General features: G+C 42.2%; 1 protein-coding gene across 1 annotated transcript; it reads left to right on the top strand.

Annotated features, from left to right (window-relative positions):
* Nucleotides 1-49,457: 49,457 nt before the first annotated feature.
* Nucleotides 49,458-51,585, top strand: LOC108938729 (leucine-rich repeat and immunoglobulin-like domain-containing nogo receptor-interacting protein 2). The gene has a single exon (XM_018759577.2). The coding sequence runs from the start codon at nt 49,463-49,465 to the stop codon at nt 51,314-51,316; it is 1,854 nt and encodes a 617-aa protein (XP_018615093.2). The 5' UTR covers nt 49,458-49,462; the 3' UTR covers nt 51,317-51,585.
* The last annotated feature ends 20,504 nt before the right edge of the window (nt 51,586-72,089 follow it).

Genomic DNA, 72,089 nt, shown 5'->3' with positions numbered 1-72,089 from the left:
GTACACTTCAGTGCACACACAAACAGCTGTAGGGACTTCTACGGCCCAGAGATTCTCATGCTGATTTGTATAAATAGCCTTAAAAGTCTTGGAAGTACTGTCATTTAAAGGGCTCAAAAAGCAGTGAAGTACCCTTTAGCCTTTTATTAATTTTAGTCATGTACGAAAACAGCATATTGGTTGTATACAAGAACAGAGTATATAAAGACAATAGCAAACATTGACTCCCCAGGACATTCATGATGCTATCGCTGTTTAAATTGCCTTTGCGAGTTAACATTATTTTTGCAGCAACAATTACTAATAATTTGTTTAGACATCTAAAGATTAGATAGAGTATAAGTTAGGACAGGAAGTAACCACAGTTGTCCATCCTGTTCAGGAGACGATAGGTAACTTGCTGGTCAGTAAAGGATGGATAAATTATTGTATATTTTCAGCACTAGTCAGGCAGCAACTGCTAACAAAGTTATCTGCTCAAAGACTTGGTAATTAGTAATGTATTGTTTGACATTCTGAATGAAATTGCATTCCCTGTTGTACATAATTCCTTAAAGTGTCATAATCTATAGGGAGAGCTGGAGTTAACAATCTTTCTTTCATCCAGCTGGTTGAAGCTGCAGCACAGCAAGCTATTGGAAAATTACACAATAACCATAATAAGCCACCTTGCACTGGAATTTCAATAATTCCCACATGGCAATTGAGGTGGTGATGAACAACGAGGATCTTTTTCACAATACTTTATTACCAAACATTTGTTAAAGGTAGATGGTGTACACATTCAATTCCAGAAAGAAAATCTGACTCTCATTCAATGAGCAGAGTATGCTATTTGAAATGTCCTAATTACAGGAAATGACTGGGTGACTTTATCATTCAGCTTGCATCATTTCAAAACTGTTTAGTCTAATTTAGGCTATTGTATTGTTTTACTTTTTTATATTCTTTCCATAGAGGATGTCCATTAAGAGAGATGTAACCTACAATTGGAATTTTCCTGGTTATCCCTAGAACACAGCCCATCCCGTGAACTACAGCTTTCTTGACGGATCTGTCTCCTTAACCTTAAGCTGCACTAAGTATGGAGGTCGTTGTTTGAATATGATACTGGCCAAGAAAATTTCACCGTTCAGATTGATTTTTTTTTGGCGAGGAGGGAGTAAGGAAGGGATATCAGCTGTCCATGAATTTCAGGATCCGGTGAAAAAGAGCCTTGTAACCCCATCTTGTCTGCGGGCTGCCTGACAAGCCACGTGTCACTAGTCTGCCTCCGGCCTCAACATTAATTCATTCTTCATGTCATGTCAGCCTTCATTCCCCCATCACAGTAACTGCCAGAAAGCAAGAGTCATACAGTGTTCTTGAACAAAAGCCTGCCTGATTAATAAATGCTTCTCTAAGTTTTTTTTTTATTACTTTCTGAAAGTAATACTTTCATGATGAAAGTATCATGATTGATACTTTCCTGAGTTTAAATTTTTTCTCTAAGCAATGTCTACTTTTTATGCACCTTGTAAGTATATTAAATCACATCAGGTTTTGCTTGAGAGAGTTGTTTGGTTAATGAAGTAAAGATAGCGTTTTTTTTTTTTTTTCTTTCTTTTAAGTAACAACAAGAAGGCAAGAAACGTGAAGTTCCATTTGCAATGTTTTCAGCTGGGTGTCCTTGCAGTACTTCAGTTTGTTCAAACATCACCTCAACTGTAAAAAGCCTGCGGCAGGGAGTGTACCTCTGTCTCTTCATGACTGATTCACTTTCAGACTTCTTCCTGGATCCGGGATATGAAAGCCTGAGTGCGTATCGCATAATGTCAAGTGTCATTACCATTTATTTCCTCACAGCATCAGAGATGGAGCATTTGAGGAACCAAACAATGACTGCTGAAGTATGAGGCTTGGCTCTTTCTCGGGGTAGACTATGAGTATAAATGAGGTGAAATTGCACAAAAGTTTGTAATGGGTTAGCTTTTCTAGGCCCGAATCCATTGTAGTCCACAGCACCATCAGATAACTTGTTACTCTCTTAATGAGAATCAGTCATACAGTTTTTTTTTTTTACAATTTACTTAGGTAGGCAAGCTAATGATCATAGTACACACACACACACACACATTTTCAGAACCGCTTGTCCCATATGGGGTCACGGGGAACCGGAGCCTACCCGGTAACACAGGGCGTAAGGCCGGAGGGGGAGGGGACACACCCAGGATGGGACGCCGGTCCGTCGCAAGGCGACCCAAGCGGGACTCGAACCCCAGACCCAACCGGAGAGCAGGACTGCGGTCCAACCCACTGCGCCACCGCACCCCCCTATGATCATAGTATTTCAGCATAATTGAAAAGAGCATGGGGGATGCGGTGGCGCAGTGGGTTGGACCACAGTCCTGCTCTCCAGTAGGTCTGGGGTTCAAGTCCTGCTTGGGGTGCCTTGCGGCGGACTGGCATCCCGTCCTGGGTGTGTCCCCTCCCTCTCTGGCCTTCCGCCCTGTGTTACCGGGTAGGCTCCGGTTCCCCGTGACCCCATACGGGACAAGCGGTTCTGAAAATGTGTGTGTGTGTGAAAAGAGCATTTATTCCATGCATGCTTTTATGAAGTTGTGGTGAAACCGATACAATATTCTTAATGTCCATTTCTTTCTCTTTTTGTCCCCGGTTGCTAACATCCTCCTCCCACGATGATTATGACAATGACGACTGTCACTTCAGGTAAGGGTTTTTTTTGTTGTTTTTTTTTTATATGACCTAAATTTTGACTGAGGAGTGTAAGATGGCTTGAAAACCAACATGAGATCACAATATGTGCTTTTCTTTTCTCTTAAGTGAATATTATTCCATATTAAAATAGACTGTGGTCTAGGTTTGCTTTTTCAGCATAGTTTAAGCATACTTATCTGTCATGGCACTTAATCCTGAGATATTACAACATGTTCCCCTTGTGTCTCCAAGATTTGGTGGAACACATTTTTTAGATTAGATTTTGTGCATACACATACTTCTCAATCTTAGTGTAAATATTCTTATCACTGTTCAGGGCTAAATATCTCATTAATTTTACTTTGAACATGACAAAATGAGCATTTGATTTATACATCACTGATGTTTGAATTAAAGATACCCTATATGTTCAACAGTAGTGTATTCCATTTATGTTCAGCTTCAAGGGGGAAAAAAACAAAGGCAGCACTGATAAAACTTTACGCTTTATCGTTTGTATTTGTGATCCTGTTGGTAGCCCAGATTAAACAAGGCGGTCCTGAGTTTGCTGTTTCCGTGGCAACCATCCTCGCAGTGACTGCAGCAGACTTGGGAAGTGTCTCTCCTGCTGCTAGTGTGTCTGTGCACAGATTAATAAAAAGTAAATAAATAAATAAATAGGCAGAAAAATAAGGAGTGCCGGTCAGGCTCAAAGGATTCAGTGTAGCTGATTTGAAGCAGTTATGTCAGGACGGAGAGGACGACTACAGTTAGGAGAGACACTGATGATAACTAAGAGTGAGCTGGCGGAGATGCAGAGTAGATGTTGGACCAGAAGATGGTGAGGTTGGCTGCATCTGTCGCGTTAGCAAAGGCGTTCTTTGCATGCCATTACACAGTGTTCCCACATGCACGCTGTCCTGCGAGCATGACGGTAGCGCGATTAACACAAGCACTGCTCTGTGCCGGTGTCCCCATCACCAGGAAAACAAGGCGACCTTTTCATGAAGGCGCTTGACCTGTGTGCATGTATTTCAGTGGTGTGCTTTGCCCACAGCTGCTGCTCCCACTATCATTAATGCCCATGTGACCTTTCCACGCTATGCTTTGTCTTTCAAGCCAAAATTAAACCCCATTTCCTGAAACTCATTGCTGTCTTGCATTCCAGTGCCAGGTATCTGGTTCCTGATCAATTTTTACTTTTGTGCAATAGACAAAAAAATGGGGGGAAAAAAAAAATTCAAAGCTTTGTGTTGAAACGTGGTTTATTTTTCTGTTGTTTGCACTTAAAAGCTACCAAAGGCAATGATGACTGACCACTAATCATAAGCATTAAGGGGTCATTTATTATTGCAAAGTGAGGATCTAATATTACGCTCTGACCCAGTCAAACAACCAAACATATATTTAGCACAAATTAGATATGCAGCACATGGGTTTTTTTTTTTTTTTTTGCTTATGTCTTTGATGCTTTTGTATGCATGTACTGTGTTTAAAGATGGTGATAGCCAGATTTTAGGCTAAAATGCCTGCTGAATGAATTAGGCAGCAGGTGGAGTAACAGTTAGTGCTATCATCTTACTCTTGAAGAAGCTATATTCAAATCCTCACGGCTGCTGTAGTACCCTCTATCAGAGCACTTACCAGAATTAATACAGTAAAAAATTTCCCAGCTACTGTACAGAGCTTTTCAACTCACTTTGAATAAATGACTTAGATAAATAATAGCAAAGAATGAATTGAGGTTTCAAATGGCATATGTGCAGAACCACTGTGATGCTCATGTGTTGCTGATAAATAATTCTTTAATTAGTTCTGGAAGATGAGTTAAATAAAGTGGACAGAAGTTAGCGTGTGGTCTTTGCCCGGTGGTCCGGGTGTTTGTTCAAGCAGCAGGTCTGCATTGATGAGGATCTTACAGGGCAGAGAGGTGAGCAGTGCATTTATCCTTCTCATTTTCTAACTGCACATGTTCGCCTAGAAGGCTTGTTATACTAACAAGCTGCTCCTCTTTTCTCTGTGGACTTGGGGGATGTATAAGAGGAAAGGAGGAGGGGGGTTGTGCTGAGGGAATCAATATCGGTGTTTCTAACGGCCTGTTTGCATCTGAGACAGTATGCGAACATTCATACTTTCATGTTTTTGGGTGGCTATATATGAATATTACACAGTGTGTATGTTTTTGCATGTGCGTTTGTCAGTGCATCTCTTTTTGTGTCAGGGTATGTGAGATCTGCAGCAATTTATGTGTGTACATGCAATATGACAGTGTGCACTGCATTATTTCAGAGTATTTACCTGTCCTTCTTGTTCTTGCATGTGTGTCCACATTGTCCCATCTGTGTGTGTGTGCTGTGGGGGTGGTGGGTTGTGTTAAAGATTCCTGGCCAGAAGGTGAGTTTGCCACCCTCCCAGGGAGGCAAAGAGAAGACTCACAGTGGGATGGCATCACAGGCCGGAGCCTCGTCTCTGTGGTGGATAGCCGATTCATATCCATTAAACATGGGCTCAGCTTTAAGAGCTCCAGCTGTGACTTCTGCAGACTCACTGACAACCCAGCTGCTCCCAGAGTTCTTTGGTGCCCTTGTTTTGTGAGGGTGCTTCACACTCACCTTCATTACCATCACCCGCCTGCTCCAAAAGTGAGGGTTTGAATGCATACAAGTTAAGTCGTTATTAGCTTTGCAGCATTACACTTCAGGTACGACCTCTGCTTACTTCCTACCACCAGTAATATTAGTTAATATTTATTTATATTATTAATGTTGTTGTGCTGCTAAGTGCCATGGTGATGCAGTGACAACACTGACGTCTCAGTCCTGAGCTACACGTTAGTGTGTAGGTTCTAATTCGGCTCCGTCTGTGCAGAGTTTGCTTGTTATGCATATGTTCACATTCCAAAGTTGCATCAAGAAGAATACAATGGTAAACTGCTTGTGTACCCTCCCTTACCATGAAAACCAAACAAGTGGGTCACCGTGACTCAAGCTGTCTTCCGGCCGGTGTATGTGCACCTACCCTGCTTAACTGTGATAAAACATGTTTATTCTGCAGCTGTTTCAGCTTCTTTGAATCTTAGGGCTATTCTACCAAGTATGATTCTAACATGTACAGTTACCTTAAAATCCATTATTAGAATGAAAGTCCAATTCCTTCTCTTTTTGGTGATTTTTTTTTTTTTTTGGTCAACATCTTTATCACATTGGTGTTGCCATGGAATCAAAGGCCTTGGACTCGAATCCTCATGTCTGCTGTAGTACCCTTGACCAGGGTACTTAATCTCAGTTGACACAATAGAAATTGCAATGCTGTATAAATGTGTGTCATATTAGGTAGCTTAGTGTTCAAAACTAACATGGTGAACCATGTCAGAGAAAAATTTAAGATAAACTAATAAATAGTAATAATCTCTGCTATCCTGCATGCTGGACAATTTTCCAGTTAGTAACTAGATGTAATTTGGGCAAAGTAATTCGTACATCCCTATGAAATACTTCAGGTTTCATGGTTGCCTTCATGTCATCATCAAATCTTCGGTATTAACATCGTATCCAGTCACACAGATTGAGGAGAGACTTGAGCTGAAGGTTACCCTGAGCCTGGATATGGTAACCATCCCTGTATGCGCATCTTTCCTTCAGTGGTTCAGATGATTAGTATTTCAGCTGAGTGCATCTCCTAGCAGCGTGAAGACTAAGAGGATCCCATGTGGGGATAAGAACCAAGACGCGGAGTAGGCTCCCAGAGCTGCAAGTTTACTCCCAATGCCATGTCCGCCTGCCCTGCTGTGTTTCTGTTCAAGTTCCCTGCTGAAAGGCCTGAAAACCATTACTGTTGTGTGTTGGGGTTCAGCGTTTTCAAGGTGTCGTGGGGGATTATGGGATCAGGGTCAGGATCCCAGTGGAGGATCGTTCAGCTGCCCGTCAATATGTAATCAGCTTCTGGACAGCGGGGGTGTGAGATGTGATGCGTTCCAAACTATGCAATGCACACTCCTTTGCCGCAGTTTATTTTTACAACTGTACTGGGAGAACGTTGAGTAACGATGGGAGGTCATGGAGTTTTCTTTAAAGGAAAGAAGAGATGAACACATGGAATGATTCCTTATGCAGCTTAACTCACGCTGTACTTTATGCATGTTGGTCCGAATCAGCGGTTATTGCAAAAAAGTGGGGAAAAAATCTGAGCATCATGCTGGGAAGGCCAAAAACAACACTGCATTCAAAATGTAGAAGAATGTTTGGATCCCAACAGACCATTGCGTTGTGAGTCCTGGACTCCTCAGGCCCTCACTAGTGAGGTAAATGATCCTGAGAACCTTTTTTTCAAGGACTCTCCCTGTAGAGAGGCAATCTGTAGGCTACCATTGTTTTCAGCCAGAGAAAATGAAAACTGCTGATATGTGGAATTAAAGCAAGGTATTATGGGAAGAGAGCAAAACAACTGTCAGAGAAGGTGTGAGTGGGGCCCAGGTAATAGAGCCACTTTCTTACCATGAATGGATTACTTTGGCTCCTGGATGAAGGCTCTGCTGACTGCAAAGGGAAAACCTGTGGACCAACCCTGTTGATGGGTGGTCTGTTTCTGTACCCTTGAGCATTACTGGCATTCCGGCAAGTGTATGTGTTTTAAAGGCCTTCAGATGGGCTCCTTCTCATTGCTTCAACGGGGGGATTGCTCCCAATGCCCAGATAAATGAACATGACTGGAAGCTGCATTAGTGGAGTGTATCTCTCCTCCAGAGAATCCCTGGGCACTCCGCTCATAGGAGACTCCGTGTTGTGTGTAAAATTGTCCGAGCGGGTGATTAAAAAGCCGGGCTTAGTCTGACCGCATCCCACCGGGTGGAAACGGGAGGCGGGGAACGCGGAGACTAATGGAATTCAGAAACCCCAACACTGTGTTTGCTATTATCCGAGGGAGAAGGCCAGTTGATAGTTTAAGCCTGGCTGCTGTTTGCTATCATTGTAGTGTCTCCTAGTGGAGTTCCGCTCACAGCCTGCTAGTGTCCTTCTTTCACATACACACACAACCCATCATCTTCACTGAATCCATTCTTTATGCATTTTTTTCAGTATTAAAGTTTACGGATTCCATGCCCCTGCAACTCTGGTGAGAGTTATCTCTAAATTAATGGGGCTTTTTATTTCTCTTTCTCCAGAGTTGTGGGATCACAAGCAGAAAACATATATTGTCAGGGATGAGTTATGATTTGTGTTCATAATTGGGTACAAATTTAGAAACAGTCGACCAGATGTGCCCTAACCTATGAGTCCATCCATGATGTGTGAGTTTGAAATGCTGGGATGCTGAAGACAAAAAAAAAAAGTCATGCTGAACAAAGAGGCCAGTACTTGGGGGACGATAGCAGTGCGAGCCGATCACAGTATGAGGTGTTAATAAAACACCGTCTTCCAAGAATTCTTTATTGTACCAGCCCATGGCCACAAGTTCTCACTTTGAACAAACAGCGCTGTCATTCGAGACGCGCCCTCCCAACTCTGACAAGTGACAGGACTTAGGAGCAGCGGGTGTCATGTCGTTCTCCACGTCTCCATCTACTCTTAATTAATTATTTGTGCTTAAGAGAATCTGGGGTGTAGTGCAATAAAACAGCTGGCTGCTAAGTGACACTGCTAATAGGCTCGTTGAGCTCGCTGGTTGATTACTCGGCTCCATTGAAATTGGATCTAGATTAAAAAGAAACAGACTGACGTGTACGTCAGGTTGAGTGTAAGGCTTGAATTGTTCGGCACTTGAACACCTTCCTATTTGTCCTCAATAATGAATGCGCATGGAGCCATTTCACTCTGGTGTGTAACACGGTACCCTTTGCGTGCCATCAACCTGTTCCATCACCATGAGCCAGAAATGGAGGCTGTGATATCACACAACGCGTCATTAAATCAAAGCTTCACCGGTGATGCATGATCTGTGAACACAGGACAAGAATGGAATCATTGTAGCTCCGGCATTTATTTATTTAGCCGACATTTCTATCCAAAGCAACTAAATGTTTGAGGAAACGGAAGGAAATTGCAAATCTGGCTGGTTGATAGAAGAGTTGTGTGCCTTGGCTGCATTGTGGTAAGTCTAGATACATTGTGCCATGGACGCTCTGTGTGGGATGGTCACAAAGCAGTCTGGAGGCGATTGCAGGGGGCAATAGGGACATTCATTCACAACTTTCTCATGGTTTCTCAAAGATGTGTGAAAGCCTTGAGTGTCTTGGTCACCCTGGACCAACCACTCCTGGGTTGAAACACCCAAAAAACAGAAATATTCCAGTTTATACCCCCTCAATGGATTCACTTTACAACATTTGAAAACAACCTCCTGTCTCATACCTAAATACATTTATCTAACACTTTCCTCCAAAGTGACCTGCAATTATTGACTCATTTACCCAGCTGGGATTTCCCCCCACCCAGAGCAGTTCTCTGGTAAGTACTTTGCTCAAAGATACTACAGCCAGAGGTAGGAATTGAACCTGTAGTTTTTAGGTTTAAAGGCAGTAATTTTAACCATTACACTACCAGCTGTTTGAGCTGTCCCTAGTTCTGGTAATATAGAGTGGAACTTTTTTGATGCACGTTCTACAATCTGCATGATTTGAACATTTAACTTGTCACATTTATATTGGAAGAATTTTCCTTTCCAGGCAGATGTGTTGGCATGTGTGCGTTAAAAATGTTCACTGACACGTCCTTTGTGTGGTTCTACGTATTGGAGGTGACTGGTGGTGTGGTTTCGGTGTGTTATCATGCCTGTATGTGTGTTACTTCTCCCAGCAGCCTGTTACTTTACGGCTTCGGGGCTCCCTGCCAACTGAGGATGGCCTTCTCTTTCTCTGGGATGGGCTGTGCGGTCCTGGGTCAGCTGGCAGGTTGAACCTCTAGGGAGGTTAGGGACAGAGCAGGCATCTGGATCTGGACCTCTCTGAAAAAACACACCATCCTAATGGCCTGACAGAGGACCTGTGTGCGGGTGTATTTGGCAGCAGTGTTGTGTAGAAAACTGGAGTGATGGGTGCTGCAGGGGAAGGGGGGGGGCTCCTGATTCCAGCCTGCTATGTTTCAGACTTATTAGCCAGCACACAGTGGCAGGAAGCATGCCCATTTCTTCTGCTTCATCTTCTTTGGCGACAGCTCTAGGGGGGCAACGTGTGGAGAGATGCTTACATTCATACTTTGGTTAGTGAACATGGGGAGGGTGAGCAGCAGGGAGCCCGCAGGAGCAGACGTACTCACGCTATATACTAAAGTCCTTTGTCACCGATTAGCATTTTCTATTTATAGTTCTGTAAACAGGAGGAGAGCAGCAGCGAAGTGGGGATGCAAACCGGCGAGTTCACAGGCGCTTCATGATGTTTCTCTCCTCTCTAATCATAAATCTAATCTCAAACTACAATGACACTCTGCTGTCTTGTACGTATTGATATCGGTGAGCGAGGCAGCTCATGCTGCACTGTTGGGTTTTGCCTCAACGTCTGTTGACTTTCGCATCTCGCGGAGCTGTTGGTGGTGTAGATTGGACCCATGGTGGGGTGCTAGGAATCTGTGAGGTGCAGTTGATGGGAGGGGCTTCAGACAGGAGCGCACTTTGTGGGAATCCCTCCAACAGAAGAACAGTAGCAGTGGTAGAAGAGTGTGTGTGCGTGTCTGCGTGTGTGTGTGCGTGTGTGTGTGTCTTCAGTGTGAGCGACCTCTGATCTCACCATGTTCTTACTCCAACTATGAACAAATTGACTCTTAGCCCAAGGCCTCCCTCACAGAAGTGGAGAGCTTCCTCTGCAAGTCACGCTAACATCTCCACAAGCTGCAGAAGAAAGCCGAAGAAACAAATATGAAGACGGTTTAAAAACAAACAACATTCTTTAAAGAACATTAAATATTTTGGAGCTTCTTGGCAATTATGCAGCATCACAGTTTTGTAGACATTACTAATTTCACCGTCACCTGAGAGCACAGTCAGATGCGTTCAGTGCAGAAATAGAAGGGAACAGCACTCACAAACGTACATTTGCGTCAGGTATTTTTATCTCACCCGCGGTGTTGCTGTGGGTCGGCTGCTGCTGCAGGTCCGTTGTGTGCAAATAAATGCAGAAGAGCAGATAACAAGATGCATTTGTCTGCATTCTTATTAGAAACAGCACTTTATAATATGTTAATTAGAAAGAGAAAACACCATAATGGGCGGTGTGGCTGTTGAAAAGGAAAATGCTTTGAGATGGTGATGAAACCATGAAACAGCACAAGTTCCCACTTTGGTATTTTATTCTTAGCACTCTAGCTTTTGGATTTGAAAGATCCAGGTTTGAATGCCACTTCTTGCTTTTGCACCGTTGACCAAGGTATTTACCTTTTTTGATACAGTAAAAATTACCCAGTTGAATAAATGGTAAATCCCTAAGTTGCTTTGGAGAAAACCATCGGCTAAATGAATAAATATGCACAAAGGTTTTCTTTTAATTTTAGTCTCAGCTGGAGGTACCTGTGTGATTTGGTGTGTCCGCATCCAGGTCATGGTCAGCAGACATGCAGACGTGCTCCCACTTGAGGCCAGGTGGATCGGCATGCTTCAGTTTTGGGTTTGTCCTTGACATCAACCTTTCAAGCCATTGGCAGGAGAACAGCTGGAAGCTCATGACATTCCCACAACAGCAGACGCCTCGGAGCCTCGCCCCGGCCACCTCGGCTGACTGCATTTCATTTACGCACTCCTCCAAAGGTGTTTAGGGGGCTTGTGCGACGCATGGTAAAGATGCCTATTAAGTTAGCGCAGGAGCGGGTTGGTGACCTCAGAAAAGCACTGCTGGCTGCTCCACAATAACAGGCGGGAGGTGCTGGCTACATGTGAGTCATCCCTATCCCTACGGAAGGGAGCATTGCTCCGAGCCAGCACCTCGGATATTGCAAATGAAAGATCTTCCTCTCTGCTTGAAACACCCATAAAACCATTCTTTCCGTGGGCATTGTTTGCTTTCGACCCAAGCGCGCCGATGTCCGTCGAGATTGCTATTAAGTGGACGCTCTGGAGATGCATTTGTGTTTTTACTCGTTTATTCCGGCAAAGATAAACAACCCAGATATGTTTGTGCTTGTACAAGCATTCTGCAGCATCCTGCACATTTATCAGGCCCAGATAAGATTATTGCGGCTCGGTCCTCATGGATAGCTGGATTAAGGAGCTGGCAGATCGCTGCACGGAATCGGATACGGTTTAAAGGAGGAGGCTGCTTGCATGTGTTCACAATCCTGTCTGTTCTGTCGTTCAACTCTGTAATCTGGCTTACTATGACTGATCAGCTTTAAGACTATAAAAGACTATATTTTCTCCAACAATGTATCTCTCCTTCATCACAGGGATCTCTTTTCACTTCATACTTCCCTTTCCCGGAGCCCTGCTGGCTTTATAATCTTAGTCTTTATTCCGAGTGATTCTACACAAACTTTTCATAAATTTGCTCTTTCTATCTCATTATTGTCGTGCTTTGCTCTGTCTAATTCTAATATACTATTGGCGTGATATATGAAAGGATTTAGGCCACTGCATCCAACCGTTGCTGGCAAAATCCCTGTAGCTGTTAGTAGTGGCGAACAATGGAAAAAATACGTTTCCAAACAACCAAACTGAAACAAAATAAATGCAATTTACCTTGAATAACTGACTGGGCTGTGAGTTTGCCAGCTAGCCATTTAAGTGCTTTGGCAAAGGCTGATTTTGTGATGTTTAATAATAGAACTGTGTTCCTCCATAATGAAATACTCTTGGTCCTTTGTGAGGAATTTGGCTTCGTAGTTGTAGGCTGAGGTAACTTTTTTTTTTCTCTTTTCTTAGAAATGTTTTAAAGTTATTTTCTTATAGTTAAAATCTGCTTGAAACAGACTGCTGACCATAATTAGGCATAGATATTTAACATTTATGCAGTTATAAAGTAGAATATAGAATTGTTTCGTTTTAAATAACTGAAAACTGCTCTTGTATATTCAAGAATCAAATCAATTTGAGATGTTTTTCTTCCAAGAACAGATACACAAAAGAAAAAAAAAAAATCTCTCTATCTCAGCTCACTTTATTTGGTAGTTTTGTCCTGTAGGATCCCCCTGTTTGCCTGGTGCCCAAGGTCTCTGAGCCCAGGAGGAGTTGCCTTGTAACTTTGTGTATCATGTCTGTCAAAGTCGTCAAGTAGCAATACTTTGTTCCTTCTCATCTAGGGTCCTCTTTGTGTTTCTGATTTGAACAGAGGCAAGATACGTGTGTGTTATGTGTGTGTTATGTGAGGATTTGTCTGGGTTGACTAGTTTGTGTCAATGCTCTTGGACTGAAACTAAGCTGTATGAGGGGGGGCTTTTTATGGGTTTTTTGTGTTCAGCTCTTGGCTTCTCTCAGGCTTTTACAAGTAGGACTTGTTTATTTGTTTACTTATTAAGAATAAATGGAAAAAGTTCAACTGCATTTAGACAGAATGATGAATATGTCTCATTTCTTATAGCGCAGCAACATTTGTTAAAGCGCACATAGTTACAGCAGTTTCCAGTAGGAGGAATGGAATATACAGAACCGTATTCATAGAAAATCCCACTGAAGCTTTGAAATAAGTGAAATTCCATATCAGTGATAGTCTGTATCAAAACTAATCTTGTGTGAAGACTTCACTATTAGTATCCTGCAAACATCTCAAGACCTTCTGAGGAATCATACAAGAGTACCCTTCAGCAAGTGAATGTACTCGCATGAAGAACAGTTCTGGTTTTTTCACAGGAAACATTAAATTTTATAGTGCTTTCCGGGGACATTTCATTGCACAGTACTTCTGTACCCCCCCGATCCATGCACCACACTGCGTTGGTGATGCTCTGGGTAATGTGATGTCTGGCCTGAAAGACCACCTGTCAATCCTGAGACTTACCTTTAAAGCCCGCAGCAGCCATCACTGCTGCTCCTTCTCAAAGAGCTTTTCCAAACAAATCTGAGAGTCATTCACGTTTCTTCCTCCCCAGGATAGGCTTTTTTTGTTTAATTCCTTCTAGATGGGGCACATTCTCCCAACCTCCAACTGACAAATACGGTCATTTTTCCTGGCAGCATCTGAACCAGCGCACTGCAGCGTTTCCTCTGCTCCTATACCCCACCAAGGTGGTGAGTTGGGAAGTTTGAGATTAGCTGCCAGAGTGAGGTGTCCTTTTGCTCCTTTCATTTTATTCTTTATTTTTTTCCTTCAAACAACGAACCACAACAGTTGTTTCAACCTAAGGCTGGCTTCCCACAGGTCAAATGCTGATGTTCCGGGTTCAGCTAATCATCTCCAGACAGAAGCAAGCCTCAGAAGGTGTTAGCACACATCTAAAGGGATTATAACAAAAACTGATATACTCCCCAACCTCCAGGGGCCAGAAAGCGGCTATGGACTGCAGGGCACATGAGAAGACCAACATTGTGGCTTGCATAAGGGGAAGAGGGCAAAATGAGAGGAATCAATTGTAGAACTGATGTGTATTTATTCGGAGGCCTGACATCAACCCCACACGTGTAAAATCAATCTCCTCCATCTCACCCACCTTTCTACTTCCACCCCAGTAGTTTGCAGCATTTCCAGTTTCTTCCTCCTTTATTCTTCTCCTTGAAAGGACTGTCACGCGAATTCTCACATGGAGCATCATTTTACTTTTGTGCCTGTGTTCTGGCTTAAGGGATCTGAATATCTTGGACCCACTTTTTTTGGGGTAGATCGTGCAATCTTCTTTAAAACTGCAGGTAACCTATGCCCCTTTCATGATTCAGGGATTTTAATTTTTAATTCCACACACATTTCCATTCATTGTCACGTCCATGTTTTTGCCTTTCCCTTTGTTAAGATAAACCTGCCATTGCATTACTTAACTGAGGACTGCAACTTCAGAAGGGTTGGACCTTCTGCCTGTTTCACTCCACTTAAACATAAAACCTTCTAAGTAAAAAGAGCAAAATCTTACTGTTCTTTTGCAGACACAAGTATATTTCTACTACAGTTTGCATTTCCAGAAACACACACACACATTTTCAGAACCGCTTGCCCTATACAGGGTCGCGGGGAACCGGAGCCTACCCGGCAACACAGGGCGTAAGGCCGGAGGGGGAAGGGGACACACCCAGGACGGGACGCCAGTCCGTCACAAGGCACCCCAAGCGGGACTCGAACCCCAGACCCACCGGAGAGCAGGACTGTGGTCCAACCCACTGCGCCACCGCACCCCCCATTTCCAGAAACATTTGATACAAAGTTCAGTTAGAATCAGCACCTGAATTTGCACAATTTTTTTTTTTTTTTTTTGAAAACTCTCCAGGTGTTCTCTCAAAAAAATGGGGAGGCTGAGTTCCACTACTGATGTGGAAAGAAAAATTTTGATCGCCCACCTCATACTAGTCATTGAAGTTAATGGTAATATACTCAGAGCTATTTATGCTGCAAGAATAGTCACATAAACCAGTTATTGACAGTTAATCACAGGTGAAATAAAACCTGGCTTCCCTAATTTATTATTTGCATATTAATTGAATGCAGGCGGAGAGGTTATTTTTAAGTTTCCAAACTGAAAAGGCTAATTAAAACAATACTGACAAACATAAAGGAAACAGCTGAGGGAAAAACACACTGAAAGAAAGAGCAAATTAGTGATTAATGAGCTCAAAGCAGGCTAGTATCAATCAGTGATCTAAAAAACAGAATAACTATGATATTTTCCACACACATCTCTTACTGCAAAGTTAGAAAACTGCTTGCATAACATCCTACAGAGAGGTGTGTGTGCGTGTGTGTGCATACATGCCTAGTTGGCACATCATTCATGAACCTGAGCTTGTCCTGTTGATGTCTCCAGGGTTGGTGACATCTGGGATACCCTGTACAGATGGCATGCATGGACGGTCCAGTGGAACATTTCGTTCGAACTGCGGTCATTTCTCACCCAGACAAATGGTTAGCCCTGAGTCAGAGGTGTCTAACATTCATTGTCTTGATTAGGCCACCCTCTCCATCGTTTGTTTCTGGTTGTCTGTAACCTGACGACTGATGTGGGTGGAAGAGCCGAGGCCCCAGTCATGACTGCACAGCCCATCTGGGACTTTAATCCCATCGCCATTGGGTCCCAGGTGCCTGAATGATTCTCCGCTTGCATGAAGAGACAGTCACAGAAAATGAAGAGGAGATTCAGTCAGCAACTCAGTCAGAAATCCCCAGAAAAACCTAAACACTAGAAATGCTTCTGAAGTGATTAGTTCTGTCGTAGGTTGCTCTTTTTTTTGGCGGAGGGGTTGCAACTAGCTTTTCTGTCTTTCTTCTATGTGATTCCGTAGCCCACTATAGGAGTCAATGCTTTTTCACGCTTTGGGAGGTTCACATCGGAAATCAAAAACCTGAGATCCTCAAGGACGCCCATACAAAACAAACAAACCACTGTTAGCTTTCCCAAGGGGATCCTTATGATATCATTTTCACGCTAGTGTTGCTGCACCCTTTAGCTTGTCTTTGAACTTGTGTGTTTATACATTCTTAAGATCTTCGATGTACTGAAATACTATTAAAATGGTGGCAATATCATAACCTATTGGTAGAGTAGAATAAGTGCTGTTGAGTTTGAGTATTGAAACCACTCGTAGTTTTCATGGGCCACGTTCAAACCTTTGTCCAAATGTGCAACTCAGGCACTGTGAAACACCAGTATAACCCACCTGACCACCCTGCCGTTAGCCCAGTAGCATGGTCCTTTGAACAGCATTTGACGAGATTTCCTATTTTTATAGGTTGTGCCTATAATGGGGGTGCGGTGGCGCAGTGGGTTGGACAGGATCCTGCTTTCTGGTGGGTCTGGGGTTCAAGTCCCACTTGGGGTGTCTTGCGACGGATTGGCGTCCCGTCCTGGGTGTGTCCCCTCCCCCTCCGGCCTTCCGCCCTGTGTTGCCGGGTAGGCTCTGGTTCCCCGCGACCCTGTATGGGACAAGCGGTTCAGAAATGTGTTCCTATAATTATTGTATCAAAATTAATACTGCGTTCATTTAGATTATTTATAATTATTGATAACCAACTTGATGATTTACCCATGCATACAGCAAGGTATTCTTGCTGAATCAGTTTAGGGTAAGTACTGTAATGAAGAGTACCGCAGCAGGACTGGGATTCAAACCATTACACCACCAAGACTCTGTAATACATAATAGTCCTTGAGCTGTCATCTCCTTTGACAGCAATTGTCTGACTGTCATCTTATACACCTGCATGTCTCAGCAGGCAACATCACCGGGCTGTGCGAATATGTGATAAAAAACTTCAGTACCTTTTCTAAAAACATCTGTTCAGGTTGGAAAATCGGTTCATGCAGAATTTGTGTGTAATGTAAAAGTATCAGTACCGCCCCAGAAACATTGTCACTATTTTGCCAGCACATAAGCCAGTTGCTAAAAAATGGCTCTCCTTTTGAAACCGTTATTTTAATGTAAGTAATTTTAATGTAAGGCATGTCTAATTCCTTCAGAATCCATACTGAATTGGTCTAGAATATTCAACATGTATATTCACCCAACCATTTTCACTTGATGGGTTTTTTTCCCCTAGTTTAGAAGTAGCTCTCGGGGTAATATGCTAAATTTTTAAGTGCCAAGGAATGGAAAACTTCAAATAATTTGTCTTTGGGAAAATAAAAAGAAATACTGCGGCTCTGTTAAGTGGTGTGGTACTTTGGAATAGATTGATTTTTAATGGGTCTGAAGTAGTGGCACTTTGAGTGTGACTGCTAACCTTTCTGACCAGTTGCGATGGGACACTCAAGGTTCCAAGGTGTGTCTGAAAAAGGATCCTTTTCTCCAATCGACAAAGTTATAGTTACTGTGAAAGTGAAGGTCTTTCACAGTGCCATGGCAGTGGAGCCCATGTAGCACCAAGGAAGTTAAAGAACTGGAACTAGGACCAAACAGTTGCAGGTTCAAATTCTTCAAGGAACCCTGTCTGACCCTTGACAAGCAAATTTAACCTCAATACTTCATGCAAGTGCCATTAAACATGATACAATGCGCATAAAAGCATTTTGTATTCATGGAAAAAGGGTGTTTTTAGTCGTGTGTATACCCGCCATGATATCGTAGCACCTCTTACTCAATGTCTTCAATTCTGGGTGCAACAGATTATTTTGAATCTATAACTGCTCAGTGGGGCAACGTCCTGGGAATTTGGGATAATCTGAGTGCCTGTTGTGAGATTATAAAAAATGGAGTCATGACAAGGGGCAAGACTGCACTTGATTGAAAGCTCCCAGGGCCTGCCCTGAGCCAATTGTATAATTAATGAAGACCGGCTACCTCTAACTGAACAATATAGGTGCATGAGGCAGCTGATCAGCACTGGTGAAGGACCTCGAAGGACAGATTAAATAATAGCATAAACTGGAGAAATAACAGGGAGACTACGATTTAGTCTTCACGTTGCTTTTCGTACCAGTTCTATTGTGTCTTTGCAGTTTTTTCTGCACTGTTTCCAATTTTCAGTTACATATTTTTGTCAGCTTGCCTGAAAGCAGTTTTGTCTCAATTTTGTTGTTGTTGCAAGTTTCATAGCAAAGCATTTTTGTTTTAATTCTTATCCTCCTGCCCCTGTGGCCATCCTTACCCCATAACTAGCTACAATAGCACTAGGGTTTTCATATTTAATAAGCAGGCATATCAGTCATTTTTCAATAGTTATCCTCTGAAGCTATTAGCTTGTTACATATTATTTTGTTAATTCAGCTGGTGCTTTTCTCCAGAGTGACTTACAATGTGAGATTTATATAACAGGCTGGATAAAGTAATTCGGCCATTTATGTAGGTGGGATTTTTTTTTTTTTAAATAAACCTTATGAAGTCAGAGGATTCCAACAAAGTTCCTTTAGTAGTAAGATGGTAAGACAGCCGTTCTGAAGACTATGCCACCTACTGGCTCCAAGTCTAAGCATTTCAAGCCTTATCATTTGGAATGGCTCCACTGGGCTTGTAAGTTTGTGGTATTGGGTTTGAACTGGGTCTGAGATTTAGAAGCACACCTGGATACGTGAAATGCATAGAATCTCCATAGTGACAGTGGTAGGTTACGATAATATTAAGAAGGATGCTTCCTGATACATGGGCCTAGTTATAGATGTATGCAAAGCCTTAGTCACTCTGACTCAGACTTGCAGGTTTCAAAGTGTTCTTTCCAGCTGTCATCCTTCCGCCTTAAACTTTTATGATTTTCACCACATTTAGGCACTGTGAAAGGTTGGCCTACTTCTTGATCATCACCCTAACACTTGTGTATGCTACTTCCTGGACAAAATTACTTTCCATTCCGAATGAAAATGTTTGCTAAGCTTGGCCAATAACTCTTTATCTAATATAGTCCTAACCCCCAGACCAGCTACAGATCAGAGTCTTAAACAGCATTTGGTATTGCACTGAGCAGCATCCCTGGACCCTTGGGACATAATATAAATATTTTTAACACATCTTTTATGTATGATCATGCAGTTTTAATGAGGGAATTCTCCACAAATGTGGCAGCCTCATATTTTGCTTCATGAAAGTTGACTGTACATCTCCTATACATTGAAAATTTAATGAGTGCTGAATTCCAAGTATTTATTGGAAGGTTTTCTCTTTTTTAGCACTACTCTTTCACTAAGGAGAACACTTTGAAAACATTTCTCTCAGCATTTTCTGTCCCATCAGCACTTTGAATATTTGAGATTTGTGTTAGCTGTGACTTTTCATTATCTGCGTCAGAAACTTCACATTAGAGGGCAGATGGCTTTTAACTGGAATGCTTTGGAGGACAAATTTTCACATGCAGAATGTCCGTTATTGAATGTTAAAACTTTTCTTGTAGAACGCAAATGGCCTGTTTCCAGTTTCATATAGTTCCTTCAAAATTACTTTATGTATGTCAATTACTGTTGAGTCCAATTGAATTTTACCACATATCTTGTGACTGCAACAATATTCAAAACCATTCTCTTGCCTGTTATAAATTCCTCATTCCTCACTTAAACTAACTTGAGATCAACCACTGTTTTTTGTTCGTCCTCATTCTTGGTGGAGATTAAAATAATTTAGCATCGCAGAAGTGCCTCAAAGTATGCAATGTGGAGTACGCCACAGAACAGGAAGCCTGCTCACGTGAGGGCTTTCTTAAGTGTCCAAGATTTGTGTAGTTTCCTCTGCCCTGACTGATTCCACTCTTCCATAAAGTGTTGTTCACCAATAATTACTACATTGCTCAAAATCCATAACCAAACACAAGTGTCCTACAAATGGGCATCCATCCATCTGTTCCTTAATCAAAGTTAGTGATCCAGAGTGGGTTTAGAAAGGAAGGAAATGCAGGATAGGTGCTGTGTGGTACACCAGCCAACAACAGAACTCTCTGGTACACAGTCAAACACTCGCACAATGGCTGATGGGTCTGTTGCAAACCATGTAAGGACCAGGGTTTGAAATCCTCCTTCTGCTGTAGCACCTGTTCTCAAGGTACTTACTTTGAATTACCCTTCTCTGTAAACCAGCTTATTACTTTCAGCACTTGGCATACTACTCACATACTTTATATATAGTTATTAATGATCAGTTTAGTTGACACCTTTCTCCAAGACAATTTACTGGTCATGCATATCACCTACCTGCATACCTGACTAGTAAGCCGTCTTGGAGAAAGACTTCAGCTAAACTGATCGTTAATGACAATAACTGAGGAAGGCTGGGCATTGTTTTCAGTTCCATAAACAGCTTGTTAAATCTTCCTTTCTTTACCTCAAGATGCCAGCCAGGGACCAGATTAAGCTGAGAAAAAGAGGTTTTTTAGTCATTTCTTCAGTTTCCAGATCAAATAGCATCATGTGATATGACAAATAATTGAACGAAGCACATGAGGCAGGATAGCCGTGGCTCATGAGGGAAGGCATGCTGGTATGTGTGGAGTTTAGTGAGAATGTGAGTGCTGGGAGATTTGCATACACACCGCATTTCATTTTGAACCTGTTTAGATTCAGCGTGTAACATTATTAATTTTGTGGCCTTTCTACAGATAACAAACATGCTCCCAGCAGAATTATGCAAAAATACCTCTGCAAATACTCAGGGGGTGGGGTTCACACTACTCTAAAGGGCAGCGCCTACAAGGGGGAAGGTTGATTTTTTTTTTTTTCTTCGAAACGGGCAACTTTGCGCTTAACATAAAGGTGTAGGCTTTATGTATCAGCTCTGAAAGCACGTGGAAAGGCTCAGATATTGGTAACATTGTCATTTTGATTTAAATTCTACATTTTACATTGCCTCTTGATTTGTGACATGATTTTTGGTTTTATGTCATACTGACTATATTGTATTTTAACTGTAAAGGGATACATTTGAAGGCTGATTCATAGTGTTGAAGTTATTATTTTCTGAGCGAAGTGGAACTTACTGGTTGTTTTCTTAAAAAAAACAGTTTAAAATAGTCTAACATTTGGAGTTTTGTCAGACTTTGTCGCATCCCTCCTACTGTCTTACTTCCCTCAGGCTTAAAGCATGACTTTCATCATGCCCAGCTATTCAAACTCAAAGTAGTTGAGGGTAAACAGTTTAATAATTTTAGACCTAGCATAAATAATAAATTCACCTAGACTGGGAGACTGACACTGTTAATCTTTTGTGCTGGTTTTCAGAGTTGCAAAGTAAAAGGCAAGAGATTTCAACAATTTTCCCAGAAAGGCAGTATTTCTTGGGATTCAGAGTTTTGCCATGGATTAAATTTTTCTGGAGTTTCCAAAATCAGTCTGGCTCTTGTCCCTTGAGGGAGATTGTTGATTACCTGGGTAAGAGAATATCTCAAGAAGGATTAGCTATCTTGTTAGTAGGGCAATTTAAGCATTTCAAATCCCACAGTTTCACTCATGTCAGTGCTGAATGTTTTCTGTAACTGAATGATGACTAAAAAGGAATTTCTGTTAAACTAAAATAATGGTTACAACTGCTTCAACAGTTATGATTCCTGGATAGTAGATGGCTGAAGCTTCCTAGTTTGAATTCCCTCCAGCTTCAGTCTCCTTGTAAGAGATATTTCCACTGAAATGATGCAGTAACAATTGCTCAGCTGTATAAATGAGTATGCGGTACAAATAAAAACATAATTCTAATATTGCGGAAATGTGCATTGTTTCCTTTGCCAAAGGCATCAGCAAAATAAACTATAAATGCAATCAGGCTCCCAAATTTAGTTTGCCTTTATAAATATGGTGTGGTATGGTGTTTACTGAACACTAAGAAAAACTCTGACCTATCTATAATCAATGTGATTTTTATTTTCGGTCTAAACAGAAACCATTTCTCACATCTGTTTCCTGTCTTACTCTGCAAGGCATCACTAATGTGTGTTAACAGGAGCCTTTTCTGGATTTCCTGCCTAAAATCCACCATCCGTCACTAATGCTGAATTTGACCTTTATATCTTGATTAAAATGAAATATCAAAACCCAGTATATTGCATTATGTTTATGAGTTACACCTGCGCTTGGCTAATTCTTTCTCATTTTCTCAAATTTGGAAATGCCGATTTAGGATAAACAAGTATTTATTTCTCTTCCCCTTCATTCAATAAAGGTGTCTGACTCACGCGGGGGCCTTGGCATTAATGTGGCCCTTTCTTGGCCGTCAGAACTCCAGAATACATAAGCGACTTCATTACAAAGCTTTGCTACACAGTCATACAGACTGACTTTTCCTAGATATACAATTACGGAGAAAATATCTCTCGATTTGAAGCTCTGCCAAACAGAGATTTCTCTCTGAAAGTGGTTTTTATTAAAGGAAATGGCTTCAAGTCATGGCTCCTTGAAAAGAACAATGTATAAAAAAGACAGTCCTAAATTTAATTAAAGCACGTTCCCTTCCATTGCATCCACGAGTATGAAATTATGTGAAGCAGAACCTTGCTGTTATCATGAGGCAGAGAAAAGGACAGCCTCTCCTTGGCCGAGTTCATTTCTTCTCATTGAGTTACAGAGCCGGGCAGTGATGGTACTTGAGCTACCTCCAATTTTTGGCTGATTTTGGGTCAAACTGAACTATGAACTTGGGGTTTGATGTATGTCTATCCTTTAGTGAAGGGGTTAAAGGCTAAAGGTTCATGTTCCAAGTGCCCTATGATGTACTGTTGGAAATAGTAGCACAGCTAGACAAAACATTTGTAAGTGAAGACCTGGGAAGACGGTGGTACAGCGGGAAGTACTGGTGCCATACTGTTCCTGGGCTGTAGTTCAGACATGGGCGGGATTCTGGCTCACTCTGTGTGGAATTGGTATGTTCTTCTCATGTTTGCATGGGTTTCCTCTTGGTACATTGGTTTCCTCCCACAGGCCAAGGACATGTGTTTCTGGAGATGTGACTCTTGCCCATAGTGCATGAGCGAATGAGTGTGTGTGATTGTCCTTTGATATACTGGTGTTCTGTCCACAGTGTACCTTGCCTCATGCCATATGCTTTTGGACTAGACTTGGATCTCCAATACTCTGAACTGGAAAAGAAGTTATTAATGATGGACTGATGAATGGAGTGCTGAACATGAACAAATAAGTTCAGTGCAGTAATCTGAGAAGCAATCCTTTCTTTTCTAATAAATACCTAATTACCTACAGTATGCAATGGATCAAAACTGCAGTTGACTTGAATTAAAGCATCTGTTAAGAAGGTAATGTAGGGCACACTAGCAGATTTGAGGAATGCATTAAGTGCTCATGGCAGCATAACGAAATGGTGATGTGTTGTCTGTTCCCATTTGCAGTGAGGAAGCATTTGTTGATTTAAATTAATTGCAGAAGTAGTAAGTTTGGAAGTGAACCAGGATGGCTAAGTCCGGTAAATAAAATGCAACCCATGTAAGACCTGTATGAAGACTTTCAGGATCATTGATGGTCTTTACATAATGTCCTCACCACAGCCAAAGGCGCTCGTCGTGGTTCGAAGCCCCCCCCCCCGAGAATAGCAGAAAGGCGATGTCCGCCGCCGGATGTGGCGAGCCGCTGCACAGTCATTAAAGCAGTAAATTAACTATGACAGCGTGAGGCAGCAGGAGATGATTCATTGCACATTTTAACTTGTGGGCGGAGCCTTTCCGGCCTCTTTTGACAGCAGTCGATTCTGCTGACCTTCAGCACTTGTCTGGCTGTAATGCTGGCTGGGGCGCAGACTCGATAAATCACTATTTATACAGTGAACTCCCCATCCGCAGGGAATATGAAGGCGTACAGTTTGTAACCATAAACCTTCATTTATCAAAAATATTCTTGTTGTTTTTTGTTTTGTTTTTTTTTTTTTTAACTTAACAAAAGCTTTTGTAATTCTAGTATACTTCCACCTGACTTTTTATTGGTATAACCTCTTGGCTTAAACATTTAAACAATCCACTTTATCAGTTGAAATTTCAGATCTCAGTTCATGTTCTCCAACATCCTGTTCTTCCAACAAAATTATAATAAATATGTTTATAAGAGGCTGTTTCAGCAGTGAGCCGTGTGTGGGGGCCCAATGTTGTGCCATCATTAATTGTGGACTTGTCCCTGCAACCACACCATCTGGACTTTAATTGAGGTGAAACGTGAGCACAGTACCTTTCCCAGGTCCCTGAGTTCCACTGATGACTTTTGCTCATCATCCTCACACCATGCCACAGAGGAACCTCTGACCTTCACTCCCCAGCAGCTGTCCCACCCAGTGAGTCCCATATCCTAGAATAGTATCAGAGACCGTGATGGTTAAGGACTTGTTTTCTCATGTTTGGAGACCTGGAGATCCTAGCCATATCACTTTCTAATAGGGAGAACATTTACACATTTATTTTCATTATTGATAACCACCTGTCTGTCCAGTGCAGGATTGTGTTGTTCTGGAGTCTATCCTTGAACCACAGGATATGAGGTAAAGGGCTCACCCTGAACAGACACCAATTAACACACTAAGGACAACTCAGAGTCAGTACTTCACCTCAGACATATGTGTTTAGAGTGTAGGAGGAAACCTCTGCAAACACTGGGAAAGCATGCAAACTCCAGAGACTGAATCGGATTCAAGCCCACATGTTAACCTACAGTCCAGGAGCTGTGAAGCACCAGCACTACCCTCTGTGCTCAGATCAGAGAGAAAATAATGCTAATAATAAAATATGAGCTGTTTTGGGGACAATGAAATGCTGTCATCTATAGCCAAAGATCTGCTGTGGAACATCTGCATCAGGACACTGGGGATGCAACGTTTCTCATACAGGGCACAAGAGTAAATGCTTCATATCTAGCCACTTTCTGAAATGCTTAACTGTTTGCCGGAATGTGTCATAAACTGCTCACTGGGGGGTCCATAAACTGACTGACCAGCTGGGTTGAAATTACATTTTGTCAGGTCAGTCGCCTAAGATACAACTCATCGAACGCGAGGGGCGCATGAGGCCTCTGCTCGAAACGCCTGACACCTTGGCTTGCATGACATTTCAGAATTTGGTCCAGCTTTCCGTGGTGTTTGGCTGCTGACGCAGGAATCTGGGCAACGGATCACTTAGAATCTTTGCAGTATCCGGCTGTCTGCTGCTGTGTTCCCCCTCGTCCAACCAGCGGTTCCCCATGATGGCTTCAGTGAGGTACAGCGTCACCCGCCAGAGAACTCGGATAAGCCCCAGGACGGTGGGGAGAATGAGGGCCTGGCCCAGTCACATCTCGAAGCCAAGTGTAGTGGCAGGCTGCCTATTGATGGCCTAGGCAGGTGTCAGCCTCCCTGCTGCATGACAAGGGGTACGAGTTCAAAGGGGTGGGGCGCTTTAGGGCAGATGGCTTCGGTCAAGTTTCAGCTTGTCTGTCTGGGGACACTGTCGTCTTGAGACTATGCAGTGTTAACGGCTGCGTGTCGCTCCACTTTGTGTCGTTTCCCTCGCTTGCTCCCATGATTTGATAATTATTTCATATATCATCCAGTCCTGCTCTAGGTACCCGTCTCCGGTCGGCCACCCAGGATATATACATTGTTTCTTCTTGGCCCAACAGAGCTCCTCTGAGATATGATTACATTGTTGGTGCAATATTGCTTTTTTCATTTGGCCATCGCATGATTTCAGAGATGATGGGCTCCTTCATGTCGGGATACTGCAGCTGTCACGCCACACTTCTGGAGCACTGTAAATGGATAGCGGAGAACTGAGTACAGGCAATGTTCCCAAAAATAAAAAAGGAGGTAGGAAAAAGCAGAGGAGGATTGCCGAAATGGAATTTGTTTTAGTGGCGTTTTGCGATAAGGTCCTTCGTCATGGTGGGGAGGTGGCTGTGAAGGAGAAGCCAAGGCCTGTTAAAGCTAACATCACTGGCACTGAAGCCGGTGACAGAAATCTGTATCTGTATCATGCTTCAAGAACTCTTGATCTGATTACACGTCATCTACTCTTAATTATGGGGAGCAAAATTCCAGATTAAACTGCCTAGATTTAAGCTTTTTTCCTCAGTTCTTATTTAGGTTTGAAAAAAAAATTATAACAACTTTACATAATTTGTCTATTTTTATCTGCCCTACTATTTAGAATTCACCTGAAATGGTTTCTCTTTTTGAAGTTTTTCAGTCTGTCTCCACGTGTGTGTATTATAGTATAAGGTTTGTGCCTGCAGTGCCAGTTTTCTCTATATCGGTTGTGTCTGCCACTCCAAGTCAGCTGGGTTAGTAAAGTTTAAAGGCAATAAATATCCCATACCATCATACGGAATAGGTTTTGAAATTTAAAATGCTGTCAATAAACTAAGAAGCTGTCGATAAAGGACAAAAAATACCAGCATTTTCCGTTGATTCAAAATAAATTAAGAAAAGGCTAATTCCTTAAAAGGAATGGTGTGTCGCTGATCTCGTCTCATGTTGAGGGTTTCAGGCAGGTCTTAGTTCTATCTTATGTTCATCTCAGGAGTTCTTGTCATGGGTCGCAAGTCATTGTGTGTCATTTGTGAGCCACAGGGAGTCTCTCACAACTGGTGCAAACTCTCCAGCCAGGGTGCGAATTGGGGCTCTCAAAGTCAGCAGAGAGTACAATAAATTGAGAAATGACTTCAACGAGAAGTTACAAGGTGCAAAAAGCCCTCCCAGGAAGCAAGGAGGCACCAGTTTGCAAAGTTGTTATATGTTCTGTTTTTATGTATACAGTAAGTATGGATGTATGAAATACAGACGAGATGAAGCAGTCCACCATGGCATCATCAGCGGAGTCTATCTGTTCTAACCCCAATCCCAACACTTCATCAGAATAGCGGAAGAGCAGAAGTGATTACTCTCTCCATACATAGACCAATAAGGTGGCATATTAAAGTGCACTGAGACGCATTTTGCGCGTGCGTGCGAGACATTGAAGTGCAGTCAGTCAGTGTTGGTTTACTGTTTTTCACTTTCATTTTAATCCTAGGTAACTTGACTGTTGTGTTCTAACCTACTTAGCCATGTGTACAGTTGTGTGATGTTTACTTGAGCAATTAAGATCAGGATATTGATCAAAGGTATTACAGCAGAATTCAAACACAGGACCTCCAACCGAAAGTCGATGGCCCTTATGACTATGTCACCTGCTGTCCCCACGAATCCTAATCTTTGGACTCGATGGCTTTTTCAGATGTCTTCCCTTGAGTAGGATGTCGATGTTGATGTTTTATGTATTTATTTAAATGCTCTATGTCATTGAATGTGGCCATGTTTCTTTCAGAATTGTAGTCAGTTTGAAAGTATGTGCAGATGAAAATGCGGAACTAGTTTCTCACGTGTGTATCAAGGGTAAAATAGGTGATCAGTATGACACTGAGCTCCATTTGCCTACGTCTGACATCCTTTTTGGCAAAGTCACAGGAGCACATACTGAGATCAGTAGAAAAGACTGCTGTATTCCCAGAACTGCTAAGGTAGGATCAGACTACAAGACAATGGCGGAACCAGACTGTGTGATGTTCAGATCACATTACAGTAATGATGGGTGTTGCAAATTCCAGAAAGAGGCAACGTAAATGGAGAGGGAAGGTGCAGAATCCCGACCAAAACAGCAAAATGAGGCATTGCATTTTTGCCTGGATGTTACACACTGTCTCAGATGGCTCAGAAAATAGCTGTTTTCCATGAATTAAATTACTTTATGAATTAATCCAGTCAGCCATCTATCTGCATCTTAAAGCTTCTAAGCTTATTTTTACCTCACCGATCATTAAATATAAAGCTTTCTTTCAAATTCTTTGAAATATGCTTCAAGTTTTGTAGACACCATACAGAATAAGTTATGCGCTGGCTGCATGCAGAGCCCAGCAGAGTTTGTGCTTTGTGTGATTTCATATTTTACATATAGTGAGCGAATCCAGGAATCATAATCATCAGAATGATGGCACTAGGGAAACCAAATTAAAAAAAAAAAAAAAACTATTTCATCTTCTCCATAACATAGGTGGAGAACCAAATGACTACAGTATAAATTATGCAAAAGCAGGAGAAAAATATAACATGTTGAAATAATTAATCACTCTAATAAATATAGATGAAGGGTCTGTTTTGTTGTACAAGTTCTGAGTCGTTTCTTGCAGGCGGAAACATAAAAGGAATAACACGGTTGGGGGGGGTTCTGCTTCTGTAGCCCGTCCCCTTGACTTAAAAGAGGGAGAAATAGTAAAAGTAACCCATCCTGACATGTGTTTCTTTCCGCTGATGTTGACATATCATTACGGCACGTTACCATTCCAAAGTGTGTGGAGACTTTTAATGATCTGAAACATCTCATTAGTTTTAATGCTGTACAGTGAGATGAGACAATGCTGGGAATAATGATGGTACTTCCTCAGCACTGCGGTAAAATACAGTCGCCTTGACTGTTTTAATATACCTATCATTGTACCTCTATTGGTATTCTGGCCTAGCAATATTTACCTAAACAAAGTCATTCATTAAAATGTAACGATTGCCCATTTTCTTGACTCCTTCACATATTATCCCCCCGCCCAGCCTGTGGTTCTGCTATGCTCCTAACGTGTGACTGGATTCCTGACGCAATATCAAGTAACTATCACTTAGATTAGCCAGCAGCTGCGAACCACTCATCCCAGTGTTTTAAAACAAAAAGAACAGAGATGCTGAACATAAGCTCAGTATTGATCCCACTCCTATAAAGACAAGGATCAGCAGTCCTGGGAGTTTAGCCAGCCTTTTCTTCTGCTCCCGTAGGTTTTAGTCTCTGGTCAGAAACCTTGCATTATCATTAATGAATCATGCTTGGAGAAATGGGAATGCTGTGTAATTTTGAGGCTGGGCTTCTGATCTCGATTTCGAAAGGGGGTTGTGGCAAGAAGACTGGTTGGGAGTACTCTTGAACGCTAGCCGCACTACGGGGCACACCAACCCTATGCTTTTAATGCACCCTCCTTCCTCTTTCCACGCACAAGTCAGGCCCTGGGAAATTAGCCTCATGCCGAGAATCGTGGGGGCCATGATCTCCGGCCCTTGGTTCCTATGTGAATCAAACAAACCGTCCATCTTTCCCTCGGATGGATTAACCAGTGATCCACAAAAGCACTTGTCTTATAACATTCTCCAAGGGTGCTGCTGACATTGAACTAATTGAGTTGGGTTTATTGCAATGTGTTTGCATCTATATACACATGCTAGTAAGAATCACGCTTCTGCATCTAAGTCTCTCTTTCTGTTGATGTAATGCACACATTGTATTTTCTATGAGATGTACGTCGCTTTGGAGAAAAGTGTCTGCTAAATGAAGAAATGTAAACGTAAACTGCTGCTCCACTGTGATCTATATGATACTAACCCCATGCGCAATAGTGCACATTTCCAGACTAGGCCTTCATTCCTGATCCATGTGTTTAAATATAATGAACGGTGATTCATAATGAAAATAAGTACAGTAGGTGCAATTTCAAAACAGGTACAGGCAGTATTGTAATAAGGTACACTACATATGATAATAAGGTAATTTGTGTCCCTCCAGGTTTCAGTTGCTGCTCATATTTGATATTGAAATAATTGGAAATATCTTTGGTGGAATTAATTCAATGCATTGCTGTCTTTTTAACTAATTCAAATTATGTTTCTGCTCCCAAAAGAGGAAATCATTTTATGCACACAAATGTTGATTTTGGTTTTGGTTTCCACAAAACTCCAGCATATACAGAAAATCAATACAGCACAGTCCTCCGGAGAGATCGTTCTAAGTGCACTTACTGAGAGTACAGTTAGTGCCAAATAATGGACTGGACATTTGTGGTTCTTTCTTTACAAGTGAGGGCAGCATGTCAGCTGGACACTGCTGGAACAATAGGTAGGAAAAGGACCTTTATTAAAGTAAATGACACTATAAGGATTGTTCTTTCAGTTGGGAGCAAGCTGATGGCTAAGGAGCACCGATGTGCCCGAAAACAGATAATAAAGCGAGGGGGTCTTCGATGGGCTTCTGTGGTCTTTCTCCTGATTGGCTGGAAATTCTACAAAACAGGTGCACGTCCTTTCGAAACCCATACATCTTAATGGGTTATAATGACATTCAGAGTGAGGTCAGAGGTCACATTACTGCTGGCTGTTCCTATGTGTGAAAGAGACAGAGAGACAGAGAGAGAGCGAGAGAGAGAGAGAGAGGGAAAGCATGTGGTGTGGCATACAATGTAGCCATGCAATTTAGCCATCATCGTGGATGTGAACAGAGCAGGCTGGCTGGAGGCCACATACAGCGCTGAGCGTTCAAACACCATCTATGAACCCACCAAAGCCGGTGACAGGCGACCTGAAGAAAAGGAAATATGGTAGGCTTTTGGGTGCATGCGTGTGTGTGTGAGTATGAGTGTGAGAACAGCTAACATGACAGTATAATTGTGGATGAGTGTACTGAAAAGAAGAATAATGGAGTACTGCCTAACATCTATGCAGAGACACTGTTGAGCTCAAATGGTTAAGACACAATAAATGCATTATTACAATACATTTTTCATCATATGATTCATGATTTATTTTGTAATTGTAGTGCTGTTTAAGAACATTTCTATGAGTGGAAAGCAAGAAAACATTTATACCCACCTTTTATGGGAAAACATTTAAATCAATATTTATCAACAAAAATTAAGCATTTAGTCTGATTTTTTCTGCATACTGTAGCATCTTTCTTAAGCTGTGTTGTGTTTTCCATACTGCTGCTTCTAACTTATTTAGACTCTCTTGACTCTGAGTGGATGACACAATTGAAATCTCCATCGCCCTCAGTGCTGCATCTGTTCTGATGATGCACCGTAGTGTCTCTCCATGAGTTACCGGAGGGACACAAGTTTGAACGGGACTTTTGAAAGCAAAATGAAGTCTGGAAGGTGAGGCTCCATGTCAGAAGGACCTAATGAAACAGTCAGACTGTTTGAAAATCAGCTCATAAGGTGAGCCATGGTGGGCTGTGAGACAGAGGGAAGTTGCGACCACCGTCCATTTAAAGGGAAATGATGCGTGTCCTTGGCAGAAAGGTCCTTTAATGTGATTTGCTGTCCCGGGCTCTAACACAGCCTCCAGCAATATTATCCCCGAATCCATGTGTTTGGGTTGGTGTTCTTTGGCTACTCTGGTTTCCTTTCTTAGTCCAAAGACATGCTTCTGGTGGATTGGTGACTGTAAATTTCTCTTGAATTGTTTGGGGTGGCATAGCAAATGGTGCTGCTATCTCACAGTGCCTGGGTGGTGCAAGAGGACATGGGTTTGACCCCTGCTCAGTCTGTGTGGATTTTGCATGTTCTCTCTGTGTCTGCGTAGGTTTCCTCTGGGTGCTCTGATTTCCTCCCACAGTTCCAAGACATGCTGTTCGGGTTCCCCCATAGTGTGTGAGTGACAGAGGGAGTGTGTTCCACTGATGTATGGATGAGTGACCCATTGCAAGTAGTGTGTCTAGCAGTGTAAGTCACCTTGGTGATTAAGGTTTGTGGGCTCATAATGCTACATAGAGTTCATTGGAAGTCATTTTGGAGGAAAGTGTCTGTTAAACAAATAATGTAGTGTAAATGTTTGTGTGATTGCCTTATGATGTAATGATGTCCAGTCTTGGGTGTAACATTATCTTAAATCCCATGCTTCTGGGTTCAGCCCTGGACCACCATGAATATGCCTTAAGAGATTACTATTGATGGATTCAAATGTCCAAGGCAGAAAAACAGTCAGAGGTGAAAATAGTGCTGCTCGTATTTGCGGTATAATTTGATAAGTTACATTAATGAGATGCTGAACTGAAGGCACTTATTCCTCTGGGCATGGAGTCACATGGAAGACATTTCCCACCTTGATCTGATGATGCCAGCAGTAACTCACGGGGTGTAGGAGGTGGGAGGGATGGCCTTTCTTGCGTTGGCCTTTGCTCTGAGTCAGAGGCTACAGCGGGCGCTTACTGAGTCAGGCGGCATGTAGGACGCAGGGTTCAGTTTTCCCATGACCTGAACCTTCTCATGGGCTCGAGAGGAGCCAGTGAGGCACTTGAACAGCCCACACGGTGGTCGTAGGCCTGCGAGATGCACTGTAATTATGACTCAAGATCCTAGCAAAATTATTCTTTAACCTTTGTGAATAGCCACCATAAGGACAGTGTAGATGGCCAGCAGTTATATGCAATTAGGAAAGTGCATGCTCATTAAAACAAATAAATAAATGTTTAAACATTCATGGGGCCACGTGTATATAATACCCAGCCCTGATCTTCATAAAACTTAATCAAATTAAATGAAGTGTCACAGAAATTCATTCATGATCATGTTTGATGTGCATTCTATTGGAACTGGATATGTAATTCCTATTTCTGATGACATAATAATGACTAACTGTTTTCTGTCACGTACAGTAAGTATCATGTTTTTGCTGCTGGCAGAGCATTTATTTAAACATTTTAGCAGCAAAACAGGTTGTCATAAGCTTAAACTGAAGTAGTAGGTGTTGTGGTGGTTAAAGCCATTACCTTGTGCTCCAAGGACCTGGATTTGAATCCCTGCAGATTTATCATTTACTCTGATGGATTTGGTAAAAATTACACAGCTGTATGAATTTGTTAATCAGTGTAAGTAGCTTATTGTACAAACCAATCACTAGATATTGCTTTTAATGAAATTCTAGCTTAGTAATAGTTAATAAAGAATAGAATGGGGAAATAATGGGTTTTCACAGGAAGTGGCAGTAATCTGTCTTTTTCAGTGTGTTACTCTCCAACTGGTTTGTTTAGTTTGTCTGCCTGAACACCAGCATTAGATCAGTCCAGCAACATCCCGTTTAACAAAATGTAACGCAATGCATTCCCCGGAGGTACAAAGTTGTCTTTGACCACAGTGCTTGACCTGAACCGCTTCCGTCAACTTGCAACTACATAAAAAGGCCAACGTTGAGGTGTAAGCAATTTAACTTCCTCAGAATCACTGCAACTTACTGAGCTGTTGGCTCTTTATAATTCCAATTTGGCAGTTTAAATGCAAATTGCACCCATTAATTTCAGCTGTAAATGTCGGGTGAGGGAGTATTATGTGTTATGAAATTCTGCGGGGGGAATTGCACAGGCCCACAGGAGAGGTCCTCAGGCATGGTGCTCAAATTTCCCTACTAGGATGTTAGTAAATGAACATCCACGGAAACTTCATGAGCTGTGAAGCAACTCTCATATTCCACCAGAATTTTCCCATGCATGAGTGCGCCCCTTGTGGTAGCCAGTTTATGACGAGCTGCTCTAGTTAGACCCCAGACTGACTCGCACGTACCCTTGGCCACATCATTTGAAAATTTTAGACCTACAGGCTACTTGGCCCCTTTAATGAGAGATTAGGCACCTGTCTGAGATGTCCTGGTCACGGTCAGTGCACATGAACTGCTCCTTTGGGAACCATCCCGCTTCCAGATATCATGCAATACCAACGCTGCTTATATATTATTATTCAGTCAATGGCTCAGTTGAGGACTATTAGCCATTTGAAAATGCAAGTGGCTCTTTCACTAACTAGGACAACGCTAACTTTTGAAGATCTTTTTGGCTTGATGAGTAAGAGGAGATCGTATCTGTGCACTAAAATTGTGCAATTTGCATTATACCAAGTCTTCATTAATTTTGCATATATATTGCATATTATTCTAGTGATCCTACGTAGCGGTTTCCTACTCTTTGGGTTTGGCAGATATTTAGAGCTATAGTGCTATGTCTATGAATGACAAATTCACTTGACAGTTTTTATGTCCAGTGTATTTGTCATCTTGTATCTGGAAATTTCTTTAAAGTCATTTGAGGCAAGTACCTTGCTCATGGGTATCGAGGGACCCCAGATCTTCAAGGACTCAAACCTGCACCTTTTTAGTGGCCAAATCCAGTTCCCTTTCTATCACTCTGCCTGTGTTCACATGTGAACAAATGGCTGCAATCAAGAATCTTTTTTTTTTTTTTTTTTACAAGATAGCCTCTCCACAAAATGCGTAAATCTGTGACAATAGTTTGCACTCAAGACTTTTTTTTTTGTTGTTATTCTCAACTGCCTTCATCTATGAGAAGTACTACAGTCCTGCAGAGACTCAAAATCATGAAATGAATAAATGAATGTTCTCAGTTCCTGCAGGGGTACAGGTGAAGAAACAACAGTGCATTGTCTCAATACAAGAGAGAAACAACGGAAAGCATTTTTACAATCGCTTCTGTACTGCTGCTGTCTTTAAAATTGTTTTCTATTCAATTTTAAAATACCACCAGTGCCTTACTAAACTGCAAACTCAGACTCTTTCAAAAGTTCAGCCTTTCTAGTTGTTGAGTGTTTTCCACAGGAATAAATCTTTAAGTGGGAATTTTAAAGAAATACAAACGTAGTCGTTCAGTCTCGACCTTTGGCTTCGGCGCAGCACCAGGTTATCAAACCAAACCGGAAACAGCGGTGCGCTGCCCACATTGGGGTTTGTCTCCAATTAACACCATTTCTCTGTCTGGATGGGATGTATTCTCCTCGCTGTGCTGTTTGGCCGTCACCCCTGGCCAGGCACTTCCATGTGCAAATTGTTTTATGCTTGTTTTGCTGGTAATGCCTGTCCATTTGTTATGCTTTGCTTGTTGGTCTCTGTCAGTATTATTACCTTTCCTAGAAAATAAGGTACAGAACGAGGCAGACTGGGAATGACTGAAGTGTAAGTGCTAAAATCTTTAAATATTACAACAAGTACAAGTAAATTTTTTTATTTAGCAAACACTTTTCTCCAAAGTGGCATACAATAAATTTTTACTAGTGTTAGGTAAGTCCAAGGCACCTTACAGTGTTAGATGCACTGCAACAAGCTACGTACAATCGGTTACACATTTATACTGCAGTGCGATGTAACACAAACTGGGGGCAATTTGGATTAATCTGAATTAATGTGTTCTGTATGTTAATTGAGAAACTGACCTTCTTTGTTACCGGCTTTTGTCAATGCATCCCTCTACTGCAGCAAAAAGTGAAATAGTCATATAAAGGACTGCTGGTCAATAGCGCTTTTTGTTGTCGGAAATCAACCCTTGGATGCATTACCAGTCCCGCAGACTGCCAATAACTTCATAGCAAGTGTCAGCTAGCTCCCGGGAAGTCGGGATGTCACCTGTCTCTGTGACAGCGGAAGGGCTGTGATTGGCATGATGCTCACCGGCTGCGACACAGTCTCAATGTAAATGGACTGCTCTCCTCTGCCCAAGAGTCCGTGCAATGCTGCACAACCTCAGAGTCCTAATTCCAAAAAAACGGATAAGGCATGGAGCCTTTCAAAAACGCATTCTCATTACCAGCCCTGGTGATTAACAAGTCCTGAAAAAAATCCTGAAAAAAACAGTGGGTAAATTGTGCACCATGGCATTGTTTTAACCTGTAAGTTAATTATTTTTTTCCTTCAGGCTACCATCATTAGGAGATGTAAGGCTTATTAAAATAAAATTATAATTTAATAACTTTCCCTTATGCTGATTCCAATGGGAATACTCCAGTGTTTTCTTCGGCAGATGGAGGCTTGGAAATACAACAGTTATCCAAGCTTGCAAGCAGTAAGGACGGGCAGCCTTTTAACCCGTTCGGGACCCGCTGTTGTGCGTGCCTCTGATAGTCGGGGAGCAAGGTCAATCTTCGGCTGTGCTGCGGCCGCCTGCTATCGAATGCACCGCCGACAGCTGGCCAATTCATTTCTGATGATTGGGGGAGCTCATATGAAAGTGAAAGCCCCAATAGCCATGAAAAGTGAAAGTCAGATTCATAAATGGATAGACCTGGGACCTTGATCCTCGTTTTAATGGGTTTCTTTTCTGAAGGCTTTTTGGGAGGGGGCTGGGGGCAGCGTACGTTTCTTATTTCTTTGGCAGAAGAGATGGAGTATTAGTTTAAGAAAGAGAGACATTTGGCAAAGCTTTTTACAACAATGACTAAAGGCAGCACACGCATCCTTTGGGTACTTCTAGTTTCAGCTAGATCATCCGTAGAAAAGACTCTCAGCAAGAGTTAATCATTATTTATATAAACAATATATTTATGTATTTGAAATGTGGAATTAAATGGAACGTGAATGGTGAATAACACAGTCAAAAATTGCTTGTCTGACAAATATATTCTTATCTATTTAAAAACTGCAATGTCAGGTGTGACTTTGCTAGTGCCAGATGGGTTTTTCAGGAACATTTTCATCATGACATTTTTAGATACGACACCTTTGTTAAGTTAATAAAAAAGTATCCTGCTGTATAACCGGAAAAATCCTCGTGAAGTTATTCATCTAATATTGCACAATGCTTTAGAAAACAGGTCAGGTAATTTTTAAATAAATAGACAATAATGAAGCTTTTCTTTTAATGCTTCTTAAGGTTTTTTCTTCAGTGCTGCAGTGTAAGTGTAAGGAATACTGTAAGAAGGCGGATGCAGTCGGTTTGATCGGAAAGCAGCCTACTGAACGCCACGCTCCTGTTATGGTTTTGCTTGCCAACATTCTTATGTGCACATTTGCATATCTAATCTGCTGAGGCATTAAGCTTGACGCAACATGACAAGGAATGAATGGAGTCAATGTACTCGCCAGCAATGTGCATATAACTAACAAAATACACTACACATGGGAGCGCAAGGTTAAACAGATGAAGAAAAAATAAAAACAAAAACCTTTTCTAGACAAAGAGCAGCTGGGAGTCTGTCAGGAGTAATATGCCGCCTATTGAAAGTGGTGCTCTGGGAAATCCTCCCCTGACTCAGAGAAGGCCCTTCGCAGATACAACAGGTAGTGCACTCAGAACTGATGCCTTTATTTAAGACAAATGAAAACGTTTTTAATGGAAGCTACTTAAAATATCCTTATTTATGCATTTTAACCCCCCCTTTCAAAGTGACTTATAATGTTCAGTGTGTATATTCAGCTACTTACAATTTTTAGGTATTTATTCTGCTGGGAAATTTTTATTGTATTGACAGAGGGGATGTACCTTGATGAAGGATACTGCAGCACATAGTTATTTGAGGTTGAGACGTTATCTAAACTCTCCTAAAGTCTTATATCGGTTAATAGGTAAATCAATGTGTGTACCTTAGTGTATAAACCAAATATGGTGTGTCAGTATTAGGGGAAAAAATAAAATATTTAATGAATAATTTAATTTAATAAATTAATAAATTGTGAACTGGCACTAAAATGGTTCATGACGGAGACCTAACCTAAATGAGGTTGGTTCAAGCCTTAAAAATCATTATTTTGTAACATGGCAATTAACATGGATCTCTCCAGTAAATTCTTCCAGCTGTATCAGTGTGTGATGTTGCTCTGTGTAAGAATGCTGTGTGTGTGTGATTGTGTTAATAATTTCAATAGCCCAGTTGTTCTGTGCACAATGTCCGCTGTTTATGCTGAGGCCACAAATTAAAGCACAATTCTGAAAAGTGCACTGCATCTTAGATGACTTCCTGAAGGTAGAAATAAGGGAGGGGGATACCATAAACTGCCTGCGATGCAATGTGTCTTCAGACGGATTTCGGTGCTTTCAGTTGCTGCTTTCTTTTAAGGAAATGTGGAGCGCTGAGCACCTTAACAGCCTCCCAGAGACAGTAGTGAGTTGTAGTGACTGAGGCTCTTTTTATTGCACTTTTGATTTATGGACCCGATGCGGAGTGGAGAGGCTCTGAGCAGTTATTTCTCGAAGGGTCGGTAAAAAGAGGAATATCCCCTATTTAGCTGTAAAAAGACATGGGATGCTTTTGAATTCTTTTGTATTTTCTTACCCCCCCCCACCCACAGAAATACCTCAAAAAGCCATCCCTCATGTTTCTCAACTAAAAGCAGTTATTCTCCAAGCAACCTTCATTGCCCTAACAGTGAACTTTTATTAACCTTTGTTTGGCCGATGCCTCTTATCCGAGGTGACTTAGTTTTATATAAGCACTATTGTAATAATTCACCCGCTTATACAGCCTCACCTTCACTGCTGTCAGAGCGTGGCATTTTTTTGCCAGTTTGCTAACGCCCCACTGATCTCCAGAGCATTGTCCCCTCCCTGGTTTTAATGACACAGTTCTGACATTTTCATTATGTTCTTAACAGAGGACAATTAGACAAACATAGCTGGTGTCTGAAAGTTCCAGGCTTTATAGTCAATGGTCCACAAAAAGCTCTTATAAACCTTCCAGTCCCCATGTGAACAGATATCAGCTTTGCTGAGTTATCTAAATCCCCATCCTCATCCTTCCCGATCAGCAAGCTAGACAGGCACCTTTAATTAATGCTCCTGATAAATGACTTGCATCACCTGCATCTCCTGATCCACCAAGGAGCGGTCCTGATGCGAGAGGGCCTCATCTGTCAAGATCTGCCGCACCCTCAACCGTTTCTACCCAGGGAGACAGCGAGTTGTGCTTAAGGGCAGAAAAACGGTGGGTATCATATGAAAGTGCAGGTTATTCCCTTTCAAAAATACACCGGTTGACTCCATTCAGAATCCATGGAGTTAATGGGTTAATTTACAACTGTTCTTACCGTGTACAGCTGAGCACTTATCACTTTGAATTTGCACTGATGGCAGATGAGGACAAACAGCCTTGATTAGTGGAAGGAGTACATTTCTGCCTTGGATAAGGCAGCGTTGCTCTTCCTGTCACTCGCCATGTCATCGTTCATTCAAGTGCAGGCGTTGAGATACTATTGCACCCGACACACACTTTTACGTTGTACGGGGGTCCTGAGTTCTTTAAAATTATTCTTTTTTCCAGTTTATACTTCATAGATTTTTTTTTTTTTTTTTGCCCTGGCGGAAGGGGGGCTGTAACTCAGCTCATTGCTGCACACGCAAGCTTTGTCGAAGAATATTCCAGAAGTCCAGAATTTTGCATCCGCTGACCATATCGTGGCAGAGATTAGTAGCACACCTGCGTTATTGAAATATTCTCTAAGACTGTGTAAATATGAATATTTATGTATGAAGATAGGGGGCAACAGTGATTCCCCACTTAAACCGTCCCCAACTAATCAGAAGGAATTGACTTCAGATCCTACCTCCTACTGAGGAACCCTTAGTCAAGGTCCTTATCCTGAACCGACGTAAATGGGTATAAATGGGTAAATAAGAGTAAGTAGCTTAGTGATATTGTAAGTGACCTTGAATAAAAGTGTCAGATAAATGAATACAAAGCAGCAATAGATATTGATATCACAAAACAATTTCAGTTATGGCAAATTGCTTAAATAATCACAAAGAACACAAATCTTTAAAAATATACAAAACATACCTATAACCAAGGATTTTAGCTGTATATGAAACTATTGGACAGACGGTAGATTGCAGAGTTTACATGTATAATGATAATCTCAGATTTGGTGAGATTAATACTACATTGCATTTGCACTAAATAATGCATCGAGATAATGTTCAGAAATATAAATTATGAATTCTTTTGTGGTGCATTTTAGATTTATAATAATTAACTCACCATCTGATAAGGATGATTAAGAGCTGTGGCCCAGTTAAGGGTTTATAGTATGTGGTTGGCTTGGAAGTTCATTTTGTTGCATGATCTGGACACTGAGATCAAACCCCGCCGATCTGGAGCTTCAGCTCCTGAATGACGCCGTGGCTCTCACAGCCCACCCCTGGACGGCACATATGTATGCCATTACCCCGTCCTCCCGGAACACTGTCGGGAGTGATGGGCAAGTTCCATGGGAATTTAACTTCAGCAGTTTGACGCTGCACTTTAAAATCTGAGACGAGGCGCAGGTATTCTAAGGTCCTGTATAAAAGATGGAGCCGGAGGACCCGCGACATTACTGAAACATAAAGGCCATAGTGTTTTCTTTTTTTTCTCACAAATATTCACTAGGGACCATCTGACTTGGAGGCCTGCCTCCTCTTTCATCTTGTTGAAACAGCGCTGCTCGCTACTGCAGTGGCTTCTCCCAAACTGGTGCTCTCATACGGCTGAAATCGGCTCCTGCGGGACACGCGTGCGTCCTTACACGTGTAAAGTGGGGACTTCGTTTCACGACAAAGAGGACACTTCAAAGCAGAAGTAACTTAGAAACTGTCTCAGAAGTGTGGGGGCAGCAAAAGGAATGAATGATTACAATGGAATTGGTGCTGTCAAACTTAAACCTCAGTTTTTAAAAGGCAGAGCCGGGTCCCCTTCACCCCAAAACTTGCAATCATTCTTCAAAGGTTACCTTGAAACATACATTATTATTAATTGCTTGCAACAGAAAAATGCTTGTTGATAATGGAGGGATGGATTATTATTGTGAAGCAGTAGAATAGTTACAATGGTAGAGCAGCGGGTACCATAGTATTCAAAGCAGTCACTTTGCAATGAAAGGACAGAGGATTGAATCCCCACTCCTGCTGTAGCACCCTTGATCGAGGTACTTACCCTGACGCGATAATGTACAATTTCCAGAGTTATATGAATGTGAATTGGTGTAGAGGCTAAGCCTTTGGAAGGTGTCTTTAAAAAAATGCTAAATGAGTTATAATTATTGTTGTTATAGTAATTATAGCTATGCAAAGTGCTTTCTTAGGACTCCTCATGTAATTTACTTTGATAATTTTGTGATCAATGGTCCTCAATCTAAAGAGTTTTACTGACAACTGTATGCAGGTGTCTGTACCTTACGACATAAAGGTGCTCCGGTGGGTGTACATGGGGGGGCACAGTGGCGTGGCGGGTTTGGCTGGGGCCCGCTGTATGGCAGGTCTGGAGTTCAAGGCCTGCTTCGGGTGCCTTGCGGTGGACTGGCGTCCCGTCCTGGGTGTGTCCCCTCCCCCCAAGCCTTGTGCCCTGTGTTGCCGGGTTAGGCTCCGGTTTGCCGAAACCCTGCTTGGGACAAATGGTTGTGGACGTTGTGTGTCTGTGTGATGTGTATACAATATATTGGGTTTGGGTTACCTGAGGGAAAAGGTTGAAAGCTCTTTACTGGTACTCTGGAGCCTGGGATAAAATATGGAGGACTATAATTGCTTTTCTGTAGCAGGAACATGGAGACACAGTGCTTGATAACAGTGTCAGCTACAAGACAGATAGCTAGCTGCAGGACATCGATTATAGGGAGCCTTGCTTGTTATAGAAAGTGTATCCTTTTGATTGGACCCCTGGTTTACTAGTCCTAGAGATGGAAAACTCACTTTCTGCATTTGACTATCAACATGCCAAAAAAGTTGTTGTCTCTGCCTGCAGGATCTTTGTGCTTATGCTGTAGTGCAGTGGCATTGACTCCCACCAGAGCCCCCTGGAATATCATTGAGTCCGGGGGTTGTTTGAGAGAAGAGCAGCAAGAGCCCCGTGGAAGCATCAAGTCTGCTGCTTAAGAAAGTCATTGATCGAGTCAAACGATTAGTTTTCCCTTCTGTTCCATTCCCAGGTCTCTGCTCTCCAGCTTCCAGAGTAGCACTGTTTTCCTTTTGGATGCTTTGAACATGGTGTAATGTAGTTCCAACTCAGACATGAAGAACACAGCAGATATCACATTATGTAGCAGGTACCATAGTGGTTAAAGTAGTGAAACATCCAGGTTTAAATCCCTCTTCCTGCTGTAATAGCCTCGATCAACCACACACACACACACACACACACACACACACACACACACACAGTCTGAAACCACTTGTCCCAAGGGGGGTTGTGGCAAACCGGAGTCTAACCCAGCAACACAGGCTACAAGGCTAGAGGGGGAGGGAACACACCCAGGATGGGATGCCAGTCTGTCGCAAGGCACCCCAAGCAGGACTCGCGCCCCAGACTCGCCACAGAGCAGGCACAGACCAAATCCACCACACCTTCACGCCACCACTTGACCTGAATTGGTACATTAAAAATTGCTCACCTGTATGAAAGCGTAAATCCATATAAGGTGCTTTGCTGAAAAGTGTCAACTAAATGAACAATTGTAAAATTTAAGTTCCACACCTTTCCATCTTCAATGTGATATTCCAGATTAAAGCCATGCATCCACATTTGCACATCTGAAGAAGAGGTGGAATGGTGGTCATAGCTATCAGCTTTCACTCAGAAAACTTTGGTTTGAATCCCTGCTATGTCTGTAGTCCCTTGATCAAGGTCCTTCAATTGCTTCAATAAAATGTATTCAGCTGGGTAAAATATTGTAAGCGGTTTAATATGAAAAACTTGGTTGCACTAGGTAAAAGTGTCAACTAAATAATGATAAATACTAATAAATAGATGCAAGATGACCTGTGTTAGCCCAGCATCACTGTCACGGTTTGTGCTTTAAATACTGAAAACCGACAGAAAGCAAACTTCAGCCTAGAAAATTATAGTTAAGGGAGCAAATAGATATATAGTATTTACTGAGTAGACCACCAGTTTCACAGTTTTCTATGAACTGGCACCCTTTCAAAGACAAGGCATTAAATCCAAACATTAAAATGTATATTTTGATTTTCATAACAAAGTGTGCCGGGTTTCACCCCCCCCACCCCCCCAATTTTAATGCCTTGAAGTTACTTCTCAGGTTTGCTTAGTTATAAAACTGGCCCTGCACTTCACCAGGTAGGTAACAAATCAGGAGAACTCTTGAACGGCATCAATAAGATCACCCAAGTGGGCTTTTCCCAACACATAAAAATACTACTAGTACTGGACTACTAGCGCATGAAGGGTACCATGGATGGGGAAGGCGTGGAGTCCAGCATATAGACTGCCACTGAAAGGTCTTTGCATCGCCAGCACGGAACCGCTCGTTTTTGTCGGCTCCCTTCACAATGGGCCATGATAAACGCACACATTTCTCAGCACACATTTGTGCAGTAGTCTCTTTGCATTTAAAGATAGATGCGGTACAAACTTGCAGCACTTACGGCAAATTATAAGCTTTCTCTAAAGCCAACGGATAAAATCAACAAGCCTTGTTCTGAAGCCAAATCAATTATGTATGTGTAAAAGCAGTTGAGCGACTCTGAATCCAATAGCTTCTTGCTACGTAACCATGAATTAGACTTTAATCTTCTCTCCTGAGATGATTATTTGCTTTTAGGATTTCTTCGTGCTTTGTGTGCGAGTGTTTTTATTTATTTATTTGAATCCTGTTTCTCTTCAGTGCCACTAAAGGCCCCTGTAATGTGATTCTGCACATGTTCCTGGTAAATCACGTCTCCGTTTGCTTTGGTTCGACACGGAGGCCCATCCATCTGCCCCCCACTCTAATTGGCTATTTGATAAACAGCCACTGTGGCCTCCCCCCCCCCCCCCCCCCCCCCGCCCCGAGAGCGACCTGGCTGGCACGTCTCTATGTGGAGCCTGACGGTTAATGACCTGAGATGAAAGGCAGGTGGTGGGATTTCCCATCCTCACGCCCCAGTCCTGTCAATAAGGACCTTTCACAAATCCCTTTCAGAAGAGCCGATCAGTTTTAGCATTAAGATGTGGGTTCAGCACCGGGTAGCTGACACGTCCGTGCAAACACTGTCGCACCCGTGCTGTGATCCAGCAAGTTTCTGATGTGATGCTCTCTCTCGCCCTTGCAGTCACGGAAAAGGATGGCCAAACTGCTCCATGCCCCAGAAGAGCAGTGGACTTACCCTTCTTTCCTTTCCTATTATTTATTCATTTCTGGCTCTTTACTCCAAACTGACTTTTGGACTAAGTTCCCTGTCTATAGAGCTGGGTAATTTTTACTGTCAATTCAGGGTTAGCACCTTGATCAAGGGTTCTGGAACAGGGATTCGAACCCAAACCCAGAACTAACATCTCTAAGCGCTACGCCACCTGCGGCCCCATGTCCCTCGAAATAAGTGAAGTAAAGCAACGTGACAGACATGGTGTCCTTAAAATTACATCTGTTTGTTGGATGTCTTTCAGCTCTCCATTTTATAAATCCTGTGGAAAAACTTGACCTGGTCAAGTCACGCTTCAGCTATAAACTTGCTTTTCTTTCCTGGCTATAAATTGGGGCCCAAGAAGTCAGCGGTAGCGATATAATTTACCATCAGTTGTTTGCGCCCGCTGAATGGATGCTCGATCATTTTGTTTATCACCGTTCCGTGACGTTTTTTGACGACAGAGGTCACGGGTCGTTTTGGGGGGGAGGGGGTTAGCGCACAAAGAGGAACCGCACTGATACCTTCAAACCGTCCCAGTTTTGCTCGAAGCTCAGAATTCTACTGCCGGTGAAATTCCTGAGAAATGTAAATATGTGAACATTTGCATTTGTCTGAAGGACTCAACACTTCTCACCGGCTGATTTGTCTATAGGCCTCGTCTTCATCTAACATGTTCACATCACGGCAGCACGATGGTGCAACAATCATAATACAAATAACACCAGCCATGATACCCAGTGGTCCTTCAGCTCAGTTCCGTAGCTCAACTATTATTCTTAACCTCCGGAAAGAAAGCCTTGTTTGTGATCCCAGCAGAGCAGAGCACTTGTAACTTTCCAGAGTGTCCTTGATATTTCATTTATGATTCGCGGTTGGCTCTGTGCTCATTTGTAATTGGGGATATTTTTTCTTCCTTTTTTTCTTCTCCTTCCCATTTTCCGTTTTCCTTGAGACCTTGTTGAGGAAATGCTCGTTTTTTCTGTGAGGATGCTCTGATTGGCTGCTCACCTCTCCGCTCCAGCGGGAAGACAGATTGCAAATAGAGGAAGCATTTAATTACAGCTGTTTATGACTGCTTGCTGTTTTCTTGTATTGTTCAGTGTCATTATTTTCAGAAGCACAGGACACATCCAGGGGTAATTTAGCTGATTAATGCCCTATTTTCCCACGTTGCTAACTGATCCCAGAATGGGGTTGCACAGAGGATTAGTCACAGACGTTGGTCTGAGATTAGCACGAGCAAGAAGTAATGAACACAAGAGGACGATATGAACGGTGACACGGTTTGACACAAAGGCTATGGCAGTTGCGTAGATCCAAGGATAGATGGATAGATTCATAAATGCAAATTAATAATCATTGATGCAACTTGTGAAAGCACTGGACAGTTCTGATCGTTCCATGTTGGTGAAATAGCCTTCCATTAATGCTGGTTCCTAAGGAGCTTCATTTATACGCTGCAACTCAGCAGCAAAGAAAGGATACGTCATCTGAGACTGACCGCAGCTCACTTCCTGCGTCTGCTGGGGGGGCTTCTGAGATCGCCTTCGAAACGACACCAGCTGCAGACTGTAGCCCGCAACTGCAGGAGAACCCGTTACAGGACTATCAGGCTCAGTTCGCCGGGGGTCCGTGTATGTGCCGCTACACTTCCTTACAACATTAGCACTACCACCACCTCCTCAGTGCGACGGAATAATCACATTTTTCCTTCTTCAGTTAAAGAGCAACCCAACAACGCCGCAAATATGTATTTCTGGAGATCTGTACAACTTTGAGAAGATATTTGTTTGCACTAATAATTATCTTGTTGGACTGATAGAAGAAGAAAAATGTCCTAACACACACACACGCACGCACGCACGCCCTGGCCTCCCACCGAGAGTCCATGGGTTTGGTCGCTGACCTAAAGCTGCAGTCCTGCTGCACCCCCTGGAGGCCTCACTTGAATTGCATGTACTTGTACCCAAAGCAGGTGGGGGGTAAGTAGCTGTTGGTGTGTCGTAGTGGAATGAAAACAGCTCTGGTGATAGTTGTTGAACTAATTTCACCCCCCAACACCCCATCCCCACCCCCCATTAACCAATCCTTATGCATGTTTACATGTTCATGCAGCTTTATCTTCACTGACAGCAGACTTTGCTGGCACGGGATAATAAGGTTCCAAAGGCTATTTTATATATTTTCTTTCTGTTTACCATATTATGGGCAGCAGTTTGGTTATCTGAAGGAGATGCCACTGTGCTCTGGCCTCTATATTGTGGATCTAAGTTTCCAAAAACAGCTTGGGTTCTTCAGTTGTAGGACAGAAACTTGTTGTCTGGATTACAACTTTAGCCCCTGACCTCAATTATTCTTTTCTCCTACTGTAAGGACTTCACTTGTACTTATTAACTTCTCACCCTGTTAACCCAGATGTGCGTAAAACTGGAGTCACTTTCTACTGACTCATAAACATATTAGAGATGATTACTGAATGTACTGCTAACGTTCTATGGATGGACATTGATTTGTACTTCACCTTATTGTCTTTGGAATGATGTCAGAAGCCAAATGAGGCATAATGCAGAAAATGCAGAATTTGGTCAATAATGCATCCTACACATAATCCTCTATTTATGGTTCCTTTTCGATGACCAAGTTAAATAGTGGCAGTTCTATGAAAGAAATGCTGAATACTGGGACTCTGTGTAAATGGTGTTCTTTGAATGATCTGGTTTACAAAACAAAGCTACTGGAGTCTGTTAGCCCCTTGAGAACTGAGAACAAAAGCACGTTCTTCCCTCTCTGAGTAGCTGGAGTGGAGCTGCAATATAATATTTGCATGCTATCAGTTATGAGGGGCATCCTTCTCCCGAGTGGCTCACCTGATGACTGTTCCTCCCACACTTTAAGCACTGTCTCAATTGGAGAAGCAGGTCTCCGCTCACTTGGCTTGTCTTTTGCACGTACATTTACCTCTTTGGGCAACCCAGCCAAGTGTGATTATCTCACACTGAATTTGGGGTGGGGGTGGGGGGAGAATCTTTAATTTTCTTCTTAATTTTATCATCATCTAAACATGTCAACATGTACCTTTCAATCAGGCTCAGTCTGTGCAGTGTATGCATGTTCTCCCTGTACTTGCATGTTTCCTCCAGGTGCTCTGGTTTCCTCCCACAGTCCAAAAATAAATATTTCAGATAAACTGGTGGCTGTAAATGGTCTCTACTGTGTACCTGTGTGAGACAATGTGTGTGGTTGTCCTGTCATCCCATACAGGGCATACTCTCCATCACACCCTGGGTTTCCAGAATAGTGACCAGACAACTAGGGCCCTGCATTTATCACGTTTATTTTGCCTTGCCCATTTTCTTTTTCTAAATTTGTGATTTTAGTTTACATTGACATTGATCACTGTATTCCTAGCTGCACAGAATGATATTAAATAGATGGCATTTATAACTATTAACACAAGTTGAATTGCATCCAAAGTAGCTCTGTCCCTTTAACTAGAATGTAATGGGATTCATTCAAAGCCCACAAACTGTAGTGCAGTTCAGCAGCAGTGGATGATTCGGTAACTGTCAACAGGCAATGACAAAGACAAGGAGAAACCTCATATTCCTGTAGCAACGGCGTCTGACAACTGTGCATCCTAAACCAGGACAACCTCTAGCATTTACAGGATGGATGCTTCAGCTTTCTTATTGTTTTAATTTGCATGTGTCTGGGCAAGAACATGCAGCTTTTTTTTTTTTTTGTCCAAGTAGGGCATCGTTTTCAATAAACCCTTGTAACAGGGACATGCAGCAAAGCTTGTTTTTTGAAATTAACAATGTGACTTTCATTATGTTTAAAGAACCGAGCGATTGCTACTTGGACAAACCTCGAAGCAACTGCTGATTATGAAAACAAACATTTTCAGGAACTTTAATGAAATAAAATGTATTACATTGTTACGTTTAAGAGTGCTAATAGCATTAATTAAATCTTTAGTTCAAGAGTTTGTTCTCCATAATGAATCAACATAGCAGCTGTTAGCAGAACACCCAAGAAGTAATTTTTTTCTTCAACTACTACTTGGAAGTCTTCGGTTCCATCACACTTATTCTTGCTTGATAGCTGCCGCATGTCTTCTATCTCAGTCAATATCCTTGCTCGAAAGTATCATTGTTAACCGTTGCCTGGTAACTGCCTGATACTGTAGAAATGGGTCTCTGGCTTCAGCATCTTTCATTCATCTGATATGTTGATACCATTCAGGATGAGAGTTTGCCTTTTTTAATGACATCATAAAGAAACATGCAAATGGACACACTATGGAATCTTTCTCACTCCTCTTGAGACTTATTGGAGACTCATGAGCAGGGATGATGGAGGTTTTTCATCATTCACTGAACAGACAGAGCAATGTACATTGCAAGTGTGCAGTTATTTGTCAAGATGGAATGCAGGCTTCTGGAAGGTCCTCCAGACCAAAGCCACCAAGTTTCTTCTGTGCCTTTAAAAGAATGGTAACTGTGATTTGAACATGTAAAGGTCCAATTCAGTGATTGACTGATTCGGTTCCTCCACCTGCACTGATACAGTTTGCAGATTAGAATGGATTTTGAATTGGGCGTGTCTTATTCACCTGGAGAACATCATTTATTACTTATGAACCAAATTCTGCAGGTTAGTGATAATCTATATACTTTAATTTGTATCATTCCTCTCATTAACTCATGCCCTCAAAATACATTTTCCTTTATTTTAGTGATGTCTGGCTTGGGTTTCCCAAACAGGCCCTTGGACTTTCATTGTCTTCTCCTGCTTAACAGTGTTGGCATCTTTTATAACTTAGCCCTGAACGTAGCTGTTTTCACCAAAGGTAGCTTTTCTGGCGGAAATGAAAAGCTTATATAGAGAAGTGAAAGAATCGGAGCATGCGATGACCAATCATCATCCACCGCCTTAACGTCTTGAGACAAAGGAGGAGGTTTCAGCAAAGTTTTATCGTAGTACATAATTTCAGTTTGTTTGTGGTTTGAAGTCAGAATTGTTATCGCTTTGCAGGCCTGTCAAAATAATGAAATGGGCACGGGAAGCAACATGCAAGGTGAGATGTGGGTGAAGGACAAAACCTGGTGTTAAGGAGTCTAATCTTGCTGAGTCACATTTGACCATTCACAAAAGCATGTGCCTGCGTACAGTTCCAGAAGGCACCACACCGCAGCACTGGATAAAATGGTTTGTGAATCTGATGCAGGCATCTGGTCAAGCAACGGAACAATTGATTGCTACTTGCAGTTCGCAGCGTTGGAAGGCTTTGAGTGTTGGGGAAAAAAGTGCTCTCTCCGGTTGTGTCACAGCTCTAGGGAAACATTACCATATTAATCTATGTGGTCTCTTTAAAGCACCCTTTTGAGAGGAGGACCTTGATGTTAGCATGCTTTCAAGACATAAAATCAATTTCTGTTGCTTTTGTGAGTTGTACAGCAATGCAAAGAGTAGGTTGTTACCTGAGTGTTTGTTGAATTCTCATGTAGCTGCACTTGTTGACAGGTTTTTTAGAAGCAGGGTGAGTAGTTATGGAATATCTAGATAAATGCAACCTTTTGATTGTAATATCAAGACAGTTTTAAATTGTTTTATTAAAAATGTTTAGTGATAAGGCTTTCTGCATTAGTGACACATATGTCTGTCTGTCTTCTCTTACAGGGCCATGACACAATGGTAGACTGTATGAACAAAGTCATGCTGCACACAGCTGTCTCATGTTGGCAACCATTCCTGGGGTTGGCCCTTGTTGCCATCTTCATTGGTTCCGCCTTCAGCTGCCCCACCCGCTGCGAGTGCTCTGCCCAGACTAAGTCAGTCATTTGTCATCGGAAACGTCTGCAAAGCATCCCAGATGGCATCCCCATTGAGACTAAGGTACTGGACCTCAGCAAGAACAAGCTGCAGGCGGTAAACCCTGATGACTTCTCTACCTATACTCACCTGGAGGAGCTGGACCTTAGTGGTAACATCATTGGAAATGTGGAGCCCGGGGCTTTTAGTGCATTGTTGAGTATGCATTCTCTCAGCCTGAAGAGCAACCGCATCAAGCTCATTCCCACTGGTGTCTTCACTGGTCTGTCCAACCTCACCTTGCTGGATATCAGCGACAACAAGATCGTCATCTTGCTGGACTACATGTTCCAGGATCTGCACAACCTCAAATCCCTGGAGGTTGGCGACAACGAATTGGTCTACATTTCTCACCGGGCCTTTAGTGGCCTACTCAGCCTGGAGACGCTGACCCTGGAGCGGTGCAACCTGACAGTGGTGCCCACAGAAGCTCTTTCCCATCTGCACAACCTGGTCAGCCTTCACATGCGGCAGCTTAGTATCAGCATCCTCCAGCCATATTCCTTCAAGAAACTATTCCGTTTGCGGTACTTGGAGATTGACAACTGGCCTTTGCTGGATGTGGTCCCCCCCAATGCACTGCACGGCCTCAACCTCACCACCCTTTCCATCACCAACACCAACCTGTCTGCCTTTCCCTACCAAGCCCTCAGGCACCTGCCATACCTCACACACCTCAATCTCTCGTTCTGTCGCATTAGCCACATAGAGGGCAGCATGCTCCGTGACCTAGTACGACTCCGTGAGCTGCACCTGGTGGGTGCCCAGTTGTCTTACATTGAACCATATGCCTTCCAGGGCCTACGGTGGCTTAGGGTTCTCAACGTTTCATACAATCGGCTGGAAACCCTGGAGCGTGCTGTGTTCCAGACCCCAGAGACCCTGGAGGTGCTCCTCATCGACAACAACCCACTGGTATGTGACTGCCGCCTCATGTGGATCCTGCAGAAGACCCACCTGTTCTACTTTGGCGAAGCCCAACCCGAGTGCATTACTCCCGAGGGCATCCGTGGAAAACCTTTCCGGGACTTCAAGGAGCCATTGCTCTCCTACTACGTCCCATGCGTGAAGCCCAAGATCCGAGGGAACAAGACACAGACGCTCATCGTAGACGAGGGCCAGCCAGCAAGACTACACTGCAGTGCCGAGGGAATCCCCAGGCCCGTGGTGTCTTGGATTACACCTCGTCGGCGACAGGTAACCAGCAAGAACAATGGGAGAATCACAGTCCAGACCAATGGCACTCTGGAGATCAGGATCTCGGAGGTGCATGACAGCGGAGTGTACATTTGTCTGGCAAGCAATGCCGCAGGGAATGACACCCAGTCGGCTTCTTTAGCAGTGAAAAGTTTGGGCACAAGCGATAGGTCACTTTACGCAAACAGGACCTCTCAGTATTCCACTGACCCCAACAACACTACAGCCAATGGGACTAACTTGTATAACATGACGTTTGGCCTGGACCTAAAGACCATTTTGGTATCAACGGCTATGGGTTGCTTCACATTCCTGGGGGTGGTCCTGTTCTGCTTCCTGCTCCTGTTTGTTTGGAGTCGTGGGAAGGGGAAGCATAAAAACAACATCGACATTGAGTACGTCCCACGGTCCAACGGAGCTGGAGCAGAAGGTCCAGAGCCTGCAGGACCCCGTCGATTTAACATGAAAATGATTTAACGTAATCACTGTATCCAAGAAGGAGCTCTAGGGCAAAAAAAAAAAGACCTGTGCTAAATTTCAGTGCATTTCCAGAGAGGCTCTGGAGGGGATTGCTACTGGAGTCTGGGGTGAAACGTAGAGCCGCGGAAGACCTCTGAGCATCACGGAAACGGCACCCAGACAGGATGTGCTACCAACATAGAGTTGGCAGTGAACCTGCCAGGTTTACATTCCCACTGGTGTCCGAGTCAGTGTCAACGGACCTTTAGGGGAAGGCAAGTTGCTCGTGCCGGTGATCAGCTTTTCACAATTTTTATTGTCCACATTGAATCCTGTGGTCCAGGATGGAATTACAAAGACATTACAGAACATGTACAGTAAAAATTTGTATTTAACTACTCTTATTTGTTAAGTCTTGCCTCATGCTTATTCACTGCGGAGTAACAAAATAGAATATGTTAACATATAAATAACTTACATATATATACATAATAATTTGTTATGTATATATATGTACACACACACACATTATTTCTAGCAATATTCAACTAAATTAACTTCAGTCCATATCATCAATTCCCTTTTATCTTTTATCATCTCACTTGTCAAACTTCATATGGATGATCAAAAATTGTCTTGAAAGGAACTGCAGAATATGAGTAACCAGCTCAAATTGAGGAATTCTTTAAAATTCCATGGGGAAACTATATATATACATATAAATATACAGTACTATTCCCAAGACCTACAAAAAATGGAAACAGAAATATTTTTATTTACCATCATAAGACACGGCAGGTATTTTATGCTGACTGTGTCTAGGACTTGAGAGTTATAAAATGCCAATTATGTGAAATTATTTCAGAATGATTTTTCCTGATTTGCATTTGAAACCTTTGTTTTGAACAAGGTAGTTTTGCTTTTTTCTTCCTCGTTTTCAAGTCACTTTTACTTTCCTCTCTCAGCCTCGCGCTCCAGGGGACTTTCCTGGCAACCTGTTATGTTCGTGTCTCCATCTCCTGACAACAAAATTGCAATCATTTCTCCCTACTATAAATTTGGAATTTGTTGTGGTAGTTCCTCATTTTGTTGTTAAATCATTTAGATTGTGAAAAGTTCAAAAAGTACAAACACAAAAGAAAAAATATATATATATGTATGTGAAATAAAGAAATTTCATTTGTAACGCTGTGTCAGTCTGAGTAGTAAAAGCCTAGAATTCCCATTGCCTTACTCATTTGCAGTTTGCTGGGGTGCACACATTCATAAATGATGCCAAAAGACACGTTACATGTTATTTATACTAATTTGCAGTTTGGAATATGATCCAAGTTGTTGGTTCTTACTGAAAAAAAGACACTCAGAATCCCAAAATGCCTTTTGTTCAGCCCAGCCAAAACGATACCCTTCTGCAAATAACAAATGATTATACTAATAACAAGGAGGTCATCCAGTCGAATTACAATTAGCATCTCGAGTGTTTATATTAATGGTTCGCAATTGAAGTGAATGGCCTTAATTGGCCGACGGCAAGTTAAAAGGTATGGAGGTTTGCAATTTACTCTGAAAGTCCAGGCAGTGACTAATAACACAGTACATCCATTACAAAGATGTGTTCCCACTCATTATCCTCACAGGCACGGCCGACGTTTCAGCCTTTGAATCCAGAGAGCTTCTGCCTGGAGCCACAGTATCGGCGCAATTTATATTGCTGAAGATGTTACGCATATCAAGGCAGAAGGAGAAATAATGGCTGCTGTCACTTTGGCCTGACACCCTAAAGCTTATAATCTATGTGCCCAACATCGAGATGACAAAACACGAATGACACGAAGCTTATGTTAGCATTCATGGTGCTTGTTTGATTTAAACAAGGATGTTGACCGAAGCCGTTTGCATGGGTGGTTTTGGTCCTGCGTGACTACGCTAAGGCATTAGCTAATTGGCATCAAAATGACTCGAGAGCATAGAATCTGCTTTTGTTTTAGTTTGTGTTTTTTCTTTTTTGTGTTAAATTGCCATCATCTGGAGAATCCCGAACGGAGGATAAAGTCTTTCCTGGCTAATTTATGGAATGTCAGGGAACGAGTCATTAAAATACATGTCAGACGGATGGCGCAGTGCTGTTTGTTTGCACAGCTTCCTGTGTAAATTGAAGACGAAAGGCACTGTTCTTTTTTGTGTAACATTGACACTTAGCATTTGAATACATCAACAGACAGACTCTACAGCATGGACCAAGAGAAATAATTGCAAGGATATTGTAGATGCCATAGATAAAATAAATTCCCTGATGTAGTCGGGGCTTAATTAATTATTCACCTATCTGTTCTTATTTTCACTTGTTAACAACCAAACCCAGATTTTCTTCTTTTTTTTTTTCCTCCCATCAACCTTCTGGGTTTTTGTCTTTGTCCTTGAAGCATGTTTTTGTAAATGCTGAAATTACCAGCTCTGAGAAAGTGTGGTAGACAGCAACTTCAGAGAATGAATCTGAGATGATTATTGCTGAAAACAGAAGCCTTTATCTATGTAGATGTACTGTAAGATAGGAGCAGAAGGAAACCTTCTGGACGACAAGGCCAATGGCACATTGTCACCAATAACGTACTTCCTCACCTCTTCAGGTGCATCTGACACAATCACAGCAGGAGCCTGCAGGGAGTATACAAATCACGGCAATGGAGGAGGAGCTCTTTGGGGTGGCTGAATGGCAAGGAGATGTTCTGTAGATATTTTCCTCTTTAACAGTGGTTTTCTATTCTCTCTAATATCCCGGCACATGCAATGCTCCCTCACCTTTGCAGCTGGGGGTTGCATTTTGCATGATGGTACGTGGATCAAGCTCCCACCCTGAAAAAAAGGATCATATACAGAGTGGAAAGCACCAGGAATGGGGATTGTCCTGTCTGTTCTCTTCCAGGTATAATCTAACAGAGAGCAATGGACTGTTTGTACTCTTGTACCATCATTCTCCTTAGAGGTACAAGGAGAGGTCCTTGCACTCTATTAAACTTATGCGACCGTCTAATCTACATGCCTTCCTTTTAATGGAATGGTGCTGAGCTTGTAGCTGGAATGACTATGCAAATCGATTTAAGCACAACAGAAGACACTGGGGTACCTGCTCTTTCACACTTTAATTTCACCCAGGGCTCTCTAAGTAGGGATGTTCCTACGTGCTCAGTTTCCATTTTATTTCTTCACTCAGATTGCAAGAGAAGGTGGCTTAGTTGTGGTTCACCCTGCCAACGCAATGCTTAGGGCTGAGGACTTATAGGATCGAAGCCTGATTTGTAGCCAGATCCCAGAAATATTTACGTAGCCTTGGATTGAATCTCAAATTCCTTTTGCATCTAAAAGACATTCATTAACACCCCCTCCCGGCACAATCAAAAGCCATTTGGCAAAAAAATGGGAATTCGTGATGGAAGGAGCATTAAGCAAATCTGCAATATTAGCGAGTTTTACGCAAAGGCTCGGAGTGCAGGGAGACTGAACATCAATCGAGAGTATTCCTGTCGCATTGAGCCCAAGGCACAGAATGTACTTGGGGTGCAAGGTTTCTGAGATGGCAACCAAGTGTGATAAGTGGATGAAAATCAATTTCACTTCAGGTTGATGAAGCTGACAAATACGCTTCAGGTTATTGGCTTCCTCAATGGCTACCGTCGCCAAGGCTGTGTTCCTCCCACATTTTGCAGCACAGTTCCCCATTGCACATGAATGGGTTCGTCAACTTCTATTCGATGAAAGGCAGGAGACATCCTGTAAAGGAGAATGGTCAATAATATTTATCTTATTGTTATTTATTCACTTTGGTGACGCTTTTCTCCGAAGAAGCTTACAATATTTAGTTTGTACACTAGGCTATTTACAACATTTCAGTTCATAGAACAGGGTAAATTTTACCAGAGCAATTTTAGGCTAACTACTGTGATCAAGGGTACCACAGCATGTGTGGGTATTCAAACTTGTATCCTTTAATTGCAACTATGCCCTTTGCTGCCCCTGCAGATCTTGGTGGCGTTTAGGAAATTTACATGAGATAAATTATGGCTCAAAGAACTAAAGCTTCTTTCTCTCTATTACAACAATGGAACATTTGAAAACACTGGGTTTTACGATTGGAAACTTACAAGCACAGGAGAAAGGAGATGTGTGTTGGCAGCCTCAGGATGAGTTTACGTTCAAAACACAGCTCGGGGTTAGCAATTCCCTTGTGGACTACCGGCAGCTTTTTGCTCTCAGCTCTTCTGACTCTACAAGGAGGCCTGCAGCAAGGGTGTACACTGACAGCAGAAGCATCCGCAGTAGATCTGGCTGTAGCCATGGCCTGCTCAGTTCTTGGATCAGGTTCGACACCCCTGACTTTCACTAGCATTAGCTTCCGCGTGTTTTCCAGCCGAGCTCTACCCGGCCAAATGAGTTCCCCAATGATCTGCCTCTCGTTCCATGACCAGAAAACAAAAACTGGAGTGGAGCACACAGAGGCAGCAAACTGTGCTGGATCTGAAATACACATGGACATTGCTTGTCCTCGGAGTCCTCAGCTTACTGCATTAAGCACACCAAAATAAATTGCACTTTGTACCAGCTTTGAATCCCATGCCAATGAACAGAAACAAATCCCCTTAAAAGTGATAGTAATAGAAACATGGTGGAGGAAGATATAGAACATGGGTCATGTATTATTATGTTTCATAATGTTTTTTTTTTGTAATTAGCCATGTTGTTCATATTGTCAATGCCATTGGAGGAATGACAATGTATAGATACATGGTCTTTGTTTTCACAGAGTATGAACTGTCTTTTTTATGTGGTTGGACAACATCAAGTCACATTTATTATCTGTAATACCAAGTAATTGCTTGACATCATTTATCCAAAAGGTTTTTTCATTTCCTTAGGATTGGAAGTTGAACAGGAACACAGTGGATTATTTCTGTTCTTACCTTTATCCTGGAAAAAAATATACTGGTATATCAAAACTTTCTCTTCCTGTCCATCCCCAAAAATGTCTAAAATGTTCTATAGGTAATGGGTAAAGACTTTCTTTTCAGATTACTCTTTCAATGCTTAGAGATAATGGATGTTATTTTCTACACAACATGAAATCAGAGAAAAAAGTTCTTATAGCTCTAAATTAATATGTGTGAGCTGGTTGACTTCATAGACTCAAAGTATCAGTGATGAAGTCACAAAATTTGTAAAACACTTTGACATGTCAGGAAGTTAGCATTAATCATAAAAGTTCAGAAAACAGTGGAAGTCTCATTAAACTCAGGCAGTGGCAGCCAGCAGTACAAACTTGTTTTTAAAAAGAAGTTGTTTAATCAGAGTCACTTTGTCTTTAAAATTCCCATTTAACTTGATCCATTTTAAAGCCTAAACCAAATAATACTCCCAGTGTTTTTTTAATACATGGAATGATTCTGCAATATAAGCTTTATATCAACTTTTTCCTTGGTCAGGTAAGATATGTTGAAGTACTGAAAGATAAACTAGATACTAAAATTATTGTCCTTGAAAGGAACAATGTTCATAAAAATACTAAAAGTAGAAATAGAAGTATTAGTTATATACATTTTTTTCTGTTCTTTTCCAGTTCTTAGTATTGTGTGTATCTGAAAAATCATATCAGGTCCATCTGAAATTCATATCGTTGCTTTAGAAGAGTAACAGTCTTTTCTGTTACTGTCAATTTTCCTCCTATGTCTGTACACATCTACCTGCTCGGTTTGGAAGGCACATATCGCACTTTATGAAAAGAGCATCACTCCCATTTAGGTGGATCAATGACACTTTAAGTGCAGTGGCAGATGATATCAATGAGCCTACGGCTACAATGTCTCCCACGGGACACTGGGGACCAGGGAGCCGAATTATTTCTGTCTTTCCTTCCATTTATGTATCCCCTTTTTAAATGTGTGCAAATGTGTCATCTTTGCCTGCTCAGATTTACAACACTTTCAGGTCAAAGAGGCAGCCTGGTCTCTGTTCCTAAAATTTCGTGAATTGGGAAAGCTCGTTGACTCCCTCGCATGAACTTGTGAATTTCTCCCTGTTGCATCACAGACTGACTGGTACATCAAATGGCTAATCGTCAATAAGCTGAGGGCTTATGGACATCCAAACATGAGGGATTTCTCAAGTATGTATTTCCCCCCTTTTCATTTGAATTACTAGTTTTATTCAGCATGTTGCTGTGGCTATAAGTAGCGATAACGGAACAAACGAGAGCTTCTAACATGAGCTTTCAATTGAAATATCATCCTACCCAAGAAAGAAGACAACCACTCTGTTTCTGTAAAAGGTTGTCATGTCTACCCTAAGAATAAATCTAGATTCGTAGTTCCCTAACTCAAATATAGCAATGGTCAAACGAGGAAGCCCCAAATAGTCGGTTTAGTAGCTAGGTGAAGGAAACTGGAAAACCAGCTAGCTTGCATTTGTAATAGTGGAAAAGATTCAGCATGTATTGTCATCAGTGCTGTACTGTCATCCTTATCGCTTTGAAAAGTTCATGTAATCCAGCTTTCAAAGAAGCATTTCCGCATAGTGTCTGTACCATAGTGGGTCGTGCCGCCACTTTCCACCCAAAGAGTTTGAATTCTTGCTCCAGCTGTAGTACCCTTGGGAAAGGTACTTACCCTGAATTGCTACACTAAATCATCCAGCTGTATAAATGAGTAAATAATTTAAAGTATCTTAGAATACAGTAGAACATTTTTCGAACAAAAGCATTGGTATAATAATGGTTAATAAGGTGCATTGTTTTCAAATGTATTTGTCAGACCTTTAACCTGCCAATTAACAGAATCTTCTACTGTTGCACCAGTTGACTAAATGGCATGTTTTGATTCCAAACAAGCTGCAGTGAAAGTTTCCATTTCACAGGTTCTGCCCCCCACTCTCCCAAACCTCGCCTTGCTTTCATCCCTGTACTTCAGAATGAGTGTATGTAGCCTCTGCGGTTTGCTAACGAAGCTGCAGTAGGGGTCCTCTCTATTTGTCACAAAGAGTCCAAGGGCCACCTATTGCCAGAGTCACAGAGAGAAGGATTGTGTGTGTGCATGTGTATGTGTGTGTGAGAGGGGGTTAAATTGGAGCAGTCGATGAAGATCAAAGCACCACCAGCGGCCTTTGTTAAATCCACTCAGGCTATTCCACGATTTTGACAACTTTGTTTTCCCAAGCCTTCCCCACCGACCGCAGCCACCATGACACCGCAATGAAAAGCACGTCACCTGAACTGTTTCAGGCCCAAAGACTCTCCCTCTGCCTCTCTTATGTAGATGAATCAGACTCGCTAAGGAGCTCTTTCCCTGCCCACGTTTCGCCTCCGTCCTCCTCGCTGTCTGGATGCTGCAGTGCGTTCCTTTAAAGCGGTTCCTCCCAAGTCAGACCGCCCCTTTAATAGAGAAAAGCTAAATGAGTTTCTTCTCTGAATGCTTGACCTTATGAAACGAATCACGCACAGTCGAGGTACCACAGAACATTTACACAAAGGCCTCCAATTCTCTTGGTAATAATAGTGAAGTTAGCTTAACTCTATTTCGCTTTAACTTAAACCATATATTATACCAATTTTTAAGTGGAAATATCTCTGGAAGTTTTATTACTGTAATATAGTTTGAAATGATTTTTTTCAAAATAGTTTTTGCTTTTGCAAAGTATCGTAAAAATAACTGACATAATGTAGGAGGAACTCAAATATCAAATGAGTTCATACATTATTTTTTCCCACAAATAGTTACTTGATATAAAAGTCAGCAAGATACAAAAAAAGCTTTAAGAAAAAAAAAAGATTACATGGAATTCATATTAATATGCTGAGGGAGGTAATTAAACATTTGGCTTGAAATAATTATGAAAGTAGTCCTGGGGATAATATAAGCACACCAAAGATAATTAAAACTGAAACAGCCAGCTGTAATAACCTATCGGTCAGGGTATTAAATGTTGTCACATTCTGCAGTCTATTACACCTATTATACTTATTACAGTCATTACTTAATATGCTTTGATCACAATGGACGAGTCATACTGCGGGTGGACTCTTTTCAGGCCTTTGGCCTCAGTTTCTAATTATCACACCCCGCCCCTCCATTCTACAGTCTATTTCTTTCTGCTCTTGCAAACCACCAGTGATGGACTGTTAAGATTATCTTCACTCAGCAATTACAGCATAAAAGTGCACATTCAAATGGTTTTTCTGCTTTATCAGGAAGGTGCTGGATGTCTATGAGATCTCTGTCAGTGAAATAAATGTGGAATCGCTTTTGAATGTATGTTTCAAGGGGCTGCACAGCAGGTAGCACTGGTGCCTCGCAGGTATTAAGCTGCGGGTTCAGGCGTACTTTTGAATCCAATCCACTATGTATGGAGTTTGCATGTTCCCCTCGTGTTCATGTGGGTTTTAGCCGAGTGCTCTGGTTTCCTCCCATAGTCAAAAGTCACGTCTTTCAGGTGAATTAGTCGCTCTTTTTTTGTGAATGTGTGTGATTCCACCAGTGTTCTATTCAGGGTTTAACCTGCCTCACATCCCGTGCTTCCAGGATAGGCTGTGGAGCACCGTGACCTTGCACTGCATAAACAACACCTGAAAATGGATGGATAAATGTGTGTAAGATGTTGAAGAAACCCTCCAGATAATATTTTCACACAACACAGTACAATGGATACCACAAATCAGACATGAAAATGCATCAAAAACCTCATCAGATATGGCTCTTCCAGGGTCTACTGTCACACCCTGGAGACGCTAGCAACCGGCTGCGTGATTACAACTGGCTCTCTCGGAATCATCATTTAACACAGGTTGTCATTCTTAATTCTTAATTAAACGGCAGATCAGAGCCTTGCTTTGCAATCCTGTTGAAAGTGTGGCTGGAATGTGTTGTAATTATGGTGAAACTGTGCGTTTTTTTTTTTTTTCTTCACATTTCTGTATCCTTGCAAACTGAAATCGTTGCCAGCTGTCCTCAGATTAAAATGACATGATCACCTCAAAGTAAATAAAATACCAGAGAGCTGGCAAGTGGTGTCATTATGGGATTTTCTGTCTGAGAGAATGATTCAGTTACTATTAAAATATTTCAGGACAAAAACAAACAGGTTTGAGAGCATGTCAAGTAAAAATATTAAACTTCTATGAATTCATTAATTAATTTTGGGTGCACATTTGACTTGCCTTTGCTGGTGGTTTCTTTTTCTTTTTCATCCTTGTATATTCACCAGAGTTCAAAAGTTCAGAATCGCCCAGATATTTTCATGTTTTTGAAAGAACTGATACGTTTTTTATGAAGGCAACATTAAATTGATTTAAATATACCTATAGCAAAGACGTTACTAATGTTGCAAATAACAATGAAATGACTGATTTCTAATTAGTATTCACATAGGACTGCAAAGCCACATTCTCAGCAGCCATTATTCCAGTGCCCTAATGGTAAACTCTCATGTTCCTAGTGGTAGAGAGACCTTTATTATTTTTTTAAAATATTGTTATGGTTGCTTTGTGCTTTGTCTGCATCTCTGTTGTACCTGTTGAGCGGACTGTTGTGTTGTTGCTTTTCTTATTCTACAGGTACTCGCTTGAAAATGTACTTCTCTATGCCTTCAACAAATAATTTTTTTCTTCTCCTCCATCTCCTCGTCTTCTTTTCAAGGGCACTCCTCTGCTTCCCCCGAGGAATCTCATACCGGACTTATCTGATTATCGGATAATCTCATGATTGGTGTAGATTTCTGGAGGCTCGGCTTTTGTAGATACATAGATGACGCTGAGACAAAGTCATGTTTTTGGATTTCTAGTTGAGTCCTTCTTCGCTGTGCTCCTTAAGATCTTTCTTTCTGTTGGCCCGTGAGACAGGGTGGAGAGTGGTGAGAAAGTGGCAGTGGGGCTCTTCAAAGTCCACATTAATGGAAAAAAGTGTTCTTCATCCATTTGCTGATCCAGACATAGTTTATATAACAACGTAGTCCATAACCATTGTTATGCTATTATTTATTGGAGCACAGAATAAAACGCCCCCAGCCCCATGCTGTAGTGGAAGTAAATGAGTGTGTAGGAGGGTTACTCAAGCTTTCACAGGGTTCTCTGGGGTCTCTGTGAGCAGTCCTCACCTTGACCTTGTCATGGTCATCGTCACGTGTTGTTTGTTCACCTCCTACCAAGGTTACAATGCAAAGTGTGGCTGAGTCACAGCAGCAGTGAGAACTTTACTGACATTCGCAGGATAAAACCTCACAAAGGGATCTTTATATGAGGGCAAGGCCATAGGTAATCTTTAAATCTAATGGACTTTTAAAATGACATAAAGCAAGGGCACATATAAAATGCATTTATTATGAAGGAGCTGATTGAAGTTGCAATAAAAAATTACAGCTCTTCAAATGTGTGGTGGCTCCATAATGAGACGTTTTGTGCCAAGGCTTTTGGTGTGGGCCACTTATGTGCCAATACTGCATGGCTACTATCATACAATGAAAAAGAAATATAGCATTCAATTAAAATGAAATTGATGGAACAGACCTCACATTGTAAGACATTGAACAGCACTAAGGGAGAATGTTGGATAGATTCTAAGTATTCTTGAACAAACTATATACTTTTTTTAAACAAATTCCCAAAAATAACTATCCTGTGATTCCAGGAATTGGGTTTTTGTGGCATAAGAATGGTAGGAAGTGAAATAATACTGGTCACGCACCTTAGCACATTAACGGAATCTGACATGGTGGACGCTTAATAAGACAGAGCGAACAGAATAGCATCACCGTAATAAAGTAACTACATTTGAGGAATACAATATACAAATGGTACAATTATTTACAGGGATGTGTATGAGCATATGCAAGCAATGTGTGCATAGTAGAAATAGCAGCAGCATTAATTATAGATGTTACTGATGAGACTTTGATAAATATTTTATTTTTGTATGTACTGATTGCTAGTGTAAGTCTTCACTGCATTTTGTCGGTTTAGGAGCCGGACACCAAAATCAATATTTTAATGTCCTTTTGATTTAATATCACAACATTTTACTTACTAGTTATTCTGATTTAGAGAGTGTAGTGACGGCTTTGGTCTCCTGGATCGGTGTGGAAAATTGCAATAGGACAGGTTTGTCCGCAAGCTCCGTAGCAGAGTTCAGCTCGAGGCATCGTTGAATTTGCTAGCTATTCAACACGGCTTGTGCACCACTGGGTTTATGATGTTAGTGTATTTATGTTCGAGCATAAAGACGGACAGGCTTGGCAAATAGGAATTCTATATAGAAATGCAGTAAGCTCCGGCCATGGTCTGATCAACACTTTTACAGCTCCGCCCCTGGGAGCAACCTGACAAAAAAGAGAATAAAAATACAGGGACAAGAACATGGGTGTACATCCTATGGGGCAACAACCGCAATATTAAACTGGTAGAGTACACAAGGTTCCCTGAAGTATAGATGGATAAAAATTACCCTGCTGTGTGAATGGGCAAATCATTACAAGTTGCTTTGGATAAATGTATTGGGCAATAAAAATAATAATTTAAGGCTGAATTAATAGATAGATTGAAAGATAAAGAAAGCTGTTAACATGATTTTCTGTCCGATTGCCTCCAACTGGCCTTCAGACCTACATTTTTCATACAGCAATTTCAAATTTGACCATTTGACCCACCTAATCCTCTGTATTGCAGCCCAGAAGCAGTGCCAGCATTGGTTGGCAGCCCCCGTAAAGCGTTCACTTTTTATTCCTGGCAATTGCTGTGAATTCTGAGATTTTGATATAAAGGAAAATGAAGCAAAATGGATGTCCATTAAAAATGGCAAATTTGACAGTTTCCTTCCAAAACGGAAAAGGACCCCCACACTACAGCATGAAAAGTTAGACAGTTGGCAATAAGGAGAGAAAATGACATGACGGTCTTCTCCAGACCATGAGTTACTATTTCAGAAACTGTGAGCAAGAAGACAGATTTTTAAATAGCAAAACCCGCTGGAGAGACAAAGTGATGGCGAGCAGTCAGAAAATAAACTTCCCTCTTGAAATACTGCTCGATCCCAGAAAACATGGCAGTGCCATTCAGCTACTACACAAAGACCATAGGATTGCCTCACTCACTCAGATCCAGGGAGCAATTTTATAACATCTCCATGTGATTAAATGAGAGCACAGCAAACCGAGACGGGGAAGGAGACGCAATTCAATGGATTATGGAAAGTCAAGCTGTGAATCTAGAGCCCTGCTCTCTGTTCAGGAAGCTCTATTGCATTACTGATTTATTCATTCATTTCTCACTTCTCAGAAGCGACTCATAATGTTTGATTTGTACACTGTTATCTGGAATGATTTACCCATTTATACAACTGGTTGTTTTTTGATGTTTCCATACTTTGATCGAGAACAGGACAGCAGGAGCAGGGTTCTAACTGGGGTCCTTCGATTGCAAGGCGATGGCTGCAACATCTGTGCCCCCTGCTCCCCCGTGTTGTGTAATGAATACAAGTCAAGGCACCCGCTTGTTTTTCTTTTCGTTGCTGATTGACTTGCAAAGCAACGGTGTTTTATTTCCTTTTCCTTTTTCCTTTCACATGTTCATCAAGCGGTCAAGTCTTCGTAGGGCGTGCATGCATGGGAGCCGTAGCCAGGGGACTGAGTTCTGCTTTGCGGTCAGAAAGTGTATCCAATTCATCTTTATTTTAGAGTATGTCACTGGAAAGACAGGCGGTCAGCTCCCGCGAATGGTAGCAGAGGAAGGCGCTACGCGTTCCACTTTATTACATTTCTATTCTGGTCCTTCCGTCCTCTCAAGGCCAGTAGACAGTCCAGTCCCACTTGAGCCATGCTGTCGGCAGCAAGCCGCAGTGCGTGTTACCGCTCCCAGCTTCAGTTTGATGGCTCCCGGTGTTCCGATGGATCCAGTACAGCAGTGGTGTTTGAGGAGATGACTTCAAGTGCACAAGTGTTTTGCCTCATTGTCAGGATTTCAGTCCCGCGCTCCAGTATCTCCCGCTCCCTCCCAACTGGCTGAGTGCTCCGAGCGAAGAGAAGAATAGCACTTTTCTAATCAAACATCCACTGTGACACGTCGCACCGTTCACTGAACTGGCGATGAATGATCGTCCCGGTGAAAGAAACAATATTGCGAAAAATCAGCCAATAAATTTTTTTTTCACGCTTCATTTATTCTCATTTCATCACTCCTCCTTATGCAATCTCCACGTTCTCCTGGCTTTCCCTCAACTTGTAGCGATGGCGCTCAAATCGTTTAATTTCCAAAACGACACGTTCTTTGGTGTGTCCTCTTGATATTTACTGAAAGATGCTTTTTATTTTACAGTGTTTGGTAAGGATCAGAGGAGCTATGGTGGCTGTGCGACATGGACCGCGGCGGCTGCATGAGAGCGCCTGTAGGCCCAGCTAGAGAGAGGCCCGGTTCTCAGACAAACCTCTCTCGCAGCGAATCGATTTCACATCACCATGCCTGCCAGGAGAAGAGAAATCACACAGGCAAGCTGGTTCCTCACAGACGTGTTCAGGAACAAATAACTGTACTCCTGGATCACAGACAGGAAATGTCACCCTTCAGTCCTGAACACCACAGCTTTCTCGCCTAATCGAAAGTAAGACCGCGAACTATTTTTTTGTTGAGTCCAGAACTTGGAAGACTTCAATGGCTAGCATGTCACGTCAGCTGGTATTGCAAGAGGCCGACAGTCACAAATTGCAGTGTGTTCTCTAAAATCTGCAGGAATTGCGCACGCCTTGCATAGATTCAGCAGCTATTCCCTTGAGCGACAGAGGGCACTGTGTCTTGGTCACGGTGATCATAAATGTTACAAATCGCTCTTTCTTCCACCTTCTTATCAGAATCACCACAACTGGAATGTTCTTTTTTCCTCCCACAACGCAGAAGCAGGGGTGGCCCAGAGATGCATTCTCACCTCCCGTTGGAGCTCATCTGCATCACCTCTCTGTGGTCCTGTTTTAACTGGAAGGTAAAGACATCTCCCAGTGCACCAGGGCAAAAACGGTGGCCTGTAGAGTCACACAATAATACCCATAATGCTGACCACCATTATGACGTATCACAGGGCCACGAACATATTAGCTTCAATACGTTGTATTTTTATGTGACTAAAAAGAAAGATGAGGTAAAATAGAGCATTAGTATGGCATTAAGCTGTTTCAAATTTAAAGTAAAGTGAACGATGTGACGCTTGTTTGTCGTTCTTTTGTCACTTCAGTGGCGCTTTATTCCACTGAGGGCCATGGCTGTGATAGAAGCAGGGATTTTACATGTGCGGGGATCTATAGTCAGCCCCGAGGAGGCACTTTGGTGTTCTTGATGAGCCTGAGCACGGATGCTGGGGCTGCGGATGGGTGACAATTCACGGGATTCAAACCATGCACGCAAACGGGGATCACCGGCGGTGCACTAGGAGGAGAGAGGGTGGGCCCACCATGCTTCTGAATGGGTGATGTAATGACAGTAGGGGAGTGGATCTGCAGCCTGGACACTGACCTGAGCGCAGTTCATCTGTGTCCATGATTCTTCGTGACCCGCAGGTTTTTGCACACCGTTTTGCTTGCTAATGTTGAAGCAGTGTGGGACGTCATCTGCGTCACAGTCGCAAGAGTTCAGGCAGGGCAACCCGGAGCGCTCTTTGCGATCTCTGTAGATCTGTATGTTCCACTGGAAAACTTCACATTTGACCAGCATCATAATTCTAATAAATTTTGCAACTTCTTGGATAGTGTTCCCCTGATGACCCCCTACTAAATATGTCAACCTTCTCACCCTAGGACCACGATGGTTAATGTATCTGCAGGTACATCTTTGCGTTTGTTTCAGTACACCGATTATGTGACCACACCCTCCTCCTTCTTCTGTTCACCTTTTTTTAAAAAATCATTTTAAATATATTCTTATTTTCTCTGATGTGCAGAGAGCTTCACAGCACCCAAACAAGAGGTAATTATTATAGCTTCTCCTACCTCCCAGCTGCGGTCCACAATTTCCTTCTGCAGCTCATTTTCAGCGGGAGTAATTACTGTAATATTCGTCTTTCCCGAACACAGCCTCATAAAGAATGTATGCGTTTTGTGGCATGCCCAGTTGCATTGATGAAAGTTCAAGGGACACAATTAACAGGCTAAAAGCTGTCTCTGCTACATCTCAGGACAGTCCGAGAATAGCTAATTGTTATGCAACAGCCCAATAGCGTTTGCTCGTCATTGCAAGGTGTATAAAAAATCTGAGTTTCAGGTGCATGTATCTGAAATAAATTCAGATATATTATTATTATTATTATTATTATTATTATTATTATTATTATTATTAAAACTCTTACCCAGTTATCTTCTATATTCTTTGCTCTGCGACATTGATTTTGTGATACGTTAGATATTTGCACACATGTCCTTAATGAAATTTTGATTTTTTGTACAGGTCATGTCATGACGACCTCCTTTCTGAAGCAGAAACCATGCTTCCACAAAATTGTGGAGTTTATATTTGTTGCATTATTACGTATTTATATTTATAAGGATTCAGCCATACCCCTGAAATCATTTACTAACTACTACGAAAGACCCTGCGCCCAGCGCTGACAAACCACCCTTTCCACATGCCTGATGGGTTTAAGAGGCCTTGCTGTAGCCGGCAGCTTCGGCATCCTGACTAATGATGAGTCCCTCCAGTGCCAATTTTGTCCAGCCTCTGGGAGCCACCAGTCAGAATTATTAAATGATAGTCTCAACTGAGCCAAAGAGCCCCATTTTTGGTAAGTAAAAAGTCAGCCTTGCGCTGGTAAACTGGCATGAAGTGCGACAGAGATGTTTGTCCAAGGCGAAGCAGGCCAGTAGCTCTGTACCACAGGTGTGCAAGGATTTTCAACAGAGTGTGTCGGGGTGCCTGGAATGCGCACAGCAAATTGTTAAACTGATATTCCCCCGTGTGTGTGAGTCATGGGACCTTGGCTTCTGATAAAAGCTTGAGAAATAACGTCCTTTGGAGATGAAAACTGCTGTGCTGTGAATAGCACTATGGATGAATTCACAGCTGGAAAATATGTAGGCAGCTTCGTATTGTGTCATAGGCATTGTAATGCGGAAAAGAGACAATAAACACTGCAGTAGGAGTTTCGGTAAGGCACTAAGCTTTTTACTAGTTCTCAGAAAGCTTGTTGTGTGTCGTGGGAATTTTTTATGTGACTATAACCCTTTTTTCTAGGATTATTAAGTATGCTAATGAAGCATTTTCCTATAGAGTTATGTTTTTCTGCACATTGCCAAGTGTGTCACTAAAAACATTGTAATGAGCAAGGTTCTGGTTATTAATAAATAATCAGCAGTGTATGATTTATTGTACTGCCTTCTTAATTTTGGAAACATCCATCCCTGAAAGGTACGACTGTATGTATGTATGCATATATGTATGTGTCTCGTTGTCTCTCTGCATATCCACTAGTGCTTCCTAGCTGCACACTAGTCTGCAGATTTCAGGTCCTGAGTGAATAATGGCAAAATATCTGTGACACTTATTTTTACTGAGTACGTAGGTGTGTAGATTTATAGTGGCTCCCAAACTAACAACATCTTGGACTCTCCAGGGAATGAAGCACGGAACCTTCATCGCTAGGTCTAAAGATCAAGTGCTGGTAATCACTACTAATAGCAAAAAATAAAGATGTTACAGTGTCCTGCTGGAAGGGGGCCAAAGAACTTTAGAGCAACACCCACCGAAATGCATCCTGAATTTGTAACTTTCGCCTCCCTATTCGGCATTACTAAAGGTCACCGGGAAACTGTGTAATGCAATGATGAATTAGCAAACGTGGGGCACATTCGCCATGCCCTGCAGATCCAGTATATTGAAAAGATGCCACTTTGACGGAGGTAGTTAGATATGACAGAAGGCGGAGGAGAGATCCCTCCCCCACCCCTGTAAGGGTTTCCTTGGGGCTTCATCATCTCATCTTCAGCAATTCATCCTGGTGCGCAAGTCAACACAATATCCACATATGAATTTGCATGTGCCTGACATTAATTTGCCAAAGTGCATTGTCTAATTTTATATATCTCCATGTTATAATGTTATGGTTATATATTTAAAGTTCTTTGTTCATTATTTACATCTGTCCTCCGTAGCAGAACCTGTACATAACCTTGGCAATTTATCTTCTTCATCCTGAGACTTCGGAAAGGAACTTAACAATTGTTAGGCCATATTAATCTTCATCATTTCGTCGTTTTGTTCTTCGGTCCATGTGGGAGGTTTAACATGTAAATCGGGGAATCATAAAACAGTGATTCTCATAAAATAATGATAGGCTCATTCCTGGAGACAAACAATATAACACTAGATCTGCAGTCCTACTATTGGCATATTCGGCTGTACCTGATTTTTTTGTCAGTAATAATATATGTAATATATAATTCATACTACTGGCAGTATGATTTTTTTCTCACTCCACAATTTTCAAAGTCTTCTCATATTAAGGTTTAATTTGCAACAATGGCTTTTACTTTGTTTTGAGCTTTTTTCAAATTAATTTCTGCTATGTGTCAAAAGGTGACACAACCATTCTTCTGCATTGCCAATACAATGGATGATATTCTTAGCAGTATTCAGACACAAGCTAACCCAGCCTTGTGCTACCTGTGTTTTAATATACTTTCGATGTATTTTTGATAATTAAAAATTATAATGGCCCTCACAAATACGTACTCAGTCCTGATGAAGGCACTTCAAATTTGTGGAAGCAAAGAGCACTATTATAAAAGCAGCCATCGAAGGACTCCGGTTCAGATCCCACCACCTGCTGTAGTACCCTTGAGCAAGGCACTTACTGTGAATTAATATAGTAAAAATAATCCAGCACTACAAGTGGGTACTACATTGTAAGCTGTGTTGGAATAAAGTATGGCTGAACAGATAAATTAAAAATGAAGACCAGCAGGATCTGTAACACACCATCAACAAACTCCACTTTTTACTTATCTGCAATGCTCTGTTCAAAACTTACCTAAATTTTGAAGTTTGTATTCTTCTAAAGCACGAAATAACATCAAGATGCTGAGTGCTTATGTTCCAGGCAAAAATGTCGTTATATAAAATTTTGATTTCCTCTTAAACTAACCACGCACATCTAGTACAGGAAATGTAACCGTTTATTTAAAAGAAAATTATTTAAAAATGTAATAAGAAATGAAACACTGTGACAATGTTGCCGAGTGAAAAGAAATTGTGTGAATACCATGCCGGAACTAATAAAACTAATAAAACTTTGTCCATTACAAAGTCCTCCAGATGCCATAATTTTAATATTAATTGGTCAAGATTCACTGAATGATAGGAGGGTTAATGTGAGATAATGGTTGTGCCACTGTCTTAGATATTTACAAAGGTTGTGTGTATATTTATGCATTTGATTTATACATTTTGGTTTATATGCTTGATTTTTGCCTGAATGTGTCACATGACTCTCTACCCTTGTTTCAGGTGCATTTCAAAGTTCTTCCCACAAACCACATCTTTGGAGCTGCTTGCTTCAGTCTTTCCCTGAGTTTGAAAAGAGTGCATTTCGACCCCCACTTTGCCACATCATTCCGGTGAAAACAGGAAGTACGCACGCTCATAATCACACAGCGCACATGAATAATCGATGCGGCGTCCGCCCCTGAGGAGACGAGCGCTTTATTTACTTGTAGCCTCAGCTCGTTGCTCAGAGGATGTTTTTTAACGGTGCCGGTGCGGAACTGGGCCGTTTAATTGTTCTTTCATCTCCGCCAGTCGGATATGGATCCCAGAACTGGGGACCAGCACCGCTCCCAGACTGCCGAAAGAGGCCCGGGGCAAACTGCTGGAGTTCTACTTTAATTCTGGTGCCAGGGAACCGGCAAGCACCAGGGCTCGAAAAACTCACAAAAATCCTCATGGCTAGGGTCACTAATAAGGACACGCTGCAGCCGTCCAATCCGGCAGCAATGCTGCAAGTACGTTCATAAATAATGTACAAACTTCTGTAAGAAGCTGGGCTGCGAGCAGATCAATAGCTCCGCTGAGTTGTTAGGGGTAGCAGAATATAGAATAACCACCTTCTCGGTGTCAGATGCGTGTCTAAAATGAAAATGCTGTTTTTTTCCCCCCACCTTTCCCCTTTCCCTCCGTTCCTCCCCCAGCATATCTGACTACGCATCACGCGACCGCTGCTCAAAATGCACCATCATACAGCGGATCTGCCCCGGCAGCGCCCAAAACTTGACACGTCTCCAGGGTTACCATAAAGGCACCGGACTCACGCCATTACTCAGCAGGTAATCTCACACTCACACTTCATTCTCAGCGGGAAAAGGTTTTCTCACCCTAAGTAAGTTGCCCACCATGGCCTGTTTGCCCTTGGGATTCTGGGAGGACGCAGCTCTACTCATGCGTTGCACTTTTTTCCAGCAGACAAGGGCCTTGTGGTGGTGCGGCTAGCTTTGGTGGAGGAGTGCGGTCCCTGTCCTCCTGTCTCCACCTGCGTTCCCCCCCGATGGCCTGCCAAACGTGGGCATCCGCTCCCCTGTGCCGGAGCTAAATCCTCAGAGACCCGGGGCTCGCAGTCTCCGCAATTCCCTGTATCCATTGCTGTCAGGTACATTAAATAGTAAAGAGTGTTTTTCCCTCGCAGAGAAAAACAGTACTACGGTACCGCCAGCCTTTTCCCCCGTACAGAAGGGGAAGTCAGCCGCTGACCCTGACTCATACATCTCAATGCACCTGTTTGGCAGGAGAAGGCCTTAACTTACCTGACCGAATGAACCGTCCATTCATTATCGGGTGGTTAAAGAGCAGGCAGGACCGGCGCGGGCTGGTTTGACACTACCGCCCGAGAAGTTGATTATTCCCGCTTCGTCGATCTGGTTTCACGGACAACCCCTGTGGTGATTTATGGAGAATTTAGTGCTCACAAGGACCATTGATCAATAAGGTCTTTACAACTGCTGGCTCTTCCCTTTGCCCGTGTTGTTTTTCTTTTGTATATACTTATTCCCTTTTCCTCGACATCAATTTCACTTTACACACCGGGGTCAGGCCTTGACACTTTAAATGGCACAGTGCCGCCTTTTCATACTTGAAAAAGGTACAGTGGCAGGTTCAGTATTTTCAGAGTTTTGGAGAAGATGAACACTTTGAACAAAGTAATATGTAATACTATTTAGAAGGTCCCATGCAGACATAGAACCTACTATATACTTTCATCGGGAGCCTTACTATTGAGAGTTTCTGTCTCGGACCAAGACCCTCATTGTGGCAGTATCAAATTAAAGACTCCTCTGTGCATTTTAGTAGATCCCTCCTGATGCCATGAAAAAACTGAAAACAGCAGTAATGTTGTACAGAATTTAAAAAAAAAAAAAAATGCTCCAAAAGACCAAATTTGGCAACCACTGACACGGTGTACAGAACTTTTGCCAGTTTCTAGAAGACAAACACTTTTTACTGGCTCACTGATATATTTCTTTTTTCATGTTAAAATACAGTTCTGCCAGAAAATACGCTTCATGAGTTAAAGAAACGAAAAAACTGTAAATCCTGGATGCCTCTCGAGGAGGCTTTGGCCTGCTGGTGCTGCGTTAGGGCTCCTGCCTTCCGAGTTTGATTCTTGCCGCAGGCTGTTGTTACAATACTTTGTTTTCCTCGTGGGATCAGGCCGAAGGATCAGTGACAGAGAGAGAGAAGCTCGGGGAGGGGGGTGGGGTGGGGTGGGGTGCCGTGGGGTGGGTACGGGACTCAGATTTTCTG

This window comes from Scleropages formosus, chromosome 5 (genome assembly GCF_900964775.1).
Source record: "Scleropages formosus chromosome 5, fSclFor1.1, whole genome shotgun sequence".
In the NCBI taxonomy this organism is placed as follows: Eukaryota; Metazoa; Chordata; class Actinopteri; order Osteoglossiformes; family Osteoglossidae; genus Scleropages; species Scleropages formosus.
Note: the sequence above shows the minus strand (reverse complement) of the source record. Positions and strands in the feature narration are given on the sequence as shown.

Bases quoted from the DNA above. Each gene is read 5' to 3' on its own strand.
- LOC108938729 (XM_018759577.2), top strand. From the start codon at position 49,463: ATGGTAGACTGTATGAACAAAGTCATGCTGCACACAGCTGTCTCATGT.